Consider the following 70,048-nt stretch of genomic DNA (forward strand, 5'->3'; position numbering starts at 1 on the left):
TGCGTACTCACCCGTGGAGACCCGAAGTTCTGGGCCAATAAATGGTAGGACACTGAGAAATGTAGAGGAACAGAGGGACCTTGGAGTGCATGTCCACAGATCCCTGAAGGTAGCAGGACAGGTAGATAAGGTGGTTAAGAAGGCACACGGGATACTTGCCTTTATTAGCCGAGGCATAGAATACAAGAGCAGGGAGGTTTATGCTTGAACTGTATAAAACACTGGTTAGGCCGCAGCTAGAATACTGCGTGCAGTTCTGGTCACCGCATTACAGGAAGGATGTGATTGCACGAGAGAGGGTGCAGAGGAGGTTTACGAGGACGTTGCCTGGGCTGGGGAATGTTAGCTATGAGGAAAGATTGGAGAGGCTGGGTTTGTTTACTTTGGAACAGAGGAGACTGAGGGGAGATTTAATTGAGGTGTATAAAATGATGAGGGGCCTAGATAGAGTGGATAGGAAGGACCTATTTCCCTTAGCAGAGGGGTCAATAACCAGGGGGCACAGATTTAAAGTAATTGGTCAGAGGTTTAGAGGGGATTTGAGAATTTTTTTCACCCAGAGGGTGGTGGGGGTCTGGAACTCACTGCCGGAAAGGGTGGTAGACGCAGAGACCCTCACCACATTTAAAAAGTACTTGGATATGCGCTTGAAGTGCCGTAACCCACAGGGCTACGGACCGAGAGCTGGAAAGTGGCATTAGGCTGGATAGCTCTTTGTCGGCCAGCACGGACAAGATGGGCCGAATGGCCTCCTTCTGTGCCATAAATTTCTATGATTCTATCCCACTTTCTATTCCGCTCCTCTCGCATTCCCTCACCCACTTTGTTTCCTCTCTCCTTCCCTCTCCCACTGTCTATTCCTCCTCTCTCCTCCTCCCACTCTCATTTCCTCGTCCATATTATTTTCTTGCTCTCCCCTTCTCCCTCATTCCCTCTCTTCCTCTCCTGTCTTTTTCTCTCATCCGCTCTTCATCCCTTTCCCCTTCTCTCCCTCATTTCCTTCTTCATTTTTAGGGAGGGAATTCCAGAGCTTAGGGCCCAGGCAGCAGAAGGCACGGTCACCAGTGGTGGGGCGAAGTGAAGGGGCATGCTCAAGATGCCACAGTTGGAGGAGTGCAGGGGGTGTCGGAGGGTTCTAGAGCTGGAGGAGGTTACAGAGATAGGGAGGTGGCGAGGGGCCATCGAAGGATTTGAACAGGAGAATGAGAATTGTAGGGCTGGAGGAGGTTACAGAGATAGGGAGGGGACGAGGGGCCATGGAGAGATTTGAACAGGAGGATGAGAATTGTAGGGGCTGGAGGTGGTTACAGAGATAGGGAGGGGGCGAGGGCCATGGAGGGATTTGAACAGGAGGATGAGAATTGTAGGGCTGGAGGAGGTTACAGAGCTAGGGAGGGGGCGAGGGCCATGGAGGGATTTGAACAGGAGGATGAGAATTGTAGGGCTGGAGGAGGTTACAGAGATAGGGAGGGAGCGAGGGCCATGGAGGGATTTGAACAGGAGGATGAGAATTGTAGGGCTGGAGGAGGTTACAGAGATATGGAGGGGGTGAGAGCCATGGAGAGATTTGAACAGGAGGATGAGAATTGTAGGGCTGGAGGAGGTTACAGAGATATGGAGGGGGTGAGTGCCATGGTGGGATTTGAACAGGAGGATGAGAATTGTATGGTTGGAGGAGGTTACAGAGATGGGGAGGGGGCGAGGTCCATGGAGGGATTTGAACAGGAGGATGAGAATTGTAGGGCTGGAGGAGGTTACAGAGACAGGGAGGGGGCGAGGGCCATGGAGGGATTTGAACAGGAGGATGAGAATTGTAGGGGCTGGAGGAGGTTACAGAGATAGGGAGGGGGCGAGGTCCATGGAGGGATTTGAACAGGAGGATGAGAATTGTAGGGCTGGAGGAGGTTACAGAGACAGGGAGGGGGGCGAGGGGCCATCGAGGGATTTGAACAGGAGGATGAGAATTGTAGGGGCTGGAGGAGGTTACAGAGATAGGGAGAGAGTGAGAGCCATGGAGAGATTTGAACAGGAGAATGAGAATTGTAGGGCTGGAGGAGGTTACAGAGATAGGGAGGGGACGAGGGGCCATGGAGAGATTTGAACAGGAGGATGAGAATTGTATGGTTGGAGGAGGTTACAGAGATAGGGAGGTGCGAGGGCAATGGAGGGAATTGAACAGGAGGATGAGAATTGTATGGCTGGAGGAGGTTACAGAGATAGGGAGGGGCGAGGGCCAGGGAGGGATTTGAACAGGAGGATGAGAATTGTAGGGGCTGGAGGAGGTTACAGAGATAGGGAGTGGACGAGGACCATGGAGGGATTTGAACAGGAGGATGAGAATTGTAGGGCTGGAGGAGGTTACAGAGATAGGGAGGGGGCGAGGGCCATGGAGGGATTTGAACAGGAGGATGAGAATTGTAGGGGCTGGAGGAGGTTACAGAGATAGGGAGGGGCGAGGGCCAGGGAGGGATTTGAACAGGAGGATGAGAATTGTAGGGGCTGGAGGAGGTTACAGAGATAGGGAGGGGGCGAGGTCCATGGAGGGATTTGAACAGGAGGATGAGAATTGTAGGGCTGGAGGAGGTTACAGAGATAGGGAGGGGGCGAGGGCCATGTTGGGATTTGAACACAAGGACAATACTTTTAAATTGGAAACGTTGCCGGACCAGAAGCCAATGTAGGTCTAGGGGTCTAGACAGAGCAGATTGAGAGAACGTGTTACCATCGGGAGAAGGGTTGCGAACCAGAGGATACAGATTTAAGGTGATTGGCAGAAGAACCAAAGGTGACATGAGGAAAAACGTTTTTACACAGCGAGTGGGTAGGATCTGGAATGCATGGCCTGAAAGTGTCAGCCTCTGAGTCGGAAAGAAGGTTGTGCGTTCAAGTCCCACTCCAGAGGCTTGAGCACAAAAATCTAGGCTGACACTCCCAGTGCAGTGTTGAGGGAGCGCTGCACTGTCGGAGGTGCCGTCTTTCGGATGAGACGTTAAACCGAGGCCTCGTCTGCTCTCTGTAAAAGATCCCATGGCGCTTGTTTGAAGAAGAGTTATTCTTGGTGTCCTGGCCAATATTTATCCCTCAATCAACCTCACTAAAAATAGATTATCTGGTCTACATCACATTGCTGTTTGTGGGTGCATGCTGTGTGCAAATTGGCTGCCACGTTTCCTGAATTAAAGCAGTGACCACACTTCAAGAAGTACTTCATTGTCTGTAAAGCGCTTTGGGCCGTCCGGTGGTGGTGAAAAGCGCTATATTGAAAGGGCGGTGGAGGCAGATTCACTCGTGGCTTTCAAAAAGGGGAATTGGATAAGTATCTGACGGAAAAAAGATTTGCAGGTCTGCGGCGAAAGGGCGGGTGAGTGGGATTAGCCAAAGTGTGTATATCTGAGTGTATTCAAGGCCGAGAGCGATAGATTTTTGGGGACTCTAGGGGAATCAAGGGATATGGGGATCGTGGAGTTGAGGTCGATGATCAGCCAGGGTCTTATTGAATGGCGGAGCAGGCTCGAGGGGCCAAATGGCCTCCTTCTGTGCGCTAACTATTCTACGATTCGAGCAACAGGGGGGCGAGGGGCTTGGTGTGAGAAAGGATACGGACAGAGTTCACCGGGGTCGCTTGCGGTTCGTCCCCCCGGGCCATTCCCTGCCCTGGCACGAAAGGCTAAAGGTCGGGGGATGTCAGCCTTGGCCAAGGTGTCATGTTGTGCTGAGAGTTCAGAGGTCAAGCGCCCCCACTGTCTCCTGTCTGATTGGCGCCTCCGACCCGAGTGCCGCACCCCATTGGTTCAGTCCGCTGTCCATTAGGCCAGATGCAAGCTATGATTGGCTGGGCCTCGACGACAGTCAATCACAGACCCGCCTTCCCAGGAGCGGAGCCGCCGGTGTGACGTCAGCGGCCTCGGAAGGTGATTGGTCGAGCCGTGGGGGAATGGGCGGGATCCAGGGCAGCCCGACCACGATTGGACGGAGGGCCTGTCCGTCAAGCCGCTGCGGCAACCCGATTGGTGGAAAGCCGGGAGCCGCCCGTCCCATCCACGCACTGCGTAACGCACTGACGTCGGCGAAGCACACGTCAGCCTGCGATTGGACGGCGCGGCTGTCGATCAGGGCGAGGGAGCGCTGCGATTGGTTGGGCTCGGAGTGGGCCCAAGATGCCGGTCAACTGGGAGGTGTTGAATAACGTGCCGCTGTTGCTGTACATTCTGGCCGCCAAGACCCTGCTGCTGTGCCTGGCCTTCGCCGGGGTGAAGCACTACCAGAGCAAGCGGCTGCAGCGCGAACAGGAGAAGGCCCAGCGGCTGAAAGCGGAGGAGAAAAAGGAGCGCTAGAACTGGTGCGTCAGGTCGGGCGGTGCTCCGGCCAATCGGGTGGGCGCTGGCCTGATTGACGGGCGGCGCAGCCAATCGGGTGGGCGCTGGCCTGATTGACGGGCGGCGCAGCCAATCGGGGAGGGCGCTTGCCTGATTGACGGGCGGCTCGGCCTATCGGCGTTCGGCTGGGGCGGGCCCCCGGCGTGGCCAGTCGGGACTCTTCTGGAGCGGGCGTACAGTCGGCCAATCGGCGAGCAGGGCGGCCTGATTGACGGGAGGGGCGACCAATCGGAAATCTCATGGGGGTGGGGAGCGCGTGGGTCGAGGAACAATCGAGCCGCTTGTCAATCGACGGCGCTGAGTGACAGGCGGCTTGACCAATGGCGAGTGGTCTTTGGGAGGGGGCGGGATGAACGTACTGGGCTGTTGATTGACAGCCGCGGTGGCGAATGAAGAACGGCGGACTGGGCAGCGTGCTGCTGGACTAAGGGGGAGCTGAGCGGGACGATCCCGCCCCTTACCTGCGTGGCGCAGGCGGCAGCGCCGCCGCCTCTGAGGCTTCAGGCAGCGGGTTCGAGTCTCCCTCCCGGGACTAAATTAATGTCAGTACTAAATGAATGCAAATATTTCTATATTAATTAATTGCAGTGATAGATTAATAACAGCAGTAGTTAATAATAGCTGGAATTGTTAATAGATTAATGGTCGGAGGGGCAGTACTGAGGGAGCGCTGCACTGAGGCAGTGACTAGTGGGGTTACCGCAGGGATCGGTCTTGGGACCCCAGCTATTCACAATATATATCAATGATCTAGACGAGGGAACTAGATGTAATATCTCCAAGTTTGCAGACGACACAAAGCTGGGTGGGCGTGTGTGCTGTGAGGAGGATGCCGAGAAACTCCAGGATGATTTGGACAGGTTGGGTGATTGGGCAGAAACATGGCAAATGCAATATAACGTGGATAAATGTGTGGTTATCCACCTTGGTGGCAAAAACAGGAAGGCAGATTATTATCTGAACGGCAATAGATTGGGAGAAGCAGAAGTGCAACGAGACCTGGGTGTCCTTGTGCACCAGTCGCTGAAGGTAAGCATGCAGGTGCAGTAGGTGGTTAAGAAGGCAAATGGTATGATAGCAAAATACTGCAGATGTTGGAAATCCGAAATAACAACAGAAAATGCTGGAAAAACTCAGCAAGTCAGGCAGCATCCGTGGAGAGAAATTTGAGTTGACGTTTCGGGTTTGACCCTTCTTCAAAACTGGAGAGAAAAGGAACTAGATCGAAGGCAGGGCTGCGATCGGACAAAAGAATAAAAGAACCAAAAGAAGTAAAAGAGATTAGAAGCTAGACGAGATGGTAATAGGCTGTGATTAGGTGTAAAGTGTACTGGCAGGGCAAAAGATAGCTGCCAGGTGTGAGAGAGAAACAAAAGGAAAGGGGGGGGGGAAAGGAAAGGAGTGGAAAAATATAAGTGAAAATGAAATAGGGGCCGAGGTTATGATCTGAAATTGTTGAACTCGATATTGAGACCGGAAGGCTGCAGAGTGCCTAATCGGAAGATGAGATGAGGCAAATGGTATGTTGGCCTTCGTAGCGAGAGGATTCGAGTACAGGAGTAAGGATGTCTTGCTACAGTTGTACAGGGCCTTGGTGAGACCACACCTTGAGTATTATGTGCAGTTTTGGTCACCTTATCTGAGGAAGGATGTTCTTGCCATGGAGGGAGTGCAGCGAAGATTCACCAGGCTGATACCTGGGAAGGCAGGAATGATGTATAAAGACAGATTGGGTCGATTAGGCTTATATTCGCTAGAGTTTAGAAGAATGAGAGGGGATCTCATTGAAACTTATAAAATTCTGACAGGACTGGACAGACTAGATGCAGGAAGGATGCTCCCGATGGCGGGGAAGTCCAGAACCAGGGGTCACAGTCTAAGGATAAGGTGTTTGTGCCGTTTCACGGCAGCCGGCCATGATCCTGATTCACGTGTCGGACGGCAATGCGCTGGTGTGGAGCGCGGAGGAGGCCCGGGAGCTGCGGGAGCGGCACGGGCTCTGCGGCAGCCCGGTGGGCTCTCTGGCCCACCAGCCCCGGCAGAACGCCCGGCTCGGCCTCCCGCTCCGGCTGCTGGTCGAATTGGGGGCCGGGGTACTGGTGAGGGCTGGGAGCGGCGAGGGGGGCGAGCCGGGGGAGGAGGAGGAGCAGGAGGAGCACCGGCGGCGCATGCAACGCAGCCATTTAGGACTGAGATGAGGAGGAATTTCTTCACACAGAGAGTGGTGAACCTGTGGAATTCTCTGGCACAGAAGGCAGTGGAGGCCAATTCATTAAATATATTCAAGGAGTTGGACATATTTCTTAAGGCTAAAGGGATCAAGGGATATGGGGAGAAAGCAGGGACAGGGTACTGAATTTGGATGATCAGCCATGATCTCATTGAATGGCAGAGCAGGCTCGAGGGGCCGAATCTCCTGCTCCTATCTTCTATGTTTCTATGTCGGAGGGACAGTACTGAGGGAGTCTTGCACTGTCGGAGGGGCAGTACTGAGGGAGCGCCGCACTCTCGGAGGGGCAGGACTGAGGGAGCGCCGCACTGTCGGAGGGAGGGGCAGTACTGACGGAGCGCTGCACTGTTGGAGGAGCAGTACTGTCAGAGGTGCAGTACTGAGGGAGCGCCGCACTGTCGGAGGGGTAGTACTGAGGGAGTGCTGCACTGTCGGAGGGGCAGTACTGAGGGAGCGCCGCACTGTCGGAGGGGCAGTACTGAGGGAGCGCAGTACTGAGGGAGTGCTGCACTGCCGATTAATGTTGTGTGGTTATAATGTGCTGATTCATCCGGGGATTGAGAAAGCCTCTAACTGCCCGCTCGGTGTTTGTGCCGTTTCAGGGCAGCCGGCCATGATCCTGATTCACGTGTCGGACGGCAGCGCGCTGGTGTGGAGCGCAGAGGAGGCCCGGGAGCTGCGGGAGCGGCACGGGCTCTGCGGCAGCCCGGTGGGCTCTCTGGCCCGCCAGCCCCGGCAGAACGCCCGGCTCGGCCTCCCGCTCCGGCTGCTGGCCGAGGAGGCCCGGCTGCTGGCCGAATCGGGGGCCGGGATACTGGTGAGGGCTGAGGGGGGTGAGCCAGGGGAGGAGGAGGAGGAGGAGGAGGAGGAGCAGGAGGAGCACCGGCGGCGCATGCAACGCAGCCACACCGAGCAACACAGGCTGGCCTTGGAGGAGAAGAGGCGGATTCTGGAGGGGCTAGCCGAGCAGATCAGGCAGGGGCGGGAGAGCAAGAAGAGGCGGAGCCACGGAAAGACGGGTGAGGGGACAAAGGGGGAAGAGAGCGAGACGGGCGAGGGGGCACAGCGGGAGGGAGAGGGAATACAGCGAATTTCTCAATCTCGCGTAGTCCCAAAACGCTTTACAGCCAATGAAGTACTTTTTGATTTGTAGTCACTGGTAATGTAGGAAACAGGGCATCCAGTTGTGCACACTTTGATAGGAGTAATAAGGAGGCTTTGAAAGTAAGATTATATGGGGTAGAGGCGCAATGGGATCTGGGCTTACAGATACACAAATCACCTTAAAGTAGTGACACTAAAGCAAACCTAGCACACGGGCTAATTTCTAGAGGGATGGAATTGAATAGCAGTGAAGTTATGTTAAACTTGTATTGAACCTTGGTTTGGCCACACTTGGTCCGGTCTCCATAGACCTTGGTTAGACCACACTTGGAGCACTGTGCACAGTTCCGGTCTCCATAGACCTTGGTTAGACCACACTTGGAGCACTGTGCACAGTTCCGGTCTCCATATACCTTGGTTAGACCACACTTGGAGCACTGTGCACAGTTCTAGTCTCCATATACCTTGGTTAGACCACACTTGGAGCACTGTGCACAGTTCTGGTCTCCATATACCTTGGTTAGACCACACTTGGAGCACTGTGCACAGTTCCGGTCTCCATATACCTTGGTTAGACCACACTTGGAGCACTGTGCACAGTTCCGGTCTCCATATACCTTGGTTAGACCACACTTGGAGCACTGTGCACAGTTCCGGTCTCCATAGACCTTGGTTAGACCACACTTGGAGCACTGTGCACAGTTCCGGTCTCCATAGACCTTGGTTAGACCACACTTGGAGCAATGTGCACAGTTCTGGTCTCCATATCCCTTGGTTAGACCACACTTGGAGCACTGTGCACAGTTCTGGTCTCCATATACCTTGGTTAGACCACACTTGGAGCACTGTGCACAGTTCTAGTCTCCATATACCTTGGTTAGACCACACTTGGAGCACTGTGCACAGTTCCGGTCTCCATAGACCTTGGTTAGACCACACTTGGAGCACTGTGCACAGTTCCGGTCTCCATATCCCTTGGTTAGACCACACTTGGAGCACTGTGCACAGTTCTGGTCTCCATATCCCTTGGTTAGACCACACTTGGAGCACTGTGCACAGTTCTGGTCTCCATATCCCTTGGTTAGACCACACTTGGAGCACTGTGCACAGTTCCGGTCTCCATATACCTTGGTTAGACCACACTTGGAGAACTGTGCACAGTTCCGGTCTCCATATACCTTGGTTAGACCACACTTGGAGCACTGTGCACAGTTCTGGTCTCCATATACCTTGGTTAGACCACACTTGGAGCACTGTGCACAGTGGTTGAAAAGGCATATGGGACACTTGCCTTCATTAGCCGAGGCATAGAATATAAGAGCAGGGAGGTTATGATGGAGCTGTACAAAACGCTGGTAAGGCCACAGCTGGAATACTGTGTGCAGTTTTGGTCGCCACACTATAGGAGGGATGTGATTGCATTGGAGAGGGTGCAGAGGAGATTCACCAGGATGTTACCTGGGATGGAGTGCTTCAGCTATGAAGAGAGACTGGACAGGCTGGGGGTTGTTTTCCTTAGAGCAGAGAAGGCTGAGGGGGGACCTGATTGAGGTGTACAAAATTATGATGGGGAATAGATAGGGTAGATAGAAAGGAACTTTTCCCCTTAGTATTCAATTCAATTCAATTCAATTTTATTTGTCATATATGCAGCAGACGTGTGTACTGCACAATGAAATGTTGATTTTTACGAGTCCTCCAAACATTGGAATAAATATGGCATAACAATGATAAAATACTAATAGAAATACAGTAATAATAAATAAAACAACAGTAATAAATAATAAAAAATTATTCGTTCATGAGTCTTATGGCCTGGGGGTAGAAGCTGTTTCGAAACCTGCTGGTTCGAGACCGTATGCTTTGGTATCTCTTACCGGACGGGAGCAGGGCGAAGAGGCTGTGGCTGGGGTGGCTCGCATCTTTAACGATTCTCAGGGCCTTCCCCCGGCACACCTCGGGGTAGATATCCTGCACCGCAGGTAGTTTAATTCCTAGTAGAGTGGTCAATAACCAGGGGGCATAGATTCAAGGTAAGGGGCAGGAGGTTTAGAGGGGATTTGAGGAAAAACATTTTCACCCAGAGGGTGGTTGGAATCTGGAACTCACTGCCTGAAAGGGTGGTAGAGGCAGGAACCCTCCCAACATTCAAGAAGCATTTAGATGAGCACTTGAAACGCCATAGCATACAAGGCTACGGACCAAGTGCTGGAAAATGGGATTAGAATAGACAGCGCTTGATGGCCGGCACGGACACGATGGGCCGAAGGGCCTCTCTCTCTGCGGTATAACTCTTGACTTGTGGGGGAGACCAGAACTAAGGGCCATAAATATAAGACAGTCACTAATAAATCCAATGGGGAATTCAGGAGAAACTTCTTTACCCGGAGAGCGGTGAGAATGTGGAAGTCGCTACCACAGGGAGTGGTTGAAGCAAATAGTATACAAGCTTTTAATGTTGTCTGTCTGTATCCCGCATCTCTGTGCTCCTCTACCCCATTCAGACTCTTATTTTTTCAAGGAGTGTGTGGACCATTTGTTCTTTCTACCAAAATATACCACAAAAATGACCAGATAAAACAGTTTTTTAGCGATGTTGGTTGTGGGATAATTACTGCCCCAGGACACCGGGGAGAACTCCTGCTCTTCTTCCAATTGTGGCTATGAGATCTTCAACATCAACGTGAGAGGGTTTAATGTCTCATCCGAAAGACGGCATCTCCGACAGTGCGGCGCTCCCTCAGTACCGCCCCTCCGACGGTGCGGCGCTCCCTCAGTACCGCCCCTCCGACGGTGCGGCGCTCCCTCAGTACCGCCCCTCCGACGGTGCGGCGCTCCCTCAGTACCGCCCCTCCGACGGTGCGGCGCTCCCTCAGTACCGCCCCTCCGACGGTGCGGCGCTCCCTCAGTACCGCCCCTCCGACGGTGCGGCGCTCCCTCAGTACCGCCCCTCCGACGGTGCGGCGCTCCCTCAGTACCGCCCCTCCGACGGTGCGGCGCTCCCTCAGTACCGCCCCTCCGACGGTGCGGCGCTCCCTCAGTACCGCCCCTCCGACGGTGCGGCGCTCCCTCAGTACCGCCCCTCCGACGGTGCGGCGCTCCCTCAGTACCGCCCCTCCGACGGTGCGGCGCTCCCTCAGTACCGCCCCTCCGACGGTGCGGCGCTCCCTCAGTACCGCCCCTCCGACGGTGCGGCGCTCCCTCAGTACCGCCCCTCCGACGGTGCGGCGCTCCCTCAGTACCGCCCCTCCGACGGTGCGGCGCTCCCTCAGTACCGCCCCTCCGACGGTGCGGCGCTCCCTCAGTACCGCCCCTCCGACGGTGCGGCGCTCCCTCAGTACCGCCCCTCCGACGGTGCGGCGCTCCCTCAGTACCGCCCCTCCGACGGTGCGGCGCTCCCTCAGTACCGCCCCTCCGACGGTGCGGCGCTCCCTCAGTACCGCCCCTCCGACGGTGCGGCGCTCCCTCAGTACCGCCCCTCCGACGGTGCGGCGCTCCCTCAGTACCGCCCCTCCGACGGTGCGGCGCTCCCTCAGTACCGCCCCTCCGACGGTGCGGCGCTCCCTCAGTACCGCCCCTCCGACGGTGCGGCGCTCCCTCAGTACCGCCCCTCCGACGGTGCGGCGCTCCCTCAGTACCGCCCCTCCGACGGTGCGGCGCTCCCTCAGTACCGCCCCTCCGACGGTGCGGCGCTCCCTCAGTACCGCCCCTCCGACGGTGCGGCGCTCCCTCAGTACCGCCCCTCCGACGGTGCGGCGCTCCCTCAGTACCGCCCCTCCGACGGTGCGGCGCTCCCTCAGTACCGCCCCTCCGACGGTGCGGCGCTCCCTCAGTACCGCCCCTCCGACGGTGCGGCGCTCCCTCAGTACCGCCCCTCCGACGGTGCGGCGCTCCCTCAGTACCGCCCCTCCGACGGTGCGGCGCTCCCTCAGTACCGCCCCTCCGACGGTGCGGCGCTCCCTCAGTACCGCCCCTCCGACGGTGCGGCGCTCCCTCAGTACCGCCCCTCCGACGGTGCGGCGCTCCCTCAGTACCGCCCCTCCGACGGTGCGGCGCTCCCTCAGTACCGCCCCTCCGACGGTGCGGCGCTCCCTCAGTACCGCCCCTCCGACGGTGCGGCGCTCCCTCAGTACCGCCCCTCCGACGGTGCGGCGCTCCCTCAGTACCGCCCCTCCGACGGTGCGGCGCTCCCTCAGTACCGCCCCTCCGACGGTGCGGCGCTCCCTCAGTACCGCCCCTCCGACGGTGCGGCGCTCCCTCAGTACCGCCCCTCCGACGGTGCGGCGCTCCCTCAGTACCGCCCCTCCGACGGTGCGGCGCTCCCTCAGTACCGCCCCTCCGACGGTGCGGCGCTCCCTCAGTACCGCCCCTCCGACGGTGCGGCGCTCCCTCAGTACCGCCCCTCCGACGGTGCGGCGCTCCCTCAGTACCGCCCCTCCGACGGTGCGGCGCTCCCTCAGTACCGCCCCTCCGACGGTGCGGCGCTCCCTCAGTACCGCCCCTCCGACGGTGCGGCGCTCCCTCAGTACCGCCCCTCCGACGGTGCGGCGCTCCCTCAGTACCGCCCCTCCGACGGTGCGGCGCTCCCTCAGTACCGCCCCTCCGACGGTGCGGCGCTCCCTCAGTACCGCCCCTCCGACGGTGCGGCGCTCCCTCAGTACCGCCCCTCCGACGGTGCGGCGCTCCCTCAGTACCGCCCCTCCGACGGTGCGGCGCTCCCTCAGTACCGCCCCTCCGACGGTGCGGCGCTCCCTCAGTACCGCCCCTCCGACGGTGCGGCGCTCCCTCAGTACCGCCCCTCCGACGGTGCGGCGCTCCCTCAGTACCGCCCCTCCGACGGTGCGGCGCTCCCTCAGTACCGCCCCTCCGACGGTGCGGCGCTCCCTCAGTACCGCCCCTCCGACGGTGCGGCGCTCCCTCAGTACCGCCCCTCCGACGGTGCGGCGCTCCCTCAGTACCGCCCCTCCGACGGTGCGGCGCTCCCTCAGTACCGCCCCTCCGACGGTGCGGCGCTCCCTCAGTACCGCCCCTCCGACGGTGCGGCGCTCCCTCAGTACCGCCCCTCCGACGGTGCGGCGCTCCCTCAGTACCGCCCCTCCGACGGTGCGGCGCTCCCTCAGTACCGCCCCTCCGACGGTGCGGCGCTCCCTCAGTACCGCCCCCCCGACGGTGCGGCGCTCCCTCAGTACCGCCCCCCCGACGGTGCGGCGCTCCCTCAGTACCGCCCCCCCGACGGTGCGGCGCTCCCTCAGTACCGCCCCCCCGACGGTGCGGCGCTCCCTCAGTACCGCCCCCCCGACGGTGCGGCGCTCCCTCAGTACCGCCCCCCCCGACGGTGCGGCGCTCCCTCAGTACCGCCCCCCCGACGGTGCGGCGCTCCCTCAGTACCGCCCCCCCGACGGTGCGGCGCTCCCTCAGTACCGCCCCCCCGACGGTGCGGCGCTCCCTCAGTACCGCCCCCCCGACGGTGCGGCGCTCCCTCAGTACCGCCCCCCCGACGGTGCGGCGCTCCCTCAGTACCGCCCCCCCGACGGTGCGGCGCTCCCTCAGTACCGCCCCCCCGACGGTGCGGCGCTCCCTCAGTACCGCCCCCCCGACGGTGCGGCGCTCCCTCAGTACCGCCCCCCCGACGGTGCGGCGCTCCCTCAGTACCGCCCCCCCGACGGTGCGGCGCTCCCTCAGTACCGCCCCCCCGACGGTGCGGCGCTCCCTCAGTACCGCCCCCCCGACGGTGCGGCGCTCCCTCAGTACCGCCCCCCCGACGGTGCGGCGCTCCCTCAGTACCGCCCCCCCGACGGTGCGGCGCTCCCTCAGTACCGCCCCCCCGACGGTGCGGCGCTCCCTCAGTACCGCCCCCCCGACGGTGCGGCGCTCCCTCAGTACCGCCCCCCCGACGGTGCGGCGCTCCCTCAGTACCGCCCCCCCCGACGGTGCGGCGCTCCCTCAGTACCGCCCCCCCGACGGTGCGGCGCTCCCTCAGTACCGCCCCCCCGACGGTGCGGCGCTCCCTCAGTACCGCCCCCCCGACGGTGCGGCGCTCCCTCAGTACCGCCCCCCCGACGGTGCGGCGCTCCCTCAGTACCGCCCCCCCGACGGTGCGGCGCTCCCTCAGTACCGCCCCCCCGACGGTGCGGCGCTCCCTCAGTACCGCCCCCCCGACGGTGCGGCGCTCCCTCAGTACCGCCCCCCCGACGGTGCGGCGCTCCCTCAGTACCGCCCCCCCCGACGGTGCGGCGCTCCCTCAGTACCCGCCCCCCCGACGGTGCGGCGCTCCCTCAGTACCGCCCCCCCGACGGTGCGGCGCTGCCTCAGTACCGCCCCCCCGACGGTGCGGCGCTGCCTCAGTACCGCCCCCCCGACGGTGCGGCGCTGCCTCAGTACCGCCCCCCCGACGGTGCGGCGCTGCCTCAGTACCGCCCCCCCGACAGTGCGGCGCTGCCTCAGTACCGCCCCCCCGACAGTGCGGCGCTGCCTCAGTACCGCCCCCCCGACAGTGCGGCGCTCCCTCAGTACCGCCCCCCCGACAGTGCGGCGCTCCCTCAGTACCGCCCCCCCGACAGTGCGGCGCTCCCTCAGTACCGCCCCCCCGACAGTGCGGCGCTCCCTCAGTACCGCCCCCCCGACAGTGCGGCGCTCCCTCAGTACCGCCCCCCCGACAGTGCGGCGCTCCCTCAGTACCGCCCCCCCGACAGTGCGGCGCTCCCTCAGTACCGCCCCCCCGACACTGCGGCGCTCCCTCAGTACCGCCCCCCCGACACTGCGGCGCTCCCTCAGTGGCACTGGGAGTTTTAGACTGGAATTTGTGCTCAAGTCTCTGGAGTGGGACTTGAACTCAGGACCTCCTGGGCCAATACTTAACCTTCAACCAACTTCACTGAAAAACTGATTATCTGGTCCTCACATTGCTCTTTATGGGATTTCTCCGTGTGCGAATGGGCTGCTGCCTTTCCCTGCAAGTGTGGCGTCACTTCAGAAGTACATGGTTGGCTGTGAAGTGCTTTGGGACATCCTGAGGTTATGACATGATGGGGAGAAGGTGGGGTTGGGGGATATGGGGAGAAGGTGGGTAGGTGGGATTGAAGGATATGGGGAGAAGGTGGGTAGGTGGGGTTGAGGGATATGGGGAGAAGGTGGGTGGGGTTGAGGGATTTGGGGAGAAGGTGGGTAGGTGGGGTTGCACGATATGGGGAGAAGGTGGGTAGGTGGGGTTGGGGGATATGGGGAGAAGGTGGGTCGGTGGGATTGAAGGATATGGGGAGAAGGTGGGTAGGTGGGGTTGAGGGATATGGGGAGAAGGTGGGTAGGTGGGGTTGCACGATATGGGGAGAAGGTGGGTAGATGGGGTTCGGGGATATGGGGAGTAGGTGGGATTGAAGGATATGGGGAGAAGGTGGGGTTGAGGGATATGGGGAGAAGGTGGGTAGGTGGGGTTGGGAGATATGGGGAGAAGGTGGGGTTGGGGGATATGGGGAGAAGGTGGGTAGGTGGGGTTGGGGGATATGGGGAGAAGGTGGGTAGGTGGGGTTGGGGGATATGGGGAGAAGGTGGGGTTGGGGGATATGGGGAGAAGGTGGGTTGGTGGGGTTGGGGGATATGGGGAGAAGGTGGGTGGGTGGTGTTGGGGGATATGGGGAGAAGGTGGGTAGGTGGGTTTGAGGGGTATGGGGAGAAGGTGGGTAGGTGGGGTTGAGGGAGTTGGGGAGAAGGTGGGTAGGTGGGGTTGGATATGGGGAGAAGGTGGATTTAGGGAATATGGGGAGAAGGGGGATTTGGGGAGAAGGTGGGGTTGAGGGATATGGGGAGAAGGTGGGTAGGTGGGGTTGAGTGATATGTGGAGAAGGTGGGTAGGTGGGGTTGAGTGATATGGGGAGAAGGTGGGATTGAAGGATATGGGGAGAAGGTGGGATTGAGGGATATGAGGAGAAGGTGGGATTGAATGATATGGAGAGAGTGTGGGATTGAATGATATGGAGAGAATGTGGGTTTGCGGGATATGGGGAGAAGGTGGGTGGGTGGGATTGAGGGATATGGGGAGAAGGTAGGTTTGAGGTATTGGGGAGAAGGTGGGTTTGAGGTATTGGGGAGAAGGTGGGTTTGAGGTATTGGGGAGAAGGTGGGTTTGAGGTATTGGGGAGAAGGTGGGTTTGAGGTATTGGGGAGAAGGTGGGTTTGAGGTATTGGGGAGAAGGTGGGTTTGAGGTATTGGGGAGGTCGGTGGGTTTGAGGTATTGGGGAGGTCGGTGGGTTTGAGGTATTGGGGAGAAGGTGGGTTTGAGGTATTGGGGAGGTGGGTTTGAGGTATTTGGGAGAAGGTGGGTTTGAGGTATTGGGGAGAAGGTGGGTTTGAGGTATTGGGGAGAAGGTGGGTTTGAGGTATTGGGGAGAAGGTGGGTTTTGAGGTATTGGGGAGGTGGGATTGAGGTATTGGGGAGAATGATCTGAGCCGTTCCTGTGTAACCCAGATTTCCCCCCCCCCCCCCCCTTGTTTCCAGGCGAGCCAGCGTCAGAGGCCAGTGAGGAGAGTCCCCCCGTCCCACTGAAGGAGCTGGAGGAGTTGGAGCAGACTTTCACCTTCCCGCAGGAGAACAGCCTGGTGCAGCTCCACACGGCCCGTCTCGTGCCCCGGAGGCTGCAGGTGGTCGACTGGCGCTCGGCCTCCAAAGACTGGCCGCACCCCGGGGACGAGGCCCACGCCCTGCGCTACTCCGTCTTCAAGGACCTCCGCGCCAAGGGCTACAACCTGACCAGCGCCGGCAAGTTCGGGGGCGACTTCCTCGTCTATCCGGGTACGCAATCCCGTTTGTTAAGGGGTGGGGGCGTGACTTAGTAGGACTCCTCTAACTGCCTCACTCGGAGCGTCTGTTCTCTGAGCTATTCGACTATGGGAGGTTTCACGACCAAATCCAATTCCTCTCTCCCTCACTCCCTCCTGGACTCTGATAGGCCAACATTGATCCCAGTTACTGACCTTGGGAATAGGCACAGAGTGCGGAGCAGTTACCGACCCCATTCCTAGACTCCACCATTCCAACGCTCCCCTGCCTGGCCTCCCGTATTGCACCCGCCATAAACTGGAGCTCATCCAAAACGCTGCTGCTCCCAACCGAACTCGCACCAAGTCCTGTTCACCCATCACCCTCTGTGCTTGCTGACCTACACTGGCTCCCCGGTCCGGCCAGGACTCGATTTTAAAATTCTCATCCTCCTGTTCAAATCCCTCGATGGCCCCTCGCCCTCTCTGTAACCTCCACCAGCCCCTACAATTCTCATCCTCCTGTTCAAATCCCTCCATGGCCCTCGCCTCCTCCCTATCTCTGTAACCTCCTCCAGCCCTACAATTCTCATCCTCCTGTTCAAATCCCTCCATGGCCCTCGTCCCTCCGTATCTCTGTAACCTCCTCCTGCCCTACAATTCTCACCCTCCTGTTCAAATCCCTCCATGGCCCTCGCCCCCTCCCTATCTCTGTAACCTCCTCCTGCCCTACAATTCTCACCCTCCTGTTCAAATCCCTCCATGGCCCTCGCCCCCTCCCTATCTCTGTAACCTCCTCCTGCCCTACAACTCTCATCCTCCTGTTCAAATCCCTCCATGGCCCTCGCCCCCTCCCTATCTCTGTAACCTCCTCCAGCCCCTACAATTCTCATCCTCCTGTTCAAATCCCTCCATGGCCCTCGCCCCCTCCCTATCTCTGTAACCTCCTCCAGCCCCTACAATTCTCATCCTCCTGTTCAAATCCCTCCATGGCCCTCGCCCCCTCCCTATCTCTGTAACCTCCTCCAGCCCCTACAATTCTCATCCTCCTGTTCAAATCCCTCCATGGTCCTCGCCCCCTCCCTCTCATTGTAACCTCCTCCAGCCCCTTCAATTCTCATCCTCCTGTTCAAATCCCTCCAAGGCCCCTCGCCCCCTCCCTATCTCTGTAACCTCCTCCAGCCCCTACAATTCTCATCTTCCTGTTCAAATCCCTCCATGGCCCTCACCCCCTCCCTACCTCTGTAACCACCTCCAGCCCCTACATTTCTCATCCTCCTGTTCAAATCCCTCCATGGCCCCTCGCCCCCCTCCCTATCTCTGTAACCTCCTCCAGCCCTACAACCCTCCGAGATCTCTGCGCTCCTCCAATTCTGCCCTCTTGAGCATCCCCGATTTCCATCGCTCCACCATTGGCGGCCGTGCCTTCAGCTGCCTGGGGCCCTGAGCTCTGGAATTCCCTCCCTAAACCTCTCCGCCTCTCTCTCCTCCTTAACGATGCTCCTTAAAACCTACCTCTTTCACCTGCCCTAATATCTCCTTATCTGCCTCGGTGTCGAACCTTGCCTGATAATCGTTCCCGTGAAGCTCTTTGGGGCATTTCATTACATTAAAGGCGCTGTTTTGTAGGGGGTTGGTGTGATACAGTTGGCGAGACTCCTCCAACTGCCTCGCTTGGGGCGTCTGTTCTGTGAGCTATTCGACCTGGGGCGGCCTCGCGGCTGAATCCGATTTCATCCCCCCCTCCCTCCGTCCTGGACGCTAGTCAGAAGCAGGACCAGCCCCCCTCCGCGTTTCCCTATGCACATGCACACACGTTGGGATCTTCCTGTTCCGTGTGGCTCGGTCGCGCAGTGTCTGGGGGCCGTTCAATCCACACGCTGAGGTCTGTTGGGAGCCCATCAGCATACGATTCCCCTTTAAATCATTGAACAAGGGGGATCTCATTGAAACTTATAAAATTCTAACAGGACTAGACAGACTAGATGCAGGAAGAATGCAGGACGATCCATGGCAAGAACATCCTTCCTCAGATTCTTTCAGAGGTAGAAAATAGCGGGGCTATGGGGAAGGAGCAGGGGAGAGTGGGTCTAATCGGAGCGCTCTCCCAAAGGGCCAGCACAGGCAGGAGGGGCCGAATGGCCTCTTTCTGTGCGATTCTACGAGCAGTTTTGGTCGCCTTATCTGAGGAAGGATGTTCTTGCCATGGAGAGAGTGCAGCGTAGATTCACCAGACTGACACCTGGGATGGCAGGAATGACGTATGAGGAGAGATTGGGTCGATTGGGCTTATACTCGCTGGAGTTTAGAAGAATGAGAGGGGATCTGATTGAAACTTATAAAATTCTAACAGGACTGGACAGACTAGATGCAGGAAGGATGTTCCCGATGGCGGGGGAGTCCAGAACCAGGGGTCACAGTCGAAGGATAAGGGGTAAGCCATTTAGGACTGAGATGAGGAGGAATTTCTTCACCCAGAGAGTGGTGAACCTGTGGAATTCTCTACCACACAAGGCAGTTGAGGCCAATTCATTAAATATATTCAAGAAGGGGTTAGATATATTTCTTAAGGCTAAAGGGATCAAGGGATATGGGGAGAAGGCAGGGACCGGGTACTGAATTTGGATGATCAGCCATGATCTCATTAAATGGCGGACCAGGCTCGAGGGGCCGAATGGCCGACTCCTGCTCCTATCTTCTATGTTTCTATGTAACAACACAGCCCAGGAGGAGGCCGTTCGGCCCATCGTGCCTGCGCCAGCTCTTTGAACCAGCAATCCAATTCGTCCCGCTCCTCATCTTTCCCCATATCCCGACAAACTTTTGAAGTGGGAGGTGATTACAAGTTGGGGCAGGGGAGGGAGGGAGGGAGCGTACCCAGGTCGATAGCCGTTTGGTAACCAGTCGGGAGGTGTCGGCCCTTACAAATGGGGACGGAGCCATTCGCGGCGGAAGCAGGCCAGAATATAAAATCGCCCGCCCTCAAAATGCGGGTTATATTACCGCTCGCCGGCACAACCTCTCCCGTTAAACCGAGGCCCCGTCTGCTCTCACAGGTGGACGTAAAAGATCCCACGGCCACTCTTTCGAAGAAGAGGTTCACGAGGTTGATTCCGGAGATGAAGGGGTTGTTTTATGAGGAAAGGTTGAGCAGGTTGGGCCTATACTCACTGGAGTTTAGAAGAATGAGAGGGGATCTTATTGAAACATATAAGATTCTGAAGGGGCTCGACAGGGTAGATGCAGAGAGGATGTTTCCCCTCGTGGGGGAATCTAGAACTAGGGGACATAGTTTCAGGATAAGGGGGCGCCCTTTTAAATTGGAAATGAGGAGGAATTTCTTCTCTGAGGGTCGTGAATCTTTGGAATTCTCTTCCCCAGAGAGCTGTGGAGGCTGGGTCAGTGAATATATTTAAGGTGGAGAGAGATCGTTGAACGGTAAGGGAGTCGAGGGTTATGGGGAGCGGGCAGGGAAGCGGAGTTGAGGCCAAGATCAGATCAGCCACGATCTTATTGAACTGCGTAGCAGGCTCGAGGGGCCGAATGGCCGACTCCTGCTCCTACCTCTTATGTTCTATGTTATCCTGGGTCCAATATTTACCCCTCAACCAATATCACTAAAACAGATTATCTGGTCATTATCACATTGCTGTTTGTAGGAGCTTGCTGTGCGCAAATCGGCTGCCGCGTTTCCCACATTGCAACAGTGACTGCACGTCAAAAAGTACTTCATTGGCTGTAAAGTGCTTTGGGATGTCCTGAGGTTGTGAAAGGCGCTATGGAAATGCAAGTTTTTCTTTTTCTCTGACCCCCGCCCCGAGCCATGGGTAAAGTCAGTAGAGCACGAGGCGTAACATTAAACTTCTCAGTTACTGACCCTAGGGACAGTCACAGAATGGGACCAGCTTTTAAAAATTTGTTCATGGGATGTGGGCGTTGCTGGTAAGGCCGGCATTTATTGCCCATCTCTAGTTGCCCTTGAGAAGGTGGTGGTGAGCCGCCGCCTTGAACCGCTGCAGTCCGTGTGGTGAAGGTACTCCCACAGCGCTGTTAGGGAGGGAGTTCCAGGATTTTGGCCCAGCGACGATGAAGGATCGGCCGATATATTTCCAAGTCAGGATGGTGTGTGTGACTTGGAGGGGAACATGGAGGTGGTGGTGTTCCCATGCGCCTGCTGCCCTTGTCCTTCTAGGTGGAAGAGGTCGTGGGTTTGGGAGGTGCTGCCGAAGAAGCCTTGGCGAGTTGCTGCAGTGCATCTTGTAGATGGTACACACTGCAGCCACGGTGCGTCGGTGGTGGAGGGAGTGAATGTTTAAGGTGGTGGATGGGGTGCCAATCAAGCGGGCTGCTTTGTCCTGGATGGTGTCGAGCTTCTCGAGTGTTGTCGGAGCTGCACTCATCCAGGCAAGTGGAGAGTATTCCATCACACTCCTGACTTGTGCCTTGTAGATGGTGGAAAGGCTTTGGGGAGTCAGGAGGTGAGACACTCGCCGCAGAATACCCAGCCTCTGACCTGCTCTTGTACCCACAGTATTTATGCGGCTGGTCCAGTTAAGTTTCTGGTCAATGGTAACCCCCCAGGATGCTGATCGTGGGGGATTCGGCGATGGTAATGCCGTTGAATGTCAAGGGGCGGTGGTTAGACTCTCGCTTGTTGGAGATAGTCATTGCCTGGCACTTCTGTGGCGCGAATGTTACCTGCCACTTATCAGCCCAAGTCTGAACGTCATCCAGGTCTTGTTGCATGCAGGCATGGACTGCTTCATTAACTGAGGAGTTGTGAATGGCGCTGAACACTGTGCAGTCATTAGCGAACATCCCCATTTCTGACTTTATGTTGGAGGTAAGGTCATTGATGAAGCAGCTGAAGATGGTTGGGCCTAGGACACTACTCCTGCTCCTATCTTCTCTACCCTGAGGAACTCCTGCAGCGATGTCCTGGGGCTGAGGTGATTGACCTTCAATCACAACCATCTTCCTTTGTGCTAGGTATGACTCCAGCCAGTGGAGCGTTTTCCCTCCGATTCCCATTGACTTCAGTTTCACTAGGGCTCCTTGATGCCACACGGTAAAATGCTGCCTTGGTGTCAAGTTACTGACCCCGGGAGGACAGTCACAGAGTGGGGACGAGACACTGGCTCCATTTCTCGATTTGACTATTCCACAGCTCTCCTGGTTGGCCTATACCCTACGTAACACTGCTGCCCGCATTCTAACTCATACCAAGTCCTGATTACCCTCTACCTCTGTGCTCGCTGACCCACATTGGCTACCGGTCCGGCAACACATCAATTTTAAAATTCTCATCCTCCTGTTCAAATCCCTCCATGGCCCCTCACCCCCTCCCTATCTCTGTAACCTCCTCCAGCCCTACAATTCTCATCCTCCTGTTCAAATCCCTCCATGGCCCCTCACCCTCTCCCTATCACTGTAACCTCCTCCAGCCCCGACAATTCTCATCCTCCTGTTCAAATCCCTCCATGGCCCTCGCCCCCCTCCCTATCTCTGTAACCTCCTCCAGCCCTACAATTCTCATCCTCCTGTTCAAATCCCTCCATGGCCCTCGCCCCCCTCCCTATCTCTGTAACCTCCTCCAGCCCCTACAGTTCTCATCCTCCTGTTCAAATCCCTCCATGGCCCTCGCCCCTCCCTATCTCTGTAACCTCCTCCAGCCCCTACAATTCTCATCCTCCTGTTCAAATCCCTCCATGGCCCTCGCCCCCCTCCCTATCTCTGTAACCTCCTCCAGCCTCTACAGTTCTCATCCTCCTGTTCAAATCCCTCCATGGCCCTCGCCCCTCCCTATCTCTGTAACCTCCTCCAGCCCCTACAATTCTCATCCTCCTGTTCAAATCCCTCCATGGCCCTCGCCCCCCTCCCTATCTCTGTAACCTCCTCCAGTCCCTACAATTCTCATCCTCCTGTTCAAATCCCTCCATGGCCCTCGCCCCCTCCCTATCTCTGTAACCTCCTCCAGCCCCTACAATTCTCATCCTCCTGTTCAAATCCCTCCATGGCCCTCGCCCCCTCCCTATCTCTGTAACCTCCTCCAGCCCCTACAATGCACATCCTCCTGTTCAAATCCCTCCATGGCCCTCGCCCCCTCCCTATCTCTGTAACCTCCTCCAGCCCCTACAATTCTCATCCTCCTGTTCAAATCCCTCCATGGCCCCTCACCCTCTCCCTATCACTGTAACCTCCTCCAGCCCCTACAATTCTCATCCTCCTGTTCAAATCCCTCCATGGCCCTCGCCCCCCTCCCTATCTCTGTAACCTCCTCCAGCCTCTACAGTTCTCATCCTCCTGTTCAAATCCCTCCATGGCCCTCGCCCCCTCCCTATCTCTGTAACCACCTCCAGCCCCTACAATTCTCATTCTCCTGTTCAAATCCCTCCATGGCCCTCGCCCCCTCCCTATCTCTGTAACCTCCTCCAGCCCTACAATTCTCATCCTCCTGTTCAAATCCCTCCCTGGCCCTCGCCCCCTCCCTATCTCTGTAACCTCCTCCAGCCCCTACAATTCTCATCCTGCTGTTCAAATCCCTCCATGGCCCTCGCCCCCTCCCTATCTCTGTAACCTCCTCCAGCCCTACAATTCTCATCCTCCTGTTCAAATCCCTCCATGGCCCTCGCCCCCTCCCTATCTCTGTAACCTCCTCCAGCCCTACAATTCTCATCCTCCTGTTCAAATCCCTCCATGGCCCTCGCCCCCTCCCTATCTCTGTAACCACCTCCAGCCCCTACAATTCTCATTCTCCTGTTCAAATCCCTCCATGGCCCCTCGCCCCCTCCCTATCTCTGTAACCACCTCCAGCCCCTACAATTCACATCCTCCTGTTCAAATCCCTCCATGGCCCTTGCCCCCTCCCTATCTCTGTAACCACCTCCAGCCCCTACAATTCACATCCTCCTGTTCAAATCCCTCCATGGCCCTTGCCCCCTCCCTATCTCTGTAACCACCTCCAGCCCCTACAATTCACATCCTCCTGTTCAAATCCCTCCATGGCCCTTGCCCCCTCCCTATCTCTGTAACCACCTCCAGCCCCTACAATTCACATCCTCCTGTTCAAATCCCTCCATGGCCCCTCGCCCCCTCCCTATCTCTGTAACCACCTCCAGCCCCTACAATTCACATCCTCCTGTTCAAATCCCTCCATGGCCCTTGCCCCCTCCCTATCTCTGTAACCACCTCCAGCCCCTACAATTCACATCCTCCTGTTCAAATCCCTCCATGGCCCTCGCCCCCTCCCTATCTCTGTAACCTCCTCCAGCCCTACAATTCTCATCCTCCTGTTCAAATCCCTCCATGGCCCCTCGCACCCTCCATATCTCTGTAACCACCTCCAGCCCCTACAATTCTCATCCTCCTGTTCAAATCCCTCCATGGCCCTCACCCCCCTCCCTATCTCTGTAACCTCCTCCAATCCTGCGCTCTTGAGCATCCCTGTTTTCCCTCGCTCCATTGGCGGCCGTGCCTTCATCTGCCTGGGGCCCTGAGCTCTGGGATTCCCTCCCTAAACCTCTCCGCCTCTCTCTCCTCCTTTAAGACGCTCCTTATAACCAACCTCTTTGACCCAGCTTTTGGTCGCCTGTCCTAATATGTGGCTCAGTGTCGTGTTTTGTCTGATAATCGATCCCGTGTAACGCCAGTGGGAGGTTTAACTACATTAAAGGCGCTATATAAATGCAAGTTGTTGGGAGAATCTGGTACTTTCCACTGTCGGGGGACCAATGCCTTTTCCCCCGCGCCCCCGCCCGCGCCCGTCCAGTACCGTGTATCCCAGATACGCTGCGGACGACCTCCTCCTATCTCTGTTAACTCTTTGTTTCGCCCCTCACAGATGACCCGATGCGATTCCACGCCCACTTCATCGCGATCTGCGTCCCCTACAAGACGGAGATGCCGCTCCATGACACCGTGACGGCCGGGCGGCTAGGCTCCAACGTCAAGAAGACGGTGTTGCTGTGCTCGGTGATGGAGGACGAGCGGGTAGTTTACACGTCGCTGCGCTGGAGCGGGATCCAGTGATTGGCCCGAGCCCGCCATCAATTCAATCGAATAAAACAATTCACTTTTAACCCCTTGTTTCTGTCTCTCTGATTTTGGGTATATTTGTGATACACTGTCCCATCAAACACTCCCAGGGCAGGTACAGCATGGGGTTAGACACAGAGTAAAGCTCTCTCTACACTGTCCCATCAAACACTCCCAGGGCAGGTACAGCATGGGGTTAGACACAGAGTAAAGCTCTCTCTACACTGTCCCATCAAACACTCCCAGGGCAGGTACAGCACGGGTTAGATACAGAGTAAAGCTCCCTCTACACTGTCCCATCAAACACTCCCAGGGCAGGTACAGCATGGGGTTAGATACAGAGTAAACCTCTCTCTAAACTGTCCCATCAAACACTCCCAGGGCAGGTACAGCACGGGTTAGATACAGAGTAAAGCTCCCTCTACACTGTCCCATCAAACACTCCCAGGGCAGGTACAGCACGGGTTAGATACAGAGTAAAGCTCCCTCTACACTGTCCTGTCAAACACTCCCAGGGCAGGTACAGCACAGGGTTAGATACAGAGTAAAGCTCCCTCTACACTGTCCCATCAAACACTCCCAGGGCAGGTACAGCATGTGTTAGATACAGAGTAAAGCTCCCTCTACACTGTCCCGTCAAACACTCCCAGGGCAGGTACAGCACGGGGTTAGATACAAAGTAAAGCTCCCTCTACACTGTCCCATCAAACACTCCCAGGGCAGGTACAGCATATGTTAGATACACACCGACTGGTTCACAGGAATGAGTCATACAGATCCTGGGGTCTTTTTGTAAGAGAAGTCAGGGGCGGAGCCAAGAGCCAGGACCTGGAACCTCCCAGGTTAGTCAGGAAAGAGGAAGTGAAACTATACACAGTGGGGCAGGGTAATATACATGAGTGCAAAACGAATACAGGATCAAGACAAACAGATTTCATTACATTCACCCCTTCTATAGATTTAGTCCATCGAGGTGATGTTTCTTAAAAGTTGGTATAAGTGAGTCTGTCAGGAGGTTTTGCAGTTCTCAGTGATCGGCGCAAAGCCGGTTGGGGTGCCTCTAGGGGAGTGGATTCTGGTTCCTCCGCTGTCCGGGCCTCCGCAGTGTCTTCCAGGTTAAAGTTGGGTATTGATACCTCTGGGCGTCCTGTCTCTGTGTAGTGTAGGTCTTCATCGGATAGTCTCCCATCGTTCGCTCCCCGAGGGAGCGAAGTCTTATATGGAAACAGTGTCCTCTCGCCCGTCAGAGTATTCGATATAGGTGTACTGAGGGTTTGCATGGAGGAGCTGTACCTTTTCCACAAGGGGGTCCATTTTATGGCCTCTCACGTGCTTCCGCAATAGTACTGTCCCCGGAGACGTCAGCCACGCGGGTAGAGATATGCCCGAGGTGGATTTCCGGGGGAAAACGAACAACTTCGTGAGGGGTAGCGTTAGTGGCTGTACATAACAGAGACCTTATGGAGTGGAGCACGTCTGGGAGGACTTCCTGCCAGCGGGAGGTCGGAAGGCCTTTTGACTTTAAGGCTAACGTGACAGCCTTCCAAACAGTAGCATTCTCCCTTTCCACTTGCCCATTACCCCGGGGGTTGTAGCTAGTGGTTCTGCTAGTGGCTATCCCCTTCGAGAGCAAGAACTGGCGCAGCTCGTCACTCATGAATGACGTCCCCCTATCGCTGTGTATGTAGTTCGGCATGCCAAACATGCAGAATAGATTACAGAGACACTTGATGACCGTGGCACTGGTCATGTCTGGGCAGGGAATGGCGAAGGGGAAGCGGGAATATTCATTGATGATATTGAGGAAGTACACGTTACGGTCGGCAGAGGGAAGGGGTCCCTTGAAGTCCAGACTTAGGCGCTCGAATGGCCATGTGGCTTTGATAAGGTGTGCACGGTCAGGCCTGTAGAAACAAGGCTTGCATTCGCACAGATGTGGCAGGCTCTGGTCATTGCCCTGACCTCGATGGAGTGGGGCAGATTGCGGGACTTTATAAAATGGTATAGTCGGGTGACCCCTGGGTGACAGAGGTCGTTGTGGAGACCCTGTAATTTGTCCGTATGAATGCTGGCACACATTCCCCGCGATAGGGCGTCTGGGGGTTCATTAAGGGCTCCCGGCCTGTACATAATATCATAGTCGAACATGGATAGTTCGATCCTCCACCTGAGTATTTTGTCATTCTTGATTTTCCCCCTTTGTTATTAAACATGAAAGCCACTGACCGCTGGTCAGTGAGCAGGGTGAAACGTTTGCCAGCTAGGTAGTGTCTCCAGTGCCGCACTGCCTCCACTATAGCCTGTGCCTCCTTCTCGACAGAAGAGTGCCTGATTTCAGGTCCCTGAAGGGTTTGGGAGAAGAAGGCCACAGGTCTCCCAGCCTGATTGAGGGTCGCAGCTAAGGCAAAGTCTGACGCATCGCTTTCGACTTGAAAGGGAATGCATTCGTCCACTGCACACACTGCAGCCCTTTCAATGTCCTGTTTAATACTGGTGAAAGCCTCCCGAGCTTCAGCTGATAGTGGGAAGGACGTCGATTTAATGAGGGGTCGGGCCTTATCAGAGTACTTGGGCACCCATTGGGCATAATACGAAAAAAATCCCAGGCACCTTTTTAAAGCTTTGGGATTGTGTGGCAGGGGCAGTTCCTTTAGGGGGCGTAATCGGTCAGGGTCCGGTCCAATTACCCCATCTTCCACCACACAGCCGAGGATACAGAGACGGGTTGTGTTGAAGACACATTTGTCTTCGTTGTAGGTTAGATTCAGCTTTAGGGCAGTTTTTAAAAATCTCGCAAGATTTAGATCGTGGTCTTGCTGGTTGTGCCCGCAGATAGTGACATTGTCCAGATAGGGGTAGGTAGCTTGTAGTTTATTCTCGTCAACCATGCCGTCCATCTCACGTTGGAAGACCGAGACCCCATTTGTTACTCCGAAGGGCACTCTGAGAAAATGGTAGAGCGCCCGTTCGCCTCGAAGGCGGTGTATGGGCGGTCCTCCGTTCTAATGGGGAGATGGTAATACGCGGATTTGAGGTCGATAGTCGAGAAGACTCGGTATTGCGCAATCTGGTTGACCATTTCTGATATGCGGGGTAAAGGGTAGGCGTCCAGCTGGGTATAAATATTAATTTATGGTAGTCAATTACCATCCGTTTCTTTTCGCTATTTTTAACTATGACTACTTGGGCATGCCACGGGCTGGTACTGCATTCAATAATGCCTTCCCGCAGGAGTATGTCCACTTCCGCCTTGATAAAGTGTCTGTCTTCCAGACTGTACCGTCTACTTTTGGTCGCTATGGGCCTACAGTTCGGAGCGAGATTAGCGAATAAAGAGGGCGGGCTGATTTTTAAGGTTGATAGGCCACAGACTGTGAGTGGCGGCTGGGACCCGCCCTATGCTAGCGTGACACTTTTGTGGTGGCACTGGAAGTCCAGGCCCAAGATTACATTAACACAGAGTTCTGGCATCACGAGTTTAAAATCCTTGTAGTCCGTGCCTTTTACCGTCAGTGTTACCACACAGTAGCCCAAAATGTCCGAAGTGTGGGGCTTAGCAGCCATAGCAATTCTGCTCCGTGTAGGGGTTACCGTTAATGAGTGCCGCCGTACCAGGCTAGGGTGGATAAAACTCTCGGTACTCCCACAGTCAATTAAACATTTCGTTAAATTCCCGTTTACCTGTATGTCCATCATGGATTTTGTCAACGGGTGTGGCCTGGATTGGTCCACCGTGATCGAAGCCACTGTTGGGCCCTGGGCGGCCATTGAGTCGGGAAAAGATGGCGGCCCGCACAGTACGCACGAGGCGGTGACGGAGTTGGAAATCGGATTCCCCCTGCAGACTTTGCTAAAATGCCCCTTTTTCTTACATTTGAAGCGTGTAGCGTCCTTCGCTGGGCATCGTTGTCTGGGGTGCCTGGCCTGGCCGCAGAAGTAGCATTTCGGGCCTCGAGACATTGCCGCTGTAGTAGGACTCCTGGGTGAACTTGTGTGTGGGGACTCCGGCGGCGTAGAGCTGGTTGAGACCTGGATGGGGAAGATGGCTGATTCCAAGATGGCGGCCCCCTCGGCGCACACGAGGCGGTGAGGGCCGCATGGCCGGAAGAATAAGAGTCAGAGTTTTTCTGGGCCACGTCCAGTGATCGCGCAGTGGCCACTGCCTTTTTTAAGTCCAGGACCTCCTTCTCCAGCAGTCTCTGCCGGATATAATTCGATTTGAGGCCCGTGATGAAGGAATCGCAGACCAATTCGTCAGAGTACGCGTTGGCCGTCACGGCCTTGCAGTTACAGTCCCGGACCAGGTCCTTTAGGCCCTGTAAGAAATCGTCCATTGATTCCTCAGGTCGCTGCCTGCGTGTAGCCAGCAGATGTCTGGCGTACACTTCGTTTACTGGCCTCTGGTATTGGGCCTTCAGGATAGTGATGGCCTCCGTGTAAGAGGTGGCGTCCCGGATGAACGAATAAATCTGATGACTTACGTGAGTAGTCAGTAGACTCAGTTTATCTACCTTGCTAGCGGATGAGGCCCCCGCGAAGAGTTCGAAGCATTTGAGCCAGTGTCCAAATTGATTTGATGCTTCAGCAGAATGTGGATCCAAGTCCAGACACTCTGGTTTTAGGAGTCGATCCATCCTAGTATTCTTTAGTGATTAAAATTGATGGGCCTTCAATAACCACAAAACTAGAAGTTATAGACTTAAACAAGTTGGCTTTTAATCACGAAGATCAGAACTAACATCTCAACACGCCGACTGGTTCACAGGAATGAGTCATACAGATCCTGGGATCTTTATGTAAGAGAAGTCAGGGGCGGAGCCAAGAGCCAAGACCTGGAACCTCCCAGGTTAGTCGGGAAAGAGGAAGTGAAACTATACACAGTGGGGGAGGGTAATATACATGAGTGCAAAACGAATACAGGATCAAGACAAACAGATTTCATTACAAGACATTACACCGAGGCCCTGTCTGCCCTCTCACGTGGGCATAAAAGGTCTCACGGCCAATATTGGGCCGGGGGGGGGGGGGGGGGGGGGGGGAGTTCTTCCTGGTGATCTGGGCCCAATATTTACCCCTCGACCAACATCACTTAAAACCACAGATGATCGGGTCATTATCACATTGTTGTGGGCAGCATCTTGCTGTACTCAAATCCTACATTGCAACAGTGGCCACACTTCAAAAAAGTACTTAATTGGCTGTGAAGCGCTTTGGGACGTCCTGAGGTTGTGAAAGGTGCTGCATAGACACTCTGCCATTGAGCCACGCAGTGTTGGAGCGAGAGAGAGAAAAGCATTGTGTAAACAATTATCAAATTTTATTATGCAAGTGTAATTTTTACGGTGATGGTGTTTGAAAAGGGTTGGTGTCGAGGGCGAGGGACAGTGCCCTTTGGCCCCGTGCTGAATTAGCTGCGGGAGGGGAGGGGTCAGAGGTTAGGGGTTGACCACAGCTGACCGCAGGACCCTGGGGGAATTTAAACCAGGGCCGCCGCTCCTGACCACCCCTCCAGTGCCCACCCCACACCCTCCTCGACAGCACAATACATCCCGGAAATCCCGTTCGTTCTTCGCGTTGTCCCTGGTGGGGCCCAACTCCCGGGGAACGAGAATTACAAGCGACACCCCGTTCGTTACACTGGTGAGTTGCGACAGCCAGCCCTGCTCCTTTAAGGATAAGCTGAAGCATGGCCCCTTTAACTCTTAAAAGGGGGTACACGCGTGGCAACAGGAAGTGAGGCAGCGCTGCCCTCTACTGGCAGGATTGTGGCTGTGAAGCCCCCTTGGCCAGTGACCGGGACTAATCTCGGTTCATGGGGGCGGGGGCGGAGGCAGGGGGGAATATAATTAAGGATGGACAACGTAACTCCCGTCACATTGAGTCACGGGAAAGGGGCAGGGAGGCGAGTGGCCCACCCCGTCCTTGAACCAGCCTGCCGCCCGGGCCGGCAATTCGACCACGGCAGCCCTCGCCTGACTGCTGCGTGTACTTCCTCCCAGTTGCAGTTGCTTGACAGTGACCAGGAGCAGGAGCTCTGGCTGGTTTTTCTCCCGTCCTCCCTAATCCAGGGGGCACAGGCCGGGGATGGAGCCTCGGGCCCATCTTGCTTCTGACCCCTCCAAGTCAGGCCTGAGCAGTTCAGTAACACAGTCTCCCCATGGCTGTCTATTTTAACACTGAAGGGAGACCCTCCCCTTCTCACTCAGTTTGTTACCCAGGTCCTGCCTGGGCACTGGTTGTTGGAGTAGAGGCTTCAGGCCTAGTTGGTTTTTGGGAGTAGAGGCTTCGGGCCTAGTTGGTTGAAGTGGAGGCTTCGGGCCTAGTCGGTTGTTGGGAGTAGAGGCTTCAGGCCTAGTTGGTTGTTGGGAGTAGAGGCTTCAGGCCTAGTTGGTTGTTGGGAGTAGAGGCTTCAGGCCTAGTTGGTTGTTGGGAGTAGAGGCTTCAGGCCTAGTTGGTTGAAGTAGAGGCTTCAGGCCTAGTTGGTTGAAGTAGAGGCTTCGGGCTTGGCACCTAGCTGCTCGGCCCGCCTTCCCGCCCCTGCTGTCAGCCTCTCAGACGCTGATGGTCCTGAAGACATTGAACCCGGAGTGGGCGGTGCTGACCAGGACCCCGGGGCACTGCGGGTGCCAGTGCAGCTCCTTGATGTCCTGCTGGCCCTGGTGGATGAAGAGGAGCTGGGGCGGGAGGCTGGACAGAGGCTCCTCCTGCCCCTCCCCCTCCAGCTCCTGGTCTCGCTCCACCGCCAGGTCCCACTGGGTGATCTGGTCGTCTGCCCCGGCCGCTGCCAGCACGCTGCCGTCTGTCGGGTGCCACTCCACCGAGGTGATGGGACCCACGTGCTGCTTAAACTTGGCCACGCTCACACCATCCTGGGGAGGGAGAGAGAGGGGAGGGCAAGGGGGGGGGGGGCCGGGGGGAAGAGAAAGGGGGCGAGGGGGGGGGGGGGGGGAGGGGGGGTAAAGAGAGAGGGGGTGAGGGGGGAAAGAGAGAGGGTGAACGTCAGTCACTTATCAGAAAAATCTCACCACCCCACTGCCCTCCAAAGAGTCGCTTCTCCGCAGGCCCATTCAGCCCCCTTGAGCCTGTTACACAGGAACAGGAGGAGGTCCATTCAGCCCCTGGAGCTCGTTACACAGGAACAGGAGAAGGCCCATTCAGCCCCTCGAGCCTGTTACACAGAAACAGGAGGAGGGCATTCAGCCCCTCGAGTCTGTTACACAGCAACAGGAGGAGGTCCATTCAGCCCCTCGAGCCTGTTACACAGGAACAGGAGGAGGCCCATTCAGCCCCTCGAGCCTGTTACACAGGAACAGGAGGAGGCCCATTCAGATCCTCGAGCCTGTTACACAGAAACAGGAGGAGGCCATTCAGCCCCTCGAGTCTGTTACACAGCAACAGGAGGAGGTCCATTCAGCCCCTCGAGCCTGTTACACAGGAACAGGAGGAGGCCCATTCAGATCCTCGAGCCTGTTACACAGGAACAGGAGGAGGCCCATTCAGCCCCTCGAGCCTGTTACACAGGAACAGGAGGAGGCCCATTCAGCCCCGAGTCTGTTACACAGGAACAGGATGAGGCCCATTCAGCCCCTCGAGCCTGTTACACAGGAACAGGAGGAGGCCCATTCAGCCCCTCGAGCCTGTTACATAGGAACAGGAGGAGGCCCATTCAGTCCCTCGAGTCTGTTACACAGGAACAGGAGGAGGCCCATTCAGCCCCCTCGAGTCTGTTGCACAGGAACAGGATGAGGCCCATTCAGTCCCTCAAGACTGATACACAGGAACAGGAGGAAGCCCATTCAATCCCTCGAGACCGTTACACAGGAACAGGAGGAGGTTACTCCGCCCCTCAGGCCTGTTACGCATTTCAATGTGATCATGGCTGATCTGTACCGTAACTCCATTGTCCCGCCTTTGCTCCACATCCCTTGTTACCCTTAAACAACAAAAATCTGTCAATCTCTGGTCATTAAAGCTTCACAGAGAGAGTTCCAGATTTCCATGGAGTCAGAGTTATACAGCACAGAAGGAGGCCCTTTGGCCCATCGTGTCTGCGCTGGCCATCAAGCCCTGTCTATTCTAATCCCATTTTCCAGCACTTGGTCCATAGCCTTGTATGCTATGGCGTTTCAAGTGCTCATCTAAATGCTTCTTGAATGTTGTGAGGGTTCCTGCCTCTACCACCCTTTCAGGCAGTGAGTTCCAGATTCCAACCACCCTCTGGGTGAAAAAGTTTTTCCTCAAATCCCCTCTAAACCTCCTGCCCCTTACCTTGAAACTATGCCCCCTGGTTATTGACTCCTCTACTAAGGGGAAAAGTTCCTTTCTATCTACCCTATCTATGCCCCTCATAATTTTGTGCACCTCAATCAGGTCCCCCCTCAGCCTTCTCTGCTCCAAGGAAAACAACCCCAGCCTGTCCAGTCTTTCTTCATAGCTGAAGCGCTCCAGCCCAGGTAACATCCTGGTGAATCTCCTCTGCACCCTCTCCAATGCAATCACATCCCTCCTATCGTGTGGCGACCTGTGTGTCAAGAAGTGCTTCCTGACGTCACTCCTGAACGGCCTGGCTCTAATTTTAAGGTTCTGCCCCCTTGTTCTGGACTTCCCCCCGCCCCCCCCCCCCCCACCAGAGGACCCTATCGAATCCTTTAATCATCTTAAACACCTCGATTAGATCACCCCTTAATCTTCTAAACTCGAGGGAATACAAACCCAGTCTGTGATACCTATCCTCATTGTCTAACCCTTTTAGCCCGGTATCATTCTGGTGAATGCGCACTGCCCCCATTTCCAAGGCCAATATATCCTTCCCGAGGGCCCAGAACTAAACGCAGTACTCCAGGAAGGATGTTCTTGCCATGGAGGGAGTGCAGCGAAGATTCACCAGACTGATGCCTGGGATGGCAGGAATGACGTATGAGGAGAGATTGGGTCGATTGGGCTTGTACTCGCTGGAGTTTAGAAGAATGAGAGGGGATCTCATTCAAACTTATAAAATTCTAACAGGACTAGACAGACTAGATGCAGGAAAGATGTTCCCGATGGTGGGGGAGTCCAGAACCAGGGGTCACAGTCTAAGGATAAGGGGTAAGCCATTTAGGACAGAGATGAGGAGGAATTTCTTCACCCAGAGAGTGGTGAACCTGTGGAATTCACTACCACACAAGGCAGTTGAGGCCAATTCATTAAATATATTCACGAAGGAGTTGGATATATTTCTTAAGGCTCAAGGGATCAAGGGATATGGGGAGAAGGCAGGGACAGGGTACTGAATTTGGATGATCAGCCATGATCTCATTGAATGGCGGAGCAGGCTCGAGGGGCCGAATGGCCTACTCCTGCTCCTACCTTCTATGTTAACCAGAACTCTGTACAGCTGTAACATAACTCCCAGCCCTTTGTATCCCAGCCTTCTGGAGATAAAGGCCAACATCCAGTTCGCCTTTATTGATGATTTTTTTGGTAGTTTAGTGTGATTTCGGTACCTGGTGCCCTCACTGAACTAATCATAGAATCACAGAAATCTACGGCCATTCGGCCCATCATGTCCGTGCCGGCCGACAAAGAGCTATCCACCCTAATCCCACTCTCCAGCTTTTGGTCCGTAGCCCTGTGGGTTATGGCACCAAGTGCACATCACAGAAATCACAGAAACCCCACAGTGCAGATCGAGGCCATTTCGGCCCATCGAGCCTGCACCGACACATATCCCACCCGATCCCCGTAACCCCTACACCAACACATGTCCCACCCGATCCCCGTAACCCCGCGTATTTAATCCCCCTAACACTAAGGGTCAATTTATCATAGCCAATCAACCTAACCCGCACATCTTTGGACTGTCCAAGTACTTTTTAAAATATGATGAGGGTCTCTGCCTCGACCACCATTTCAGGCAGTGAGTTCCAGACCCCCACCACCCTCTGGGTGAAAAACATTCTCAAATCCCCTCTACATCGCCGACCAATTACTTTAATTCTATGTCCCCTGGTTATTGACCCCTCTGCTAAGGGAAATGGGTCCTTCCTATCCATTCCTAGGCCCCTCACAAATTTACACACCTCAATTAATTCTCCCCTCAGCCTCCTCTGTTCCAAAGAAAACAACCCCAGCCTATCCAATCTTCCCTCATAGCTAAAATTCCCCAGCCCAGGCAACGTCCTCGTAAATCTCTTCTGCACCCTCTCTAGTGCAATCGCATCCTTCCTGTAATGTGGTGACCAGAACTGCACGCAGTACTCTAGCTGCGGCCTAACCAGTGTTTTATACAGTTCAAGCATGTACAGCATTATCAGGGGCCAGTCAAAGATACTCTTATAGAATAATGAGAGGGGATCTCATTGAAAGGTATAAAATTCTGACAGGACTAGACAGACTGGATGCAGGGAGGATGTTTCCCCTGGCCGGGGGGGGGTCGAGAACGAGGGGTCACAGTCTCAGGATACGGGGTAGGACATTTAGGACTGAGATGAGGAGGAATTTCTTCACTCAGAGGGTGGTGAACCTGTGGAATTCTCTACCACAGAAGGCTGTGGAGGCCAAGTCACTGAATATATTTAAGAAGGAGTTAGATAGATTTCTAGACACAAAAGGCATCAAGGGGTACGGGGAGAGAGCGGGAATATGGTATTGAGATAGAGGATCAGCCATGATCATATTGAATGGCGGAGCAGGCTCGAAGGGTCGAATGGCCTGCTCCTGCTCCTATTTTTCTACAGGAAACTTTGGTTTATCCGGAGGTTAACTGTCCGGAATGCTCGAGTCACCGGCAAAAATCAGGAGCCGTTCCGTTAGGTTTTTTTTTCTTTTCGTTGCTTTTTTTTTTTTCCAACCAGTCAGGCTCTGCAAGGTCTCGCTGAAGCTGTTGCTAAGCTACAGAGACGCTTGCAAGGTACGGCCGACTGTTTAGAAGCTGTTGCTAAGCAACAGGGTTTGTTGCCAGATACGGAGCTCAAAAATCTCCGTATGTTTCAACATTAGCGCTGGTTTGTCCGGCAGGTTTGATGGGACGGCAACAGCTCGGCCCCGTCGGTGCTGCATAGCACAAAGTTTCCTGTATCTAGGTTTCTGTTCTCAGAATAAGGGGTCGGCCATTTAGGACTGAGATGAGGAGAAATTTCTTCACCCAGAGGATGGAGAATGTTTTGTGTTTCTCTGACCCTCCCTTTTTAAAATAAAAATTACCCGGAACTGTCGCAGGTCCCAGATCTTCAGGAGCCCGTCGTCGCCCCCGGAGACTAGGAAGGGCTCCCGCCGATTCCAGCTGATGACGTTGACGTCGGAGTCGTGGGCCCCCGCGGCCGTCAGCATGCAGGCCTTCCCGGGGCTGGCCCGCGAGTCCCAGATCCGGATCGAGGCGTCGGCGGAGCAGGAAGCGAAGACCTGCGGAGGGAGAGAGAGAGAGAGAGAGAGAGAGAGAGGGGTCGGGGGTCAGCGAGCGAGCGACACTGGGGGGGGAAAGGGTCGGGGGTCAGCGAGCGAGCGACACTGGGGAGAAAGGGTCGGGGGTCAGCGAGCGAGCGACACTGGGGAGAAAGGGTCGGGGGTCAGCGAGCGAGCGACACTGGGGAGAAAGGGTCGGGGGTCAGCAAGCGAGCGACACTGGGGGGGGGAAGGGTCGGAGGTCAGCGAGCGAGCGACACTGGGGGGAAGGGTCGGGGGGTCAGCGAGCGAGCGACACTGGGGGGGAAGGGTCGGGGGTCAGCGAAGCGAGCGACTGGGGAGAAAGGGTCGGGGGTCAGCGAGCGAGCGACACGGGGGGTCGGAGGTCAGCGAGCGAGCGACACTGGGGGGGAAGGGTCGGGGGTCAGCGAGCGAGCGACACGGGGTGAAAGGGTCGGGGGTCAGCGAGCGAGTGACACTGGGGGGGAAGGGTCGGGGGTCAGCGAGCGAGCGACACGGGGTGAAAGGGTCGGGGGTCAGCGAGCGAGTGACACTGGGGGGGGGGAAGGGTCGGGGGTCAGCGAGCGAGCGACACTGGGGGGAGGGTCAGGGGTCAGCGAGCGAGCAACACTGGGGGAGGAGCGGGGGTAAGGGGGAGAGAACAGCGGCCCGCGACAAGCTTGCGACTTACCGTGGGCTCGTTGGGAGACCACTGGATGTCCTCCACCGAGCGCGAGTGGGCCGTGTACGGTCGCTGGTCCACGCTCCACGTCCCGCCTTCCACGGGCTCCCACAGGTGGATGTTCTTGTTGCTATCTCCAGTCACCAGGCGGCCTGCCAATGCAAGCCACACGCACATAGATTAGGGTCGGCGGCCCTGGCGACAGACATCCCCACCTCCCGTGTCAGAATCACACAGGATCTGCAGCACAGGAACAGGCCATTCGGTCCGACCAGTCCATGCTGGCGTTTATGCTCCACTCGAGCCTCCTCCCGTCTTTCCTCATCTAACTATCAGCGTAACCTTCGATTCCCTTCTCCCTCATGTTTGTCCAGCCTCCCCTTAAATGTATCGATACTATTCACCTCAACCACTCCCTGTGGTAGCGAGTTCCACATTCTCACCACTCAATGGGTAAAGAAGTTTCTCCTGAATTCCCTATTGGATTTCTTGGTGACTATCTTATATTGATGGCCTCTGGTTATGCTCTTCCCCACAAGTGGAAACATTCTCTCTGTATCCACTCTATCAAAACCGCTCATAATTATAAAGACCTCTATTAGGTCGCCCCTCGGCCTTTTTTTTTCAAACGAAAAGAGACCCAGCCTGTTCATCCTTTCCCGATAGGTATACCCTCGCATTTCTGGTATCATCCTTGTAAATCTTCTCTGCACCCTCTCCAGTGCCTCTATATCCTTTTTATAATATGGCGACCAGAACTGTACGCAGTACTCCAAGTGTGGTCTAACCAAGGTTCGATACAGGTTTAGCATAACTTCCCTACTTTTCAATACTATCCCTCTAGAAATAAACCCGAGTGCTTGGTTTGATTTTTTTACGGCCTTGCTAACCTGTGTCGCAACTTTGAGATTTGTGTATTTGTACTCGGAGATCCCTTTGTATCGGACCTCCAATGTTCTCGTTAATCTGCACCGCGGTCTGGAGGTTCCGCGCAGGCCACTTGCCGACCTCAACAGGGCGAACCGCGCACGTGCAGAACCTTGAATGGGCCGCACAGCCCAAAGAAAAGTTAAAGGGATCATCGCTGACCTTATTTTTCTTAGCAAGATGCAATACCTCACACTTATATTAACTAGAATGCGTGAACTGGCATGATATAATATTGACTGATCCAAACACGTGAGAGAGAGAGAGACAGGGAACGAGAGACAGAGGGGAGTGTGAGCGTGCGCGGGAGTGGGCGCCACAGAGGAGGCGCGAGAGCCAGAGAGCGGGACGCGAGAGCCAGAGAGAGAGACAGAGAGAGAGACTGGGAGAGCGGGACAGAGAGAGAGACAGTGATGGGCATCACACACACACGGACCCACACACACACACAGACAGGTTAGTAAGGACATCTGGTCCACACATCTGTCCTACTGAATAATACACATTAAAAGAAATTCAACTCCCAAAAGCTCAGGGTGAACCCCAATCTCCCTCCGAGGCTGGCATAAGCAGCGTAGAGGAGATCTCCTGAGGTATGCGAGTCTAACTGGTACCTATATCTCATCTACACTGCATGTAAGGAGTTACGGTTTACGAATTCATTGACTTGTTTTAATAAAGAGAGTCACAACCAGACGACTTTCAGCGTTTTCTGATCCTCCAACTCGTAACAGGCATGTACGACAATATCCTGCAACACCTTCACATAAGGGCTACAGGGATACACGACGAGATCCTCCACAAACCCACCTCTTGCTCGGTCCATCGACAACCCCACGCGCGCGGGGTGTCTCCCCGCCACGAAAGCCGGTGAACGGCCTGCGCGGGACCTCCAGCTGCGGCCGTGCCCCTCACCAGGAACACCGCTCACTCCCCAGTAAACAGAACCTCCTCCCCAAACTTCGGGTGCCGCCTCCCACAGGAGAATAGCCCCACTGGTTGCCATCGCCGCTTCAGGCAGCGGAACGAGCGGAGTTTCAATGGAAAGAGCTGCGAGCTTGGCCAAAACACGCCCCCCGGTCTCTACGTAACTTTTGATTCACTGGTTCCTGGGACATGGGCGTCGCTGGCAAGGCCGGCATTTATTACCCATCTCCAGTTGCCACGTTATAGGCCCAAACTGGGTACAGGACTCTTGGATATCGAGCCTGGGCCTTTCCTGCTCTGTGGGGGCCTCAGTCCCACACCAAGTGAGAGCAGCGAACTCCAGCACAGGCCGGGGATGGAGCCTGGGCCTCTCCTGCTGTGTGGGCCTCAGTCCCACACCAAGTGGGAGCAGCAAACTCCAGCACAGGCAGGGGATGGAGCCTGGGCCTCTCCTGCTGTGTGGGCCTCAGTCCCTCACCAAGTGGGAGCAGCGAACACAGTACAGGCCGGCTCTCTCTCGCGTTGCCATGGTGATAAGTAAAGAATGACCGCTCTCACCGGCGACCGTTGGCGACCAATCGACAGCGAAGCCCTCCGTCATGTGGCCCCCGAAGGCGAAGATGGGCTGGGCCTTGGCCTGCTGCTCGCGCAGGAAGCTGGACATGGCCTGCGGGTCGGAGACTGCCCTCAGCTGCTGGCCCAGGTCCCACAGCTCCACCTGCCCCTTTTCAGACCACACGGCTGCAATCTGTGTCCCAGCCAGCTCTCTCACCTGGGGGGAGGAGAACAACAGGGGTCAGTAAGAGAGGCGAGCGGGCGGGGAGGGGGGGGGAGAGGCGAGAGAGCGAGGGAGAGACGGGGGGAGGGAGAGAGCGAGGGAAAGATGGGGGAGGGAGAGAGCGAGGGAGAGACGGGGGGAGGGAGAGAGCGAGGGAGAGACTGGGGGAGGGAGAGAGCGAGGGAGAGACGGGGGGAGGGAGAGAGCGAGGGAGAGACGGGGGGAGGGAGAGAGCGAGGGAGAGACGGGGGGAGGGAGAGAGCCGGTGGGGTGGGGGGGAAGGAGAGAGAGAGAACCGGAGGGAGGGGGGGAGCCGGGGGGAGGGAGAGAGCCGGAGAGAGAGGGAAGGAGAGGGTGAGGGAGAGGGAGAGGGAGGAGAGGGGGAGGAGGTGAGTGGGGGAGGGGGGGCGGAGGCCAGGAGAGCGGGGGAGGGGAGAGGGACGAGTGGGGGAGGGACCGGAGACCAGGAGAGCGGGGGAGGGGAGAGGGACGTGCGGGAGGCGGGGCGAGTGGGGGCAGGGGCGGGGCGAGCGAGTGGGATGGGCGCGCAGTATCAGGGAGTGTTGCGCCCGGCACTCACCCGGACACGGTTGACCCCTCCGTAGTGCGGCACCATGGCCATCTCCAGCAGCGGTTTCCGCTCCTCCTCCCCCTCCTCCTCCTCCTCCTCGCTCTCGCTGTCACTGCTCTCCGACTCAGAGCCTGACTCCGCCTGGGTTCGCTTGGTGCCTCGCAGATTGTGCATCTTCATCACCAGTAGCCTGAGGACGCAACGAGACACATCAGCTCCTGACCCGTTACAACACTCCCCTACCCCTCCGTGACCCCACTCCGCTGACCCTGTTCCCCTACCCCTCCGTGACCCCGCTCCGCTGACCCCGTTCCCCGACCCCTCTGTGACCCCCTCGATTCCCAACCCCTCCGTGACCCCGCTCCGCTGACCCCGTTCCCGCTGACCCCTCAATCCCCAACCCCTCCGTGACCCCTTTCCGCTGACCCCGTTTCCCGACCCGTGACCCCCTCGATCCCCAACCCCTCCGCTGACCCCGTTCCCTGACCCCTCGATCCCCAACCCCTCCGTGACCCCGCTCCGCTGACGCCGTTCCCGACCCCGCTGACCCCTCAATCCCCAACCCCTCCGTGACCCCGTTTCCCGACCCGTGACCCCCTCAATCCCCAACCCCTCCGCTGACCCCGTTCCCTGACCCCTCGATCCCCAACCCCTCCGTGACCCCGCTCCGCTGACGCCGTTCCCGACCCCTCCGTGACCCCTCGATCCCCGACCCCGTTGACCCAGCTCCCCGACCACTGTGACCCCTTGCTCCCCGACCTCTCCGTGACCCATTGCTCCCCGACCTCTCCGTGACCCCTTGCTCCCCGACCCCGCTCACACCCTGTTCCCCCACCCCTCCGTGACCCCTTGCTCCCCGATCCCTCCGTGACCCCCTCACTCCCCCGTCCAGCCCCTGACCCTCCGGAGACCCATCCCTCCGATCTCCCCCCCCCCCCACCCCACCACACCGAGTGCTGACCTGTTGGCCTGGGCAGTGTCAGCCTGTGTCCCTGCGCACAGGTACAGGGTCATCGGATAGTCGGTCCGCTCATCCCCCAGGCTGTCCCGGATAATGTCGAAACTCAGGCACGGGGCACCTGTTAGCAGGAAGGGGAAGAGTGAAACCAATCAACCACCAGCTCAACCCCACCCGATCCCCTCCTGTGAAATCCCACAATTTTAAGACACATAATTTAAGGTGTACACCCCTAATCCCCACTTTAAATCCCTATTTACAGGTGTGCACCACTAACTTCCCCCTTTAAATCCCTATTTTGAGGTGCACACCCCAAATACCTTTAAATCCCTATTTTGAGGTGCACACCCCTAATTCCTTTAAATACCTATTTTGAGGTGCACACCCCTAATTCCTTTAAATCCCTATTCTGGAGGTGGTATGGCCACCACTGGTTGAGCGATTTATAATCAGGGATGCTCAAGAGGCCAGAATTAGAGGAGCGCAGATATATAAGGACATAAGAAGTAGGAGCAGGAGTAGGCCATACGGCCACTCGGGCCTGCTCCGCCATTCAATAGGATCATGGCTGATCCGAATCTAGACTCGGGTCCACTTCCCTGCCCTCTCCCCGTAAACCCTAATTCCTTTATCTGCTAGGAAACTGTCTATTTCCGTTTTAAATTTATTTAATGTCGCAGCTTCCACAGCTCTCTGGGGTAGCAAATTCCATAGATTTACTACCCTCTGAGTGAAGAAGTTTCTCCTCATCTCAGTTTTGAAAGTGCAGCCCCTTATTCTTAGATTATGCCCCCTAGTTCTAGTCTCACCCATCAGTGGAAACATCCTCACCGCATCCACCCGATCAAGCCCCCTCACAATCTTATATGTTTCGATAAGATCGCCTCTCATTCTTCTGAACTCCAATGAGTAGAGGCCCAACCTACTCAACCTTTCCTCATACGTCAACCCCCTCATCTCCGGAATCAACCGAGTGAACCTTCTCTGAACTCCCTCGAGAGCAAGTACATCTTTTCTTAAATATGGAAACCAAAACTGCACGCAGTATTCCAAGTGTGGCCTCACCAGTACCCTGTATAACTGCAGCAGGACCTCCCTGTTTTTATACTCCATCCCCCTTGCAATAAAAGCCAAGATTCCATTGGCCTTCCTGATCACCTGCTGCACCTGCATACTAACTTTTTGTGTTTCATGCACCAGGACCCCCAGATCCCTTTGTACTGTAGCACTTTGCAGTTTCTCTCCATTTAGATAATAACTTGCTATTTGATTTTTTCCACCAAAGTGCATAACCTCACACTTTCCAACATTATATTGCATCTGCCAAATCTCTGCCCACTCACTTAGCCTGTCTATGTCCCTTTTGCAGGTTTTTTATGTCCTCCTCACTCATTGCTTTCCCTCCCATCTTTGTATCGTCGGCAAACTTGGATATGTTGCACTCGGTCCCTTCCTCCAAATCGTTAATATAGATTGTAAAGAGTTGGGGTCCCAGCACTGACCCCTGCGGAACACCACTAGTTACTGATTGCCAGTCCGAGAATGAACCATTTATCCCAACTCTTTGTTTTCTGTTAGATAGCCAATCTTCCACCCATGCCAGTATATTACCCCCAATCCCGTGATTTTTTATCTCGGGGGGTTGTGGGGCTGGAGGATATTACAGAGATAGGAAGGGGCGAGGCCATGGAGGGATTTGAAAACAAGGATGAAAATTTTAAAAATCGAGGCGCTGCTTAACCGGGAGCCAATGTAGGTCAGTGAGCCCAGGGGTGATGGGTGAACGGGACTTGGTGCGAGTTAGGACACGGGCCGGCAAGGTTTGGACCACCTCATGTTTACGTAGGGTGGAATGTGTAGAATCTACACACCCCTAATCCCCCCCCTTTAAATCCCTCTATTTAGAGGTGCGCACCCCTAATATCCCCGCTTTAAATCCCTCTATTTAGAGGTGCGCACCCCTAATCCCCCCCTTTAAATCCCTCTATTTAGAGGTGCGCACCTCTAATATCCCCGCTTTAAATCCCTCTATTTAGAGGTGCGCACCCCTAATCCCCCCCCTTTAAATCCCTCTATTTAGAGGTGCACACCCCTAATATCCCCGCTTTAAATCCTCTCCATTTAGAGGTGCACACCCCTAATAGCCCCGCTTTAAATCCTCTCCATTTAGAGGTGCACACCCCTAATAGCCCCGCTTTAAAACCCTCTATTTAGAGGTGCGCACCCCTAATCCCCCCCTTTAAATCCCTCTATTTAGAGGTGCACACCCCTAATAGCCCCGCTTTAAATCCTCTCCATTTAGAGGTGCGCACCGCCAATGGCGCCTTACCGCTCTGCGCCTCGTGGTAGAGCCGGTAGGCCTCCTCCTCCCGCACCAGCTCCTCGCCGTCGGCCAGCGTCTGCCCGGGGAGGTAGACGCGGGCCCCGGGCTCTTCCTCCATCAGCTCCTCTTCTTCTTCTTCTTCTTCTTCCTCCTCCTCCTCGCTGCCGCTCGACACCCGCTCCCCGTCCGCCATCTTTACTGAGGCTCGGATCAGGCGCCCCTGCCGGACGCCCTTTGGGGGGGGGGGGGGGCCTTCCACGTTCCCCCTGCGCTGCGCTGTGCCGGATGGAGCGCCGCCATCTTTGGTAAAGGCAAGGGGACGCGCACATGGGCTGCTTCTGCCAGCATAGGCACTTATAACAACACGTGTTCAGGGATTTAAAGCCAGATAGCAACAACAACCTGCATTTATATAGCGCCTTTAACGTAGTAAAACGTCCCAAGTTGCTTCACAGGAGTGTTATAAGACAAAAAATATGATCGAGCCCCATTAAGATAGACATACACATAGAAGATAGGAGCAGGAGTAGGCCATTCGGCCCCTCGAGCCTGCTCCGCCATTTAATGAGACCATGGCTGATCATCCAAATTCAGTACCCTGTCCCTGCCTTCTCCACATATCCCTTGATCCCTTTAGCCTTAAGAAATATATCCAACTCCTTCTTGAATATATTTAATGAATTGGCCTCCACTGCCTTCTGTGGTAGAGAATTCCACAGGTTCACCACTCTCTGGGTGAAGAAATTCCTCCTCATCTCAGTCTTAAATGGCTTACCCCTTATCCTTAGACTGTGACCCCTGGTTCTGGACTCCCCCGCCATCGGGAACATCCTTCCTGCATCTAGTCTGTCTAGTCCTGTTAGAATTTTATAAGTTTCAATGAGATCCCCTCTCATTCTTCTAAACTCTAGCAAGTATAAGCCCAATCGACCCAATCTCTCCTCATACGTCATTCCTGCCATCCCAGGTATCAGTCTGGTGAATCTTCGCTGCACTCCCTCCATGGCAAGAACATCCTTCCTTAGATAAGGCGACCAAAACTGCACACAATACTCAAGGTGTGGTCTCACCAAGGCCCTCCTTAAACCACCAAGATGCTCCTTAAAACCTACCTCACATCTGCCCTAATTTCTCCTTATGCGTCTCGCTGTCAAATTAGGGCAGATGACCCGAAGCTTGGTGAAAGAGGTTGGTTTTAAGGAGCGTCTTAAAGGAGGAGAGAGCGAATTCCCAAACTTAAGAGCCTTGGCAGCTGAAGGCACGGCCACCAATGGTTGGGCGATGATAATCAGGGATGCTCAAGAGGGCAGATGGTGTGGAGAAGCCGGAGTTGGACTGGGGTGGACAAATGTAAGAAGTCACACAACACCAGGTTATAGTCCAACAGTTTTATTTGAAATTACAAGCTTTCGGAGCGCTGCTCCTTCATCAGGTGAAGTGGAGAAATGCATAAAGACACAGCTTATATAGTCAGAGAATCATGTCAGATGTTTACAGGTAATCTTTCCAACTGCCATTTATCACACCTCGGCAGAGAGATAATCACAGCAATCAAAGGTGTGAATGGTGTCCAAACAGGGCAGTCAGGAAAACATTACATCAAAGAACAATGAGGTGGGGTCACAAGGGGTAAAATATTGCAGATGCTGGGGTCTGTATGAAAAACAAAAAAACAGACAAAAAACATTTTTTTTTGTGCTGGAAATCACAGCAGGTCCGGCCGCATCTGTGTAGAGAGAACAAGCCAATGTCGACTTGAGTCTGGATGACCCTGCGTCAGGTGGGGTTACATGTAGCGTGACATGAACCCAAGATCTCGGTTGAGGCCGTCCTCATGGGTGCGGAACTTGGCTATCAGTTTCTGCTCGACGATTTTGCGTTGTGTGTCTCGAAGGCCACCTTGGAGAATGCTTACCCGAAGATCGGAGGCTGAATGTCCTTGACTGCTGAAGTGTTCCCCGACTGGGAGGGAACACTCCTGCCTGGTGATTGTTGCGCGGTGTCCGTTCATCCCCACGCCTCCACTACTCGCTTTCAAACAGCCGCCTAACCTCAAACAGACCATCGTTCGCAGCAAATTACCCAGCTTTCAGGAGAACAGCGACCACGACACCACACAACCCTGCCACAGCAACCTCTGCAAGACATGCCAGATCATCAACACAGATACCATCATCACACGTGAGGACACCACCCACTCATGTGACTCGGCCAACGTTGTCTACCTCATACGTTGCAGGTAAGGATGCCCCGGAGCATGGTACATCGGCGAGACCATGCAGACACTGCGACAACGGATGAACGGACACCGCGCAACAATCACCAGGCAGGAGTGTTCCCTCCCAGTCGGGGAACACTTCAGCAGTCAAGGACATTCAGCCTCCGATCTTCGGGTAAGCATTCTCCAAGGCGGCCTTCGAGACACACGACAACGCAAAATCGTCGAGCAGAAACTGATAGCCAAGTTCTGCACCCATGAGGACGGCCTCAACCGAGATCTTGGGTTCATGTCACGCTACATGTAACCCCACCTGACGTATGGTCATCCAGACTCGAGTCGACATTGGCTTGTTCTCTCTACACAGATGCGGCCGGACCTGCTGTGATTTCCAGCAATAAAACAACAAAAAAATGTTTTTTGTCTGTTTTTTTGTTTTTCATACAGACCCCAGCATCTGCAATATTTGACCCCTTGTGACCCCACCTCATTGTTCTTTGATGTAATGTTTTCCAGACTGACCTGCTTGGACACCATTTACACCTTTGATTGCTGTGATTATCTCTCTGCCGAGGTGTGATAAATGGCAGTTGGCAAGATTACCTGTAAACATCTGACATTATTCTCTTGACTATATAAGCTGTGTCTTTATGCATTTCTCCACTTCACCTGACGAAGGAGCAGCGCTCCAAAAGCTTGTGATTTCAAATAAAGCTGTTGGACTATAACCTGGTGTGTGGCTTCTTACAAGAGGGCAGAATTAGAGGAGCGCAGATATCTCAGGGGGGGTTGTGGGGCTGGAGGAGGTTACAGAGATAGAGAGGGGGTGAGGGCCATGGAGGGATTTGAACAGGAGGATGAGAATTGTAGGGCTGGAGGAGGTTACAGAGATAGGGAGGGGGGCGAGGGCCATGGAGGGATTTGAACAGGAGGATGAGAATTGTAGGGCTGGAGGAGGTTACAGAGATAGGGAGGGGGCGAGGGCCATGGAGGGATTTGAACAGGAGGATGAGAATTGTAGGGCTGGAGGAGGTTACAGAGATAGGGAGCGTGCGAGGGCCATGGAGGGATTTGCACAGGAGGATGAGAATTGTAGGGGCTGGAGGAGGTTACAGAGATAGGGAGGGGGTGAGGACCATGGAGGGATTTGAACAGGAGGATGAGAATTGTAGGGCTGGAGGAGGTTACAGAGATAGGGAGCGTGCGAGGGCCATGGAGGGATTTGAACAGGTGGTTGAGAATTGTAGGGTTGGAGGTGGTTACAGTGATAGGGAGGGGGCGAGGGCCATGGAGGGATTTGAACAGGAGGATGAGAATTGTAGGGGCTGGAGGAGGTTACAGAGATAGGGAGGGGGCGAGGGGCCATGGAGGGATATGAACAGGAGGATGAGAATTGTAGGGGCTGGAGGAGGTTACAGAGATAGGGAGGGGGCGAGGGGCCATGGAGGGATTTGAACAGGAGAATGAGAATTGTAGGGGCTGGAGGAGGTTACAGAGATAGGGAGGGGGCGAGGCCATGGAGGGATTTGAACAGGAGGATGAGAATTGTAGGGCTGGAGGAGGTTAGAGAGATAGGGAGGGGGGCGAGGGGCATGGAGGGATTTGAACAGGAGGATGAGAATTGTAGGGGCTGGAGGAGGTTACAAAGATAAGGAGGGTGCGAGGGGCCATGGAGGGATTTGAACAGGAGGATGAGAATTGTAGGGCTGGAGGAGGTTACAGAGATAGGGAGGGGGCGAGGGCCATGGAGGGATTTGAACAGGAGGATGAGAATTGTAGGGCTGGAGGAGGTTACAGAGATAGGGAGCGTGCGAGGGCCATGGAGGGATTTGCACAGGAGGATGAGAATTGTAGGGGCTGGAGGAGGTTACAGAGATAGGGAGGGGGGCAAGGGCCATGGAGGGATTTGAACAGGAGGATGAGAATTGTAGGGGTTGGAGGAGGTTACAGAGATAGGGAGGGGGTGAGGGGCCATGGAGGGATTTGAACAGGAGGATGAGAATTGTAGGGGCTGGAGGAGGTTACAGAGATAGGGAGGGGGCGAAGGCCATGGAGGGATTTGAACAGGAGAATTAGAATTGTAGGGGCTGGAGGAGGTTACAGAGATAGGGAGGGGGCGAGGGGCCATGGAGGGATTTGAACAGGAGGATGAGAATTGTAGGGCTGGAGGAGGTTACAGAGATAGGGAGGAGGCGAGGGCCATGGAGGGATTTGAAAACAAGGATGAGAGTTTTGAAATGGAGGTGTTGCTTAACTGGGAGCCAATGTAGGTCAGTGAGCACAGGGGGTGATGGTTGAACGGGACTTGGTGCGAGTTCGGACATGGGCAGTCGAGTTTTGGATGACCTCAAGTTTACGTAGGGTGGAATGTGGGAGGCCGGCCAGGAGTGCGTTGGAATAGTCAAGTCTAGAGGTAACAAAGGCATGGAGGAGGGTTTCAGCAGCGGATGAGCTGAGGCAAAGGCGGAGACGGGCGATGTTACGGAGTGGAAATAGGCGGTCTTTGTTATGCTGTGGATATGTGGTCGGAAGCTCTTTTCAGGGTCAAATATGACACCAAGGTTGCGAACAGTGTGGTTCAGCCTCAGACAGATGTTAGGGAGAGGGATGGAGTCAGTGGCTCGGGAACGGAGTTTGTGGCTGGGACCGAAAACAATGGTTTTTGTTCTCCCACTATTTAATTGGAGAACATTTTTGCTCATCCAGCACTGCATGTCGGACAAGCAGTCTGACAATTTAGAGACCGTGGGGGGGGGGGTCGAGAGAAGTGGTGGTGAGGTAGAGCTGGGTGTCGTCGGCGTACATGTGGAAACTGACGCTGTGTTTTCGGATGATGTCGCCAAGGGGCAACATGTAGATGAGAAATAGGAGGGGGCCAAGGATAGATCCTTGGGGGACCCCAGAGGTAACGATGCGGGAGGTAACAATTACAGAGATCGGGAGGGGCGATGGCTGTCTTGTTTTGCACACTTTGTACAAAAATAATAAATTGCAGGACAACGGAGTATTACAGTTTAAACTGTTCGGGGGGGTTTAAACTAACTTGGCAGGGGGATGGGATAATAATAATAATCAACTTTATTGTCAGTGGTAGTGCACAAGTGCAGTGCAACGAAATGTAAGCTTGCGGCTCCCGAGAGTGTACAATTTGATTAAGACATTTAACATTCAACATTCATTTGGCTTGTAACATAAACATAAACATTATAAAGTGCATTGACAGATGCGCAGGCTTTAGAGTTTATTTGTGGAGTTCAGTAGGATGACAGCCCTGGGAAAGAAGCTGTTCCTAAATCTGGTCGTTCGGGTGCGAATGCATCTGTAGCGTCTCCCAGATGGCAGGAGGGCGAACAGACTGTGGCTGGGGTGGGTAGGGTCTTTGATGATGGTCAGTGACCTCCGTAAACAGCGTTCCTGGTATATGTGCTCTATGGTCGGTAGCCGGGTGCCGGTAATGCGTTGGGCAGTTTTGACTACCCGCTGCAGGGCTTTCCGGTCATAGTAGCTACAGCTGCCATACCACACTGTGATACAGTTCGTCAGGATGCTCTCTATTGTGCAGCGGTAAAAGTTAGAGAGGATCAGGGGTGACAGGTTACATCCCTTCAGCCTCCTTAGGAAATATAGGCGCTGCTGGGCCTTCTTCACCAGAGAGGAGATATTGAGGGACCAGGAGAGGTCTTCCGTGATGTGGACTCTGAGGAACTTAAAGCTGTCCACCCTTTCCACCACAGCCCCTTGGATGTGGATGGGGGTGTGTCTTCTGCCTTTAGACTTCCTGAAGTCCACAATGATTTCCTTGATGTTAAGGGCCAGGTTGTTATCGGCACACCACTTCACGAGGTACTGGACCTCCTCCCTGTAGGCTGACTCATCGTTGTTGGTGATCTGGCCTACCACACACACAGAATCACACAGAAATCCCACAGTGCAGATAGAGGCCATTTCGGCCCATCGAGCCTGCACCGACACATATCCCACCCGATCCCCGTAACCCCTACACCAACACATATTCCACCCGATCCCCGTAACCCCTACACCAACACATATCCCACCCTATCCCTGTAACCCCACGTATTTAATCCCCTAACACTAAGGGTCAATTTATCATGGCCAATCAACCTAACCCGCACATCTTTGGACTGTGGGAGGAAACCGGAGCACCCGGAGAAAACCCACGCAAACACGGGGAGAATGTGCAAACTCCACACAGACAGTCACCCGAGGCCGGATTCGAACCCGGGTCCCTGGCGCTGTGAGGCAACAGTGCTAACCACTATGCCACCGTGCTGCCCACCGTGGTATCATCCGCAAACTTGATGATGGTGTTGGAACCATGAACAGCCACACAGTCGTGGGTGAAGAGGGAGTAGAGGAGGGGGCTCAGCACACAACCTTGTGGGGCCCCCGTGTTCAGGGTCAGGCGGGGGGGAGGTGTGGTTACCTAATTTGACAGACTGGGGTCTGTTAGTTAGGAAGTCCAGGGTCCAGTTGCAAAGGGAAGTGTTGAGGCCAAGAGTGTGGAGTTTGGTGGCCAGCTTGTTGGGGACGATAGTGTTGAATGCTGAGCTGTAGTCTATGAACAGCATTCTGATGTAGGTCTCTTTACCGTCAAAGTGTTTCAGTGCAGAATGAAGAGCAGTTGTGATTGCATCCCCCGTTGATCTGTTTGCGCGATAGGCAAACTGGTGTTGGTCAAGAGAGGCGGGAACACTGGCTTTGATGTGAGCCAGGACCAGTACAGAGTGGGTGATGTACAGCCAAATATAGAGGAAAAAGTAAGTCAGACTGGAAGGCAGAGCAAATATGTAACGGCACAAGGGAGTAGGACAAGGCTAAATGGCATTTATTTTAATGCAAGGAGTCTTACGAATAAGGTGGATGAATTGAAGGTGTTGATGAACACATGGGAGTATGATATTGTTGCTATCACGGAGACATGGTTGAGGGAGGGTCAGGACTGGCAGCTCAATATTCCGGGGTATAGAATCTTCAGGCGAGACAGAGGGGGTGGGGGTAAAAGAGGAGGGGGTGTCGCAATATTAATTAAGGAGACAATTACTGCTATAAGGAGGGATGATATATTAACAGGTTCCTCTAATGAGGCCATATGGGTTGAACTTAAAAACAAAAAGGGGGCTAGCACTTTGCTGGGAGTGTACTATAGGCCCCCAAACAGCCAGGGGAAGATAGAGGAACAGATATGTAGGCAAACCTCAGAGAAGTGTGCAAATAATAGGGTAATTATAGTGGGGGATTTCAACTTCCCCAATATTAATTGGGATAGTCAGAGTGTGAAAGGCTTAGAGGGTGCAGACTTCTTAAAGTGCATCCAGGAGAGCTTTTTGAGCCAGCATGTAGAAAGCCCTACAAGAGAGGGGGCGGTACTGGACCTAATTCTAGGGAATGTGGCCGGGCAAGTGGTAGAAGTGTTAGTAGGTGAGCACTTTGGTGACAGTGACCATGATTCGGTGAGATTTAAGGTAGACATGGAAAAGGACAAGGATGGACCGGAAATAAAGGTTCTAAATTGGGGGAAGGCCAATTTTAATATGATACGGCAGGATCTGGCCAATGTGGACTGGGATCAGCTACTTGAAGGAAAATCCACATCGGAGCAATGGGAGTCTTTCAGAAAGGAAATTGAGAGAGTACAATGGCAACATGTTCCCTTAAAGGTCAAGGGTGGGACCAACAAGCCCAGGGAACCTTGGACGTCAAGGGATATACGAGAATGGATTAGGAAAAAAAGGGGGGCTTTTGGCAGATACAAAGGACTAAAGACAGAGGAAGCCCTAGAGGAGTATAAAAAGTGCAGGGGGATACTTAAAAAAGAAATTAGGAGAGCGAGGAGGGGCCATGAAATAACACTGGCGAGCAAAATAAAGGAAAATCCTAAGGTGTTTTATAAGTATATTAAGGGCAAGAGGATAACTAGGGAAAGAGTAGGGCCCATTAGGGACCAAAGTGGCAAACTGTGTGTAGAGCTAGAGGATGTAGGTGGGGTTTTAAATTAATTTTTTGCATCTGTGTTCACTATGGAGAAGGACGATGTGGACATAGAAATCGGGCAGGGGGACTGTGATATACTTGAACATATTAGCATCGAGAGGGAGGAGGTACTAGCGGTTTTAGCAGGCTTAAAAGTGGATAAATCCCCAGGCCCGAACGAGATGTATCCCAGGCTACTATGTGAGGCAAAGGAGGAGATTGCAGGGACCCTGGCACAAATTTTCAGAACCTCTCTGGCCACAGGGGATGTGCCAGAGGACTGGAGAACAGCTAACATAGTACCATTATTCAAGAAGGGTAGTAGGGATAAACCAGGGTATTACAGGCCAGTGAGCCGAACATCAGTGGTAGGGAAATTATTGGAAAAAATTCTGAGGGACAGAATTGGTCTCCACTTGGAGAGGCAAGGATTAATCGGGGATAGTCAGCATGGCTTTGTCAAGGGAAGATCATGTTTGACCAATTTGATTGAATTTTTCGAGGGGGTGACTAGGTGTGTGGATGAGGGTAGTGCAGTGGATGTGGTTTACATGGATTTCAGTAAGGCTTTTGATAAAGTCCCGCATAGGAGACTGGTCAGGAAGGTAAGAGCCCATGGGATCCAGGGTGCCTTGGCACATTGGATCCAAAACTGGCTTAGTGGCAGAAGGCAGAGGGTGATGGTGGAAGGTTGTTTTTGTGACTGGAAGTCTGTGTCCAGTGGGGTACCGCAGGGATCGGTGCTGGGTCCCTTGCTGTTTGTGGTCTACATTAATGATTTGGATGTGAATGTAAAAGGTATGATCAGTAAGTTTGCAGATGACACGAAAATTGGTGGGGTGGTAAACAGCGAGGTGGGAAGCCTCAGGCTACAGGATGATATAGATGGGTTGGTCAGATGGGCAGAACAGTGGCAAATGGAATTTAACCCTGAAAAGTGTGAGGTGGTGCATTTTGGATGGACTAACAAGGCAAGGGAATACACAATGAATGGTAAGACCCTAGGAAAGACAAAGGATCAGAGGGACCTTGGTGTGCATGTACATAGATCCCTGAAGGCAGCGGAACAGGTAGATAAGGTGGTTAAAAAGGCATATGGGATACTTGCCTTCATTAGCCGAGGCATAGAATATAAGAGCGAGGAGGTTATGATGGAGCTGTACAAAACGTTGGTAAGGCCACAGCTGGAGTACTGTGTGCAGTTCTGGTCGCCACACTATAGGAGGGATGTGATTGCTTTGGAGAGGGTGCAGAGGAGATTTAACAGGATGTTACCTGGGCTGGAGCGCTTCAGCTATGAGGAGAGACTGGACAGGCTGGGGTTGTTTTCCTTAGAGCAGAGAAGGCTGAGGGGGGGACCTGATTGAGGCATACAAAATTATGAGGGGCATAGCTAGGGTAGATAGAAAGGAACTTTTCCCCTTAGTAGAGGGGTCAATAACAAGGGGGCATTGATTCAAGGTAAGGGGCAGGAGGTTTAGAGGGGATTTGAGGAACAACTTTTTCACCCAGAGGGTTGGTTGGAATCTGGAACTCACTGCCTGAAAGGGTGGTAGAGGCAGGAACCCTCACAACATTCAAGAAGCATTTAGATGAGCACTTGAAATGCCATAGCATACAAGGCTACGGACCAAGTGCTGGAAAATGGGATTAGATTAGATAGGGCTTGATGGCTGGCGCGGACGTGATGGGCCGAAGGGCCTCTTTCTGTGCTGTATAACTCTATGACTCTCTATCTATGACTCTATTTAATGAAGCATCAGGTCTGTGTACACAATCAACAGTACAGCACTGTGTGGACAAGATGGAGTCAGGGCCCCTGGGTCTTCCAAACAATAGCAGTCCTTACAGATGCCTGCAGGCCAATGACAACTCAGCATGTGATCGCATGTGAATATAATAGGTATTCCTTAGAGGTGCCTGCGGGCCAATGATAAATCAATATGCAAATGTTACAATGGCCATGGAGGGATTTGAACAGGAGGATGAGAATTGTAGGGACTGGAGGAGGTTACAGAGATAGGGAGTGGAGTGAGGGCCATGGAGGGATTTGAACAGGAGGATGAGAATTGTAGGGGCTGGAGGAGGTTACAGAGATAGGGAGGGGGTGAGGGCCATGGAGGGATTTGAACAGGAGGATGAGAATTGTAGGGGCTGGAGGAGGTTACAGAGATAGGGAGGGGCGAGGGGCCATGGACGGATTTGAACAGGAGGATGAGAATTGTAGGGACTGGAGGAGGTTACAGAGATAGGGAGGGGAGTGAGGGCCATGGAGGGATTTGAACAGGAGGATGAGAATTGTAGGGCTGGAGGAGGTTACAGAGTTAGGGAGGGGGCGAGGGCCATGGAGGGATTTGAACAGGAGGATGAGAATTGTAGGGCTGGAGGAGGTTACAGAGATAGGGCGGGGCGAGGGCCATGGAGGGATTTGAACAGGAGGATGAGAATTGTAGGGCTGGAGGAGGTTACAGAGCTGGGGAGGGGGGCGAGGGCCATGGAGGGATTTGAACAGGAGGATGAGAATTGTAGGGGCTGGAGGAGGTTACAGAGATAGGGAGGGGGCGAGGGGCCATGGAGGGATTTGAACAGGAGGATGAGAATTGTAGGGGCTGGAGCAGGCTACAGAGATAGGGAGAGGCGAGGGCCATGGAGGAATTTGAACAGGAGGATGAGAATTGTAGGGCTGGAGGAGGTTACAGAGATAGGGAGGGGGGGCGAGGGCCATGGAGGGATTTGAACAGGAGGATGAGAATTGTAGGGCTGGAGGAGGTTACAGAGATGGGGAGGGGGCGAGCGCCATGGAGGGATTTGAACAGGAGGATGAGAATTGTAGGGCTGGAGGAGGTTACATAGATAGGGAGGGGGGTGAGGGGCCATGGAGGAATTTGAACAGGAGGATGAGAATTGTAGGGCTGGAGGAGGTTACAGAGATAGGGAGGGGGCGAGGGCCATGGAGAGATTTGAACAGGAGGATGAGAATTGTAGGGCTGGAGGAGGTTACAGAGATAGGGAGGGGGCGAGGGGCCATGGAGGGATTTGAAGAGGAGGATGAGAATTGTAGGGGCTGGAGGAGGTTACAGAGATACGGAGGGGCGAGGGCCACGGAGGGATTTGAAAACATGGATGAGAATTTTGAAATCGAAGTGTTGCCGGACCTGAAGCCAGTGTCGGTCAGTGAGCACAGTGGGTGATGGGTGAACGGGACTTGGTGCGAGTTCGGACACTTGCAGGCGAGGTTTGGATGACCTCAAGTTTACGGAGTGTGGAACGTGGGAGGCCAGCCAGGAGTGTGTCACTGGAAGGGATATGGGTTTAATAATTGGAGTTTAAATCCTGCTGATGGACCTCACCCTGAATGATAGCTTGGCTGTAAAATGTTTCCTCTCTCAGCTGTCAGTCAGTGGCTCAGTTGATGGCACACTCGCCTCTGAGTCAGAAGGTTGTAGGTTTAAATCCTCCTCCAGGAACTTGAGCACATAAAGCTACGCTGACACTCCAGTGAAGTGTCGGAGGTGCCGTCTTTCAGATGTAGACGTTAAACCGAGGCCCTGTCTGCTCTCTCAGTTGGGCGTAAACGATCCCACGGCCACTATTTCGAAGAAGAGCAGTTTTGGTATCCTGGCCAATTTTTATCCTTCAATCAACATCACTAAAACACATTATCACATTGCTGTTTGTGGGAGCTTGCTGTGCGCAAATTGGCTGCCGCGTTTCCCACATTACAACAGTGACTACACTTCAAAAGTACTTCATTGGTTGTAAAGCGCTTTGCGATGTCCGGTGGTTGTGAAAGGCGCTATATAAATGCAAGTCTTCCTTTTCTTTCCCCGTCACACGCTCCTTTCATACTCTTCCTCCGCCCCCCCCCCCCCCACCCCCACTCCTCCCGCCCCAGTGAGCAGCCTGGTTGTGATGCACCTCGTGGTCCGATTGAAACAGAAGCAAAATACTGCAGATGCTGGAAATCTGAAATAAACCTGAAACCTCAGCCTGACGCAGAATGGGCAGACAAATGGCAGATGGAATTTAATACACAGAAGTGTGAGGTGATGCATTTTGGCAGAAGGAACAGGGAGAGGCAGTGTACACTTAATGGCACAGTTTTAAAGAGTTTTCTAGATCTGGGAGTTAATGTGCATCGGTCCCTGTAGGTGGCAGAACATATTGAGAGAGTGGTTAGCAAAGCATATGGGTTCTTGGGCTTCATAAATAGAGGTATTGAGTACAAAAGTAGAGAAGTTATGCTGAAACTTTATAAAGCGCTGGTTAGGCCACAACTGGAGTATTGTGTCCAGTTCTGGTCACCACACTTTAGGAAGGATGTGAAGGCCCTCGAGAGGGTGCGGAGGAGATTTACCAGAATGGTTCCGGGGATGGGGGATTGTAGCTACAAGGACAGGTTGGAGAAGCTGGATTTGTTTTCTTTAGAGCAAAGGGGGTTGAGGGGTGATTTGATAGAGGTGTACAAGATTATGACGGGTTTGGATAGTACGCACGGGGTACTCACACGTAGGCCGAATGGAAGAGCCGGTTTCCTGCATGCCCTGCGCATGCGCGGGATACCGGCACTTCCGATCCTCTGAACGAAGGGGTTCAGAGGTCGAACGCGCGCGCAGGGGAGGCTGCGCGTGCGCTTTGAACTTAGGCTTTTTTTGCAGGTTTTCCCGGGATCGTAAGCCTGCAGGATTTAGAAATGTAAAAAGCAGGCGTAAGGCCTGCTTTTTACAAGGTAAGTGGTCAATTAATTAAAATTAAAACATTTTTTCCACAGGTTTATTATTTTTAAATACTTTAAAGCAAGGTAAGTTTATTGTTAGCTCCGTTAGAATATAAAATTATTTTTTTCAGAAATTAAAATTATTGTTTAAAATAGTTATTTAATGTAACTTATAGTTTATTTAAAAAGTGTGATTTAAAAAATTTCATTTGAAGGTTTACTGCTATTTTGGGGCCGTAGTATTTTTAAGTTTGGACAGGTCTTCCTGTCAATCTTATGAATGGGCTTTTCCCTCCTCCGATTGGCTGCCCATGGCCCACGTGATCCCAGGGGACGCATCGAACTAACTATGCCCGTGGGACACGCAAGCACAGTGCGCCGGCAGCTGGACCAGGCCCCGGAGCGGAATTCCACCGGGCCCACAGCTCAACGGCCGGCGCGCAAGGTAAGTGCAGGTCGGGGGCTTGCACCCGTGGGAAGCCCCCGACCCGAATTTCTGGGCCAATGTTCTCAAGGGGAGGCTGGATAGGCATTTGAGAGATATAAACTTGCAGGGCTACGGGGATAGAGCGGGGGAATGGGACTGACTGGATTGCTCTACAGAGAGTTGTCACGGACTCAATGGGCCGAATGGCCTCCTTCTGTGCCGTTATGACTCTATTAACCTTCTTTCACAGAAATCACAGAAACCCCACAGTGCAGATAGAGGCCATTTCGGCCCATCGAGCCTGCACCGACACATATCCCACCCGATCCCCGTAACCCCTACACCAACACATATCCCACCCTATCCCCGTAACCCCACGTATCTAATCCCCCTAACACTAAGGGTTAATTTATCATAGCCAATCAACCTAACCCGCACATCTTTGGACTGTGGGAGGAAACCGGAGCACCCGGAGGAAACCCACGCAAACTCCACACAGACAGTCACCCGAGGCCGGATTCGAACCCGGGTCCCTGGCGCTGTGAGGCAACAGTGCTAACCACTATGCCACCGTGCTACTCGGGTCCCCTCCCTCACCTCTTTTTCCGGTACATTAATGACTGTATAGGTGCTATTTCCTGCTCTCGCCCTGAACTAGAAAATTTCATTGACTTTGTTTCCAATTTCCACCCTTCCCTCGCCTTCACATGGTCCATCCTACGCTTGCTTAAAAATCTGTCCCGTCTCCAGCTTTTTCCAGTTCTGACGAAAGGTCATCGACCTGAAACGTTAACTCTGTTTCTCTCGTCACAGATGCTGCCCTGACCTGCTGAGTGTTTCCAGCATTTTCTGTTTTTACTTCATGGTCAGATTGCCCTGCGGATACTCGCCGTGCAGGCTGAGCGATGTGGGGCGGGCAGGGTACCAGGGAAGGGATGGCCCCCTTGTCCCCCACCCACTCTGAGGCAACTCTCGTGGTTTAAGTAACAATTTTGATTTGCGTGCATGGGACGACATGCAGGTACAGCAAGCAATAAGGAAGGCAAATGATACAGAAACATAGACGATAGGCGCAGGAGTAGGCCATTCGGCCGCTCGAGCCTGCTCCGCCATTCAATGAGATCATGGCTGATCATCCAAATTCAGTACCCTGTCCCTGCCCTCTCCCCATATCCCTTAATCCCTTTAGCCTTAAGAAATATATCTAACTCCTTCTTGAATATATTTAATGAATTGGCCTCAAGTGCCTTGTGTGGTATACAATTCCACAGGTTCACTCTCTGGACTAGACTAGACAGGATATATTTCTTAAGGCTAAAGGGATCAAGGGATATGGGGAGAAGGCAGGGACAGGGTACTGAATTTGGATGATCAGCCATGATCTCATTGAATGGCGGAGCAGGCTCGAGGGGCCGAATGGCCGACTCCTGCTCCTATCTTCTATGTTTCTATGTCTCTCTGGGTGAAGAAATTCCTCCTCATCTCAGTCCTAAATGACTTACCCCTTATCCTCAGACTGTGACCCCTGGTTCTGGACTCCCCTGCCATCAGGAACATCCTTCCTGCATCTAGTCTGTCTAGTCCTGTCAGAATTTTATAAGTTTCAATGAGATCCCCTCTCATTCTTCTAAACTCCAGCGAGTATAAGCCCAATCGACCCAATCTCTCCTCATACATCATTCATGCCATCCCAGGTATGAGTCTGGTGAATCTTCGCTGCACTCCTTCCATGGCAAGAACATCCTTCCTCAGATAAGGCGACCAAAACTGCACACAATACTCAAGATGTGGTGTCACCAAGGCCCTGTACAACTGCACTATGTTGGCCTTTATTGTGCAGTGGGGAAAGAGTTAAAATGACATCGCTGGCAGTTTCACTGAATGGTGTAAGAAAGATAGGTGCTAACATGAAAGGTCACATCCATAAAACTAGCTGACCTTTACAGAGAAAAAAAAGCAATTAAGTGGAGACAGGGGGCTCAATTTTCATTGAGCCCTGGAGTCGGGATTGGAGGCGTGCGGGGGGTTAAAATCCCGCAATCGGGGGTCCTGACACCATCCTGCCCCCAACCCACCTCCATGCCACTTTCAAAGGAGGCGGGTACCCGCCCCGCACTGGGACCCACCTCCCCGAGGCGGGAAGGGGATCAGTGCCAATTAACTGCCTGTAAACAGATAGTTCACAGGCAGTTTTTAGCCTAATCCCTATTTTTAAGCTTGAACTGTGGGATTCTCGACGGCTCCAAACCTCGCCAAGTTAGAGGAGGCGGGCCGTCGGGTTGAAGGACTTGGAGGGGTCGAGATGTCGGAGTTCAGGTGAGTGATGTGTGCATGAGTGCAGAGGTAAATGTGTTTGGTGTGTCTTGTAGGGGTGTGGCGCGTGCGCCCAGTCAGTTATGCCCCTGACTGTTGGTGAGCAGTTCGAATCGCTCCCACGCCCCTGGGTTCTAGACACCGGACTTAGGTACAGGCGGTGATACAGAAAACTCGAGTAGACAAGTGGTTTGGATGTGAGAAAACTGAGATTTTATTAAAACAGAAAATGAAACAGTCTTATGAGAAGTTCACTGGTAAACAATTACAGGCATGAACAAAATAACTATACTTATACAGGGAATGGGGAACACACGGCACATCGAGGGAAAACAAACTATATTAACAATCCCCTTATCCTTATCCCACCCCCTATACCTAACTAGATTAAGCTATGAGGGGCCAGAATTCATGCTCACCAATCCAAAATAAAGCCAACTGTTGGACGAATTCAGGTTTTGAGGTTTGGTCTTTGGTCCTTCTAGGTACCCTGTCGCCACGTGGTCTCCGGGCGCGGTGCTGGGTCTGCTACTGCGACACACCTTCTTCTCTTCAGCTACCGTCGTCATCTCGTCTCGATGGGTTCTCCTCTTCTTCTCCCTCGGGCGGTCGTCGGCGGTAACGTTATATTTATCGGACAGTTATCAGTTGTTACCGTTTAAGATTTTACTAGCCATGCATCAAACGCCTGTATATTCGTTGTGGCGTAGACAACTGCGTTATCGCAGTGTTTCAACAAGGTGTTCGTCTTTACCGTCCTCAAGGACTTTCTTCCCTGAGCGTCAGCTTATAACTTGCCGCTCGGTTTTAATTAATACGTCTTCTGCTGCCCTTCTCTGCTCTTCGTTGGGACTACCTTATTCTTCGTCTCGGTTCCTCTTGTCTCGTCGGACTACTATACAAGTCCTGGGCTACCTGCTCAACTTCTTCTCGCCCCTTTTTGCGGCCTGGGCGTCCCGGATGACTAGGGTCTCGTTCCCCTCCCCGGTACAGTAGTTGGTATGGTGTCCTTGACTGCTGAAATCACCGCGGGGAGTGAGGAGAGACCCGCCACGAGGCCAGGGCACGAGTGAGCCAAGGGCAGGTGATCAGGAAGGCCAATGGAATCTTGGCTTTTATTGCAAGGGGGATGGAGTATAAAAACAGGGAGGTCTTGCTTCAGTTATACAGGGTACTGGTGAGGCCACACCTGGAATACTGCGTGCAGTTTTGGTTTCCATATTTAAGAAAAGATATACTTGCTCTCGAGGCAATTCAGAGAAGGTTCACTCGGTTGATTCCGGAGATGAGGGGTTGACTTATGAGGAAAGGTTGAGTAGGTTGGGCCTCTACTCATCGGAATTCAGAAGAATGAGAGGCGATCTTATCGAAACATATAAGATTGTGAGGGGGCTTGATCGGGTGGATGCGGTGAGGATGTTTCCACTGATGGGTGAGACTAGAACTAGGGGGTATAATCTTAGAATAAGGGGCTGCCCTTTCAAAACTGAGATGAGGAGAAACTTCTTCACTCAGAGGGTGGTAAATCTATGGAATTTGCTACCTCAGAGAGCTGTGGAAGCTGCGACATTAAATAAATTTAAAACGGAGATAGACAGTTTCCTAGCAGAATTAAGGGTTATGGGGAGAGGGCAGGGAAGTGGACGTGAGTCTAGGTGCGGATCAGCCATGATCCTATTGAATGGCGGAGCAGGCCCGAGGGGCCGTATGGCCTACTCCTGCTCCTACTTCTTATGTGACCAAGAGCGAGGGCCAAGCGTAAGGAGGCCGAGCAAGAGAGAGATTGCTATCCAGGGCCTACAGTTATACCCGTTGTTTCACTCCTTATCTGCGCGCCAAATCAGGTTAGTCCATTGTTCCAATTTTGGCGGGCTAGTTTAAATAATTATTATAATAATAGTTTAAATAATAAGCAATCTAAACTAACTGTTTTTAGATGGCTGTTTATCGCACCTAATGGCCTGATGTCCGAGCTGTATTGTTATTAATGCATCTTAATCGGCCTGTTCAACCTCGATGGCTTCCTTAAGCTGTTTCCGATTATTTATGCAGACAACTTGATGGCCTCAAGTATGGGCCTAACTGGTTTTGCTCTGTCTACGATCTGGCTTAATGCATATTCAAAGTTCTGTGGCTGCTTTCCAAAATACAAAGTCCTTTTTCACAGAAACTGCATTTTAGGTTTCGATTTCCCCAAGAGCTGCTTGTGCTGCAGAGAGTCCAAGCTTTTAAAATCTTGCAGGCTTTTGGTCACGAGGTGCGGTCGCCATCTTCTGGGTACCCTTTTTAAAAAAATGTCCAGGCAGGGTCCCTTTTATTAATAACCTTGGGGCAATGTGGGAATTTTGCGAATCTTTCAGTCTAAAGTGATTAAAGAAGTTTAAATGACCTTTTCTTACCTTTTCAGCCTTCTTTCCTTTAGGTTCCGGGAGTCCCTCATCTCACCGGCACAGAAAGCAGAATGGCCGCGATCTGTCAAAAGTGACAGCCTTCAGCTTTCTGTGCTGGTGAGATTTCTAACTGAGTCTGTGGCGAAGGACTCAGGTTAGAAGTAAGACTGTCAGTGTTTGACAGCTTCAAACAGCTGTGAAACGCTGATATTTCATCTGTCAAAACCTCTTGACAGATGAAATTTCAGTCTGTGACGTCACCTGTTGCCGGGTGGCCCATAATTGGCTTGCTGAGCCCGCTGGGCGGGCTCGACAAGCTCAATCAAGTTAAAATCGCATGGATTGGCCGCAACTCGATGAAGGCGGGACTGCAACCCCGAAAGTTGTAGTCCCGCCTCCAACCCGACTTCTGAATGAAAATCCTGCCCAGGACGTCCAGCATTTCAACTGCCTTTAATAGCTTTATTACCTAGGTCACATTCCAAAGTATATTTTAATCAGCATTCAGCAGTTTGGGTGATTGATTGAAGAGGCAGCTTACACATGTTTATATTAAGATTTGTAACCAGTCCGTGAAGGTGCATGCGGGCCAAGATCCAATTAGGTGGTAGGAATGAATTTAGCATGAGCCGGCCATGCTTATTTTAATGTATAATAATATAGTGTGTGCTGTAACAAGTTGGAAAAGTCTGGCTAAAGACAGAGCAGACTGCCTCCCCACCGGTGTAATAAAGACAACTTGACTATCGCTTTGAAAACCTTGTGTGTCGAGTGTTGGTTTAAAATACTCCACAACAATTGTAAGGGGGTTGGAGTATAAGAGTGAGGAAGTCTTGCTACAATTGTACAGGGCCTTGGTGAGACCACACCTGGAGTACTGCGCACAGTTCTGGTCTCCTTATCTAAGGAAGGATATACTTGCCTTGGAGGCGGTGCAATGAAGGTTCACTAGATTGATTCCTGGGATGAGAGGGCTGTCCTATGATGAGAGGTTGTGTAGAATGGGCCGGTACTCCATGGAGTTTAGAAGAATAAGGGGTGATCTCATTGAAACATAAAAGATTCTGAGGGGGATTGACAGGGTAGATGCTGTTTGCTCCTGGCTGGGGAGTCTAGAACTAGGGGGCACAGTCTCAGGATAAGGGGGCGGCCATTTAAGACTGAGATGAGGAGGAATTTCTTCACTCAGAGGGCGGTGAATCTTTGGAATTCTCTGCCCCAGAGGGCTGTGGAGGCTGTCTTTGGGGGAAAAATTCAGTATCGCCCTGTTTGGGGCGCCATTATCGGCCGCGCACAAAGTTTAGCGCCTGGCGCTAATTATCACCTCCGACGGCAAACTTGGCTTTTATCGCCCCTGGAGGTGATTGGAGCGCTAAATCAGGCGCTTCACACCTGTCTTAAGGCGTAAAGTCCGAGGAGCGAGGCGCTACCTCAGAGCGCGGGTGAAGCAAGGAAGGGCAAATCAAAATAAAGCTGCAAAGTGCTGCTCAGTACCCAAAACTCCTTCACACAGCGTTGAATCTCTCCAGAAGTCTCTCTCTCTCCCTCTCTCCGAATGCGTGGTGCAAAAATGTGGCCGATAAAAAGAGTCAGGAAGCGGCCGCCTTTAAATAGCGCTCCCCCAGTCCCTTCCTGACTGCAAATCGCTCCCCTCAACCTGTCGTTGCTAGCGGCAGGCGGTAAGGCAGGGGGCGCCACTCAATATCCGGTCCGGGGCGCTAATGGGGCGTTGCACGCTCGACTGACGTCACGATCTGCCGGCGCAGGAGATCGATGTGATAGCGTTTCGCGCCGCCGCAAAATGTCGAGTTAATTTCGCGAGCGGCGCAAACATCGCCACGCCCGGGCGCTAGTTGCTTTGCGCCCCATTAGCGCCCTCTGAAGGCGCTAACGGAAGGCGCAAACAACTGAATTTTTCCACCTTTGAGTATATTCAAGGCTGAGATCGATAGATTTTTGGATTCTAGGGGAATCACGGGATATGGAGATCGGGCGGGAGAGTGGAGTTGAGGTCGATGATCAGCCATGATCTTATTGAATGGGGGGAGCAGGCTCGAGGGGCCCTATGGCCGACTCCTGCTCCTATTTATCATGTTCTTATGAGTGGTATTAACCTTTATGTTTACACACTGGAACTTTATCACTGGAACGATGCGGTTTTAACATTAGTGATACTGAGTACAGGCGGATTTCCCCCTGAACATGATTTGCATTTTTATGTGATTCAGAAAAAGTACTTAAATGACAAAAATGCAAAATCAAAATCAAAGAAGTAATTTCTACTGCCTTTCACCCACTCAGGACGTACCAACGCTCTTCACAGCCAATGAAATACTTTTTGGAGGGTAGTCACTGTTGTAATGTAGGAAACGCGTCAGCCAATTTGCGCACAGCAAGCTCCCACAATGACGAGATAATCTGCTTTTCCGTGCAGTCGGTTGAGCTATAAATAGCGGCCAGGACAACAGCAATTTGTATTTATATCGCGCCTTTGACGTAAGAAAACATCCCAAGGCGCTTCACAGGGGAGATTATCAAACAAAATTTGACCCAAAATTGCCCATCCCTTGTTGCCCCTTGAGAAGGTGGTGGTGAGCCGCCTTCTTGAACCGCTGCAGTCCGTGTGGTGAAGGTGCTCCCACAGTGCTGTTAGGGAGGGAGTTCCAGGATTTTGACCCGGCGACGATGAAGGATCGGCCGATATATTTCCAAGTCAGGACTTGGTGTGTGTGACTTGGAGGGGAACTTGGAGGTGGTGGTGTTCCTGTGCGCCTGCTGCCCTTGTCCTTCTAGGTGGAAGAGGTCGCGGGTTTGGGAGGTGCTGCCGAAGAAGCCTTGGCGAGTTGCTGCAGTGCATCTTGTAGATGGTACACACTGCAGCCACGGTACGCCGGTGGTGGAGGGAGTGAATGTTGAAGGTGGTGGATGGGGTGACAATCAAGCGGGGCTGCTTTGTCCTGGATGGTGTCGAGCTTCTTGAGTGTTGTTGGAGCTGCACTCATCCAGGCAAGTGGAGAGTATTCCATCACAATCCTTACTTGTGCCTTGTAGATGCCTGAAAGGCTTTGGGGAGTCAGGAGGTGAGGCACTCGCCGCAGAATACCCAGCCTCTGACCTGCTCTTGTACCCACAGTATTTATGTGGCTGGTCCAGTTAAGTTTCTGGTCCATGGTGACCCCCAGGATGTTGATGGTGGGGGATTCAGCGATGGTAATCCCATTGAATGTCAAGGGGAGGTGGTTAGAATCTCTTGTTGGAGATAGTCATTGCCTGGCACTTGTGTGGCGCGAATGTTACCTGCCACTTATCAGCCCAAGCCTGAACATCACCCAGGTCTTGCTGCATGCGGGCATGGACTGCTTCATTATCTGAGGTGTTGTGAATGGAACTGTCTCTCTCTCTCTCTCACTGTCTCTCTCTCACTGACTGTCTCTCTCTCTTTCTCTTTATTTCTCTCTCCCCTCTATCTATCTCCCTGTTTCTGTTTTTCTCGCTGTTGCTCTCTCCCCCTCTATCTCTCACAGTCTCACTGTCTTGCTCTCTGTCTCTCTGTCTCTTTTTCTCTCTTTCACTGACTCCCTCACTCTCTCTCACTGACTTTCTCTCACTGATTCTCTCTCCTTCTCTCTCTCTTTCCCTCCCTGTCTGACTCTCTCTTCCTCTGTCTCTCCCCCTCTATCTCTCTGTCTCTGTCTCTCTCTGTCTCTCTCTGTCTCTCCCCTTCTCTCTCTCTCTCTCTCACTCACTCTCTGTCTCTGTCTCACTCACTCTCTGTCTCTCTCTGTCTCTGTCTCACTCACTCTCTCTGTCTGTCTCACTCACTCTCTGTCTCTGTCTCACTCACTCCCTGTCTCTCTCTGTCTCTGTCTCACTCACTCTCTCTCTCTGTCTCACTCACTCTCAGTTCAGTTCAGTTCAGTTCAAATGCTTTATTGGCATGAAAGTTTACAGAGAACCATATTGCCAAAGCTTACATAGCAAAAAGGTACAGTTTTCCAACATTCTGTAGGTGTCAATCGATTTGACATTTGTTGGGTACATACAATATTACTTTTAAACAATATTAATTTTAAACAGTCTTTCTACTTCATTTGGTACGTTCAATATTAATTTTAAACAGTCTTACTTTTAAACAGTCCTCAGGTTGTGACATGTTGTTACATATTTGGCCCCAAGGTATGGTCTGTCTCCTTCTCCGAGGACTAATCTCTGTCTCTGTCTCACTCACTCTCTGTCTCTCTCTGTCTCTATCTCACTCACTCTCTGTCTCTCTCACTCTCTCTCTCTGTCTCACTCACTGTGGTAAACCACTGTATTGTATATTGCCACCTCTGGGTGGCGCTGTGTATGGAGGCATGCCTCAGCTGACTCCACCCACCACTGTGTGGGTTTCGTTCAGACTTGTTCAGTCACTCACGAAGAAGCATGGTCTCTTCTTAGCTAATAAAAGCCTTATTCATCTCTTCTTTCGACTCGTCATCTCTTCTTCGACTCATCACCTTTTATGAAGTAATTGATAAGCGTATCAATTTTATTAGCTAAAAGTTAAATGGCGACACCTGAGGAGCAACAACAGCAACGGATACAGCAGACATTGCTGAGAGCCCTCAGACCACCACGCCTGGACCTCGACCCTCAAGATGTGGGTGCATCAGCCAAGTTTGAACACTGGCTGAGCTGCTTTGAATCCTTCCTCGCAATCTCACAGGTTACAGAGGAGGATCACAAACTGAAAATTTTGACCGCCCAGGTGAGCCATCAAGTATATATGCTAATCCGGGACTCTAATACGTACGTGGCGGCCCTCGAGCTACTAAAAGGGCAATATACGCGCCCAGTGAACACAATTTACACCCGACACCTCTTGGGATCCCGCAGGCAGCAACCGGGAGAATCGGTAGGGGCATTTGCACGGGCGCTACTGGCACTCTGCAGAGACTGCGATTGTAAAGCAGTAACGGCTGTGGAGCACGCGCAGGGACTCGCCTGTGATGCCTTCGTCAGGGGCCTCCAGTCAGACCACACCCGGCAGAGACTGCTAGAAAGCAAGGAACCCGACCTGAAGACGGCCATTGCCCTTGCGCTCTCGTTAGAGGAGGCCCACCGAAACCTCGAGGCATACCCCCGTAACGGCGCCGAGACATGGCAATCGAAACCGTGGGACACGGGACCGCCGCCCCCGGCACCAACCGCTGCAGCGACCCAACCGAGACAGCAGCCTCCGGTAAGAACTGCTTCGATGCCCAGTAACCAGGCCCAAAAATGCTATTTCTGTGGCCAGTTAAAACATCCCAGAGCGCACTGCCCAGCTAAGACAGCTACCTGCTCGGGCTGCGGGAAGAAAGGCCATTACGCTAACGCCTGCAAGGGGAAGCCAGCCAGCAGCGCAGCGTGCGGGCCGTGGGAGCAGCCATCTTATCCGCCATTTTGTGTACCCCCGGCCGCATGGCATCCGCCGCCATCGTATCCAACGCACTCAACCGCCATTTCGTCACCGGAACCGACCACCGTCTCGGCGGATGACTATAGTGACTCACTAAGCCACATACTGGCCTCCGTGACGCTGGATCAAGCCCTCCCTCACCATCTATCCAGCTCCATGATGGATATCGCGGTAAACGGCCGCGCCACCAGTTGCCTGATCGACAGCGGGAGCACAGAGAGTTTCGTCCACCCCGACACGGTACGTAGCCACTCCCTCACGATTCTGCCAACGCACCATCGCATTTCTATGGCGTCCAAGTCCCAGTCAATGGACATCAGCGGCTACTGTGTGGTGACCCTGTCAGTAGGGGGCACTGAATATAAAAAATTTAAACTGCTAGTCCTGCCCCGTCTTTGCGCTGCCGTCCTGCTAGGGTTGGATTTTCAGTGCCACCTTAAGAGTGTCACACTAGCATACGGTGGACCCCTCCCCCCACTCACAGTCTGCAACCAACAACTTTTAAATCGCCCGCTGCAAACCACCTGCAGCCTTTCCACATTAAAAGTCCCCCCCCCTCCCCTGTTCGCTAACCTCACCCGCGACTGTAAACCCATCGCTACCAAAAGCAGGCGGTACAGTGCCGGGGACAGAGCTTTTATCAGCTCTGAGGTGGAGCGGCTCTTGAAGGAGGGCATTATCGAAGGTAGCACTAGCCCCTGGCGAGCCCAGGTTGTAGTCGTTAAAACCACTGCAAAACGCCGCATGGTAATCGACTACAGCCAAACCATAAACCGGTACACCCAGCTGGACGCGTACCCCCTCCCTCGCATATCTGATATGGTCAATCAGATTGCGCAATACAAAGTATTCTCCACCATCGACCTTAAGTCAGCGTACCACCAGCTGCCCATCCGCCATGAGGACCGCCAGTATACTGCCTTCGAGGCAAACGGCCGCCTCTACCACTTCCTTAGGGTCCCCTTCGGCGTCACCAACGGGGTTTCGGTCTTCCAAAGGGAGATGGACCGAATGGTTGACCAGAACGCGCTGCGGGCAACCTTCCCCTATTTGGATAACGTCACCATCTGCGGCCACGACCAGCAGGACCACGACGTTAATCTAGCAAATTTCCTCCGTACGGCCCAACGGCTGAACCTAACGTACAATAAGGAAAAATGTATGTTTCACACCAAGCGCCTGGCCATCCTCGGCTGCGTGGTGGAGAACGGAGTCATCGGGCCCGACCCCGACAGAATGCGCCCCCTAATGGAGCTACCCCTTCCCCACTGCCAAAAAGCACTGAAGAGATGCCTGGGGTTTTTCTCCTACTACGCCCAGTGGGTGCCCCTCTATGCAGACAAAGCCAGGCCCCTCATCAAAGCCACCTCCTTCCCCCTGACACCAGAGGCGTGTGCAGCCTTCACTCTTATCAAGAACGATATCGCGAAGGCCGCAATGCACGCGGTGGATGAGTCCATCCCCTTCCAAGTGGAGAGCGATGCCTCCGACTTCGCCCTAGCCGCGACCCTTAACCAGGCGGGCAGACCCGTGGCCTTTTTCTCAAGGACCCTCCAGGGCCCCGAGACGAGACACTCCTCCGTCGAAAAGGAGGCCCAGGCTATTGTAGAAGCGGTGCGTCACTGGAGGCATTACCTGGCCGGGAAACGATTTACCCTGCTCACTGACCAGCGTTCAGTAGCTTTTATGTTTAATAATAAGCAGAGGGGTAAAATCAAGAACGACAAGATCTTGAGGTGGAGAATCGAACTCTCCACCTACAATTATGATATCTTGTATCGGCCAGGGAAACTCAATGAGCCCCCAGATGCCCTATCACGTGGTACATGCGCCAACGCGCAGAGTGATAGGCTGCAGTCCCTCCACAATGACCTCTGCCACCCGGGGGTCACCAGGTTTTTCCATTTTATCAAATCCCGTAACCTGCCCTACTCCATCGAGGAGGTCAGGACCATGACCAAGAGCTGCCAAATCTGCGCCGAGTGCAAACCGCACTTCTATAGGCCGGACAGAGCAAGCCTGATCAAGGCCACCCGCCCCTTCGAACGCCTGAGCGTCGATTTTAAAGGGCCCCTCCCCTCCGCTGACCGCAATGTGTACTTCCTCAACATAGTTGATGAGTACTCCCGTTTCCCCTTTGCCATCCCTTGCCCAGACATGACCAGTACCACGGTCATCAAGTGTCTGAATGACATCTTCGCTCTGTTCGGGTTCCCCAGCTATATACATAGCGACAGGGGCTCATCGTTCATGAGCGACGAACTTCGGCAGTACCTGCTAACAAGAGGTATCGCCACGAGCAGGACCACCAGCTACAACCCCCGGGGGAACGGCCAGGTGGAAAGGGAGAACGCGACGGTTTGGAAGGCAGTCCTCTTAGCACTAAAATCTAAGGGCCTTCCGACCTCCCGCTGGCAGGAGGTCCTCCCTGCAGCGCTCCACTCCATTCGGTCACTGCTTTGTACTGCCACTAATGCGACCCCTCATGAGAAAATGTTCGTTTTCCCCCGGAAGTCTACATCGGGAACCTCGCTACCGGCATGGTTGACTTCTCCTGGGCCCGTCCTACTGCGGAGGCACGTGAGGACGCATAAAACGGACCCCCTGGTCGAGCGGGTGCACCTCCTACACGCCAACCCCCAGTATGCCTGGGTGACATACCCAGACGGGCGGGAGGACACGGTCTCCATACGAGATCTCGCACCCTCGGGTACCCCTGAATTACCACCGTTATCCCCCTTACCACCGTTATCCCCCTTACCACTGTTATCCCCCACCACCCCTCCCAACCCAACCCCTGCAGACGGCATGCCAAAGCCCCAGGAATCTTCGCCAACCACCCAGACACCAGACCCGACGTCGGATGCTGCAACACCACCGCCGCCACCACGACGATCAGGACGTCAGACAAGGCCTCCTGATAGACTTAACTTGTAGTACCCTTCACCCCGCCGGACTTCACATTAAACAAGGGGTGAATGTGGTAAACCACTGTATTGTATATTGCCACCTCTGGGTGGCGCTGTGTATGGAGGCATGCCTCAGCTGACTCCACCCACCACTGTGTGGGTTTCGTTCAGACTTGTTCAGTCACTCACGAAGAAGCATGGTCTCTTCTTAGCTAATAAAAGCCTTATTCATCTCTTCTTTCGACTCGTCATCTCTTCTTCGACTCATCACCTTTTATGAAGTAATTGATAAGCGTATCACTCACTCTCTGTCTCTCTCTGTCTCTGTCTCACTCACTCTCTCTCTCTGTCTCACTCACACTCTGTCTCTCTCTGTCTCTGTCTCTCTCTGTCTCACTCACTCTCTGTCTCTCTCTGTCTCTGTCTCACTCACTCTCTCTCTCTGTCTCACTCACACTCTGTCTCTCTCTGTCTCTGTCTCTCTCTGTCTCACTCACTCTCACTCACTCTCTGTCTCTGTCTCACTCACTCTCTGTCTCTGTCTCTCTCTGTCTCACTCACTCTCACTCACTCTCTGTCTCTGTCTCACTCACTCT

General features: G+C 53.9%; 3 protein-coding genes across 3 annotated transcripts; 2 read left to right on the forward strand and 1 right to left on the reverse strand.

The window, feature by feature from the left end:
- Positions 1–4,108: 4,108 nt before the first annotated feature.
- On the forward strand, positions 4,109–4,334 carry smim11 (small integral membrane protein 11). The gene has a single exon (XM_085979686.1). It carries the CDS (start codon positions 4,158–4,160, stop codon positions 4,332–4,334), a length of 177 nt encoding a protein of 58 aa, XP_085835812.1. The 5' UTR covers positions 4,109–4,157.
- A 2,885-nt stretch (positions 4,335–7,219) lies between these two features.
- tsen34 (TSEN34 tRNA splicing endonuclease subunit) lies at positions 7,220–24,540 on the forward strand. Its single transcript, XM_085979684.1, has 3 exons — positions 7,220–7,625; positions 16,203–16,496; positions 24,303–24,540. Exons 1-3 carry the CDS (start codon positions 7,220–7,222, stop codon positions 24,488–24,490), a joined length of 888 nt encoding a protein of 295 aa, XP_085835810.1. The 3' UTR covers positions 24,491–24,540.
- A 4,647-nt stretch (positions 24,541–29,187) lies between these two features.
- On the reverse strand, positions 29,188–43,272 carry grwd1 (glutamate-rich WD repeat containing 1). The gene is made up of 7 exons (XM_085979687.1): positions 43,051–43,272; positions 40,725–40,842; positions 39,773–39,953; positions 38,973–39,186; positions 36,570–36,712; positions 35,681–35,878; positions 29,188–31,365 (listed from the first exon to the last, which is right to left on the reverse strand). The coding sequence occupies exons 1-7, from the start codon at positions 43,235–43,237 to the stop codon at positions 31,048–31,050; spliced, it is 1,359 nt and encodes a 452-aa protein (XP_085835813.1). The 5' UTR covers positions 43,238–43,272; the 3' UTR covers positions 29,188–31,047.
- Between the last annotated feature and the right edge of the window lie 26,776 nt (positions 43,273–70,048).

The sequence above is a fragment of the Somniosus microcephalus genome, unplaced genomic scaffold (assembly GCF_052327205.1).
Source record: "Somniosus microcephalus isolate GS21.2 unplaced genomic scaffold, FLI_Smic_1.0 unresolved_chr9, whole genome shotgun sequence".
NCBI lineage: Eukaryota > Metazoa > Chordata > Chondrichthyes > Squaliformes > Somniosidae > Somniosus > Somniosus microcephalus.

What these genes read in the sequence shown, in the direction of transcription:
- tsen34 (XM_085979684.1), top strand. Translation starts at nt 7,220, where the DNA reads ATGATCCTGATTCACGTGTCGGACGGCAGCGCGCTGGTGTGGAGCGCA. An exon ending in GCGGAGCCACGGAAAGACGG is followed by an intron (nt 7,626 to 16,202) that starts GTGAGGGGACAA and finishes CCTTGTTTCCAG; the next exon opens with GCGAGCCAGCGTCAGAGGCC. An exon ending in CGACTTCCTCGTCTATCCGG is followed by an intron (nt 16,497 to 24,302) that starts GTACGCAATCCC and finishes CGCCCCTCACAG; the next exon opens with ATGACCCGATGCGATTCCAC.
- smim11 (XM_085979686.1), top strand. Translation starts at nt 4,158, where the DNA reads ATGCCGGTCAACTGGGAGGTGTTGAATAACGTGCCGCTGTTGCTGTAC.
- grwd1 (XM_085979687.1), bottom strand. Translation starts at nt 43,237, where the DNA reads ATGGCGGACGGGGAGCGGGTGTCGAGCGGCAGCGAGGAGGAGGAGGAA. An exon ending in TTGGTCGCCAACGGTCGCCG is followed by an intron (nt 36,713 to 38,972) that starts GTGAGAGCGGTC and finishes TTGCATTGGCAG; the next exon opens with GCCGCCTGGTGACTGGAGAT. An exon ending in GGGACCTGCGACAGTTCCGG is followed by an intron (nt 31,366 to 35,680) that starts GTAATTTTTATT and finishes CTCCCTCCCCAG; the next exon opens with GATGGTGTGAGCGTGGCCAA.